The sequence below is a fragment of the Populus euphratica genome, unplaced genomic scaffold, assembly GCF_000495115.2.
Source record: "Populus euphratica unplaced genomic scaffold, PopEup_1.0 scaffold46.1, whole genome shotgun sequence".
Taxonomy (NCBI): Eukaryota; Viridiplantae; Streptophyta; class Magnoliopsida; order Malpighiales; family Salicaceae; genus Populus; species Populus euphratica.
The window spans coordinates 6,262-57,057 of NW_011499852.1; the positions used below are offsets into that span (position 1 = coordinate 6,262).

The 50,796-nt window shown below is 31.7% G+C and overlaps 5 protein-coding genes across 9 annotated transcripts; 1 reads left to right on the plus strand and 4 right to left on the minus strand.

Moving 5' to 3' along the window:
- Positions 1–266: 266 nt before the first annotated feature.
- Positions 267–2,919, minus strand: LOC105122023 (SAUR-like auxin-responsive protein family). Its single transcript, XM_011020926.1, has 2 exons — positions 2,424–2,919; positions 267–319 (listed from the first exon to the last, which is right to left on the minus strand). Exons 1-2 carry the CDS (start codon positions 2,776–2,778, stop codon positions 267–269), a joined length of 408 nt encoding a protein of 135 aa, XP_011019228.1. The 5' UTR covers positions 2,779–2,919.
- Positions 2,920–10,983: 8,064 nt separating this feature from the next.
- TRFL8 (TRF-like 8) lies at positions 10,984–18,333 on the minus strand. Of its 2 annotated transcripts, none has more exons than XM_011020416.1 (9): positions 17,094–17,322; positions 16,411–16,536; positions 15,463–15,655; positions 14,780–14,829; positions 14,498–14,588; positions 13,556–14,388; positions 12,640–12,855; positions 12,496–12,558; positions 10,984–11,493 (listed from the first exon to the last, which is right to left on the minus strand). In XM_011020416.1, the coding sequence occupies exons 2-9, from the start codon at positions 16,480–16,482 to the stop codon at positions 11,362–11,364; spliced, it is 1,650 nt and encodes a 549-aa protein (XP_011018718.1). In that variant the 5' UTR covers positions 16,483–16,536; positions 17,094–17,322; the 3' UTR covers positions 10,984–11,361. The 2 variants fall into 2 exon arrangements, with proteins under 2 accessions (XP_011018718.1, XP_011018717.1); XM_011020415.1 differs by lacking the exon at positions 17,094–17,322 and adding an exon at positions 18,273–18,333 and having other exon boundaries at positions 10,991–11,493.
- Positions 18,334–21,090: 2,757 nt separating this feature from the next.
- On the minus strand, positions 21,091–23,833 carry LOC105121689 (Translin family protein). Its single transcript, XM_011020417.1, has 7 exons — positions 23,384–23,833; positions 23,196–23,292; positions 22,999–23,114; positions 22,869–22,913; positions 21,900–21,925; positions 21,580–21,715; positions 21,091–21,446 (listed from the first exon to the last, which is right to left on the minus strand). The coding sequence occupies exons 1-7, from the start codon at positions 23,778–23,780 to the stop codon at positions 21,331–21,333; spliced, it is 933 nt and encodes a 310-aa protein (XP_011018719.1). The 5' UTR covers positions 23,781–23,833; the 3' UTR covers positions 21,091–21,330.
- Positions 23,834–24,406: 573 nt separating this feature from the next.
- Positions 24,407–32,139, minus strand: NAP12 (non-intrinsic ABC protein 12). The gene is made up of 14 exons (XM_011020418.1): positions 31,615–32,139; positions 31,389–31,465; positions 30,632–30,910; positions 30,467–30,530; positions 30,218–30,364; positions 30,035–30,069; positions 29,422–29,495; positions 28,205–29,118; positions 27,347–27,643; positions 26,289–26,759; positions 25,611–25,759; positions 25,101–25,390; positions 24,861–24,994; positions 24,407–24,772 (listed from the first exon to the last, which is right to left on the minus strand). The coding sequence occupies exons 1-14, from the start codon at positions 31,848–31,850 to the stop codon at positions 24,616–24,618; spliced, it is 3,324 nt and encodes a 1,107-aa protein (XP_011018720.1). The 5' UTR covers positions 31,851–32,139; the 3' UTR covers positions 24,407–24,615.
- An 8,271-nt stretch (positions 32,140–40,410) lies between these two features.
- Positions 40,411–44,792, plus strand: LOC105121692 (probable receptor-like protein kinase At5g47070). Of its 4 annotated transcripts, XM_011020419.1 has the most exons (6): positions 40,411–40,731; positions 40,896–40,924; positions 41,397–41,861; positions 42,090–42,350; positions 42,679–42,801; positions 43,785–44,792. In XM_011020419.1, exons 2-6 carry the CDS (start codon positions 40,916–40,918, stop codon positions 44,298–44,300), a joined length of 1,374 nt encoding a protein of 457 aa, XP_011018721.1. In that variant the 5' UTR covers positions 40,411–40,731; positions 40,896–40,915; the 3' UTR covers positions 44,301–44,792. The 4 variants fall into 4 exon arrangements, with proteins under 4 accessions (XP_011018721.1, XP_011018723.1, XP_011018722.1 ...); XM_011020421.1 differs by lacking the exon at positions 40,896–40,924 and having other exon boundaries at positions 40,412–40,730; XM_011020420.1 differs by lacking the exon at positions 40,896–40,924 and having other exon boundaries at positions 40,413–40,808.
- Positions 44,793–50,796: the final 6,004 nt, after the last annotated feature.

The window sequence follows — 50,796 nt, forward strand, 5'->3', positions numbered from 1 at the left end:
AGCAATTTAGCTCCTCTAAGTCAGAGCTTGAAGATTTCATGCAAGGCTATTTCTCTTTTTTAGGGAAAATAGTTATTGAAGTACTTAAATGTCAATTATCAACTTAAAGGAGGACTACTTTGTAAATTAGGAACTAGGGTTTCTTAGCATATAAAAAGAAAGAGAGAGAGGAGAGAAGGGGGGCAGCAACTAGAAGTTAAGAAACACAAATTCTCTCCTCTATAAACCCAAAAATCATGCTCTCTTCATTCTTTAAAAGTAGTTGTTCAATAGTTATGTAAGGCTAAGCTATTTTCTTGGTTGCAAGGACACAACAAACCTTCGGATTTCAAGAACCGTGAGATTTATTCTTCCTTTTATTTTCAGTTTATATCATGAATGAGTATGATCATTTTCCTATGCATATTTCTGTGATTGTTGTTGATAATTGCTAGAGCGGAACTCTAAGTTATTATTGTGAACAATTTATTGCTAAGTTTGATATCAAAACCGAAGTTGTGATGTATGAACTTGTGAAGCAACTAAGCATGATAATTATGGCGGAACTACATTATTAAACTTAGGAAGAACACTCAAATATCTAGTTCTTAGGGCTGCCATTGAACTAAATCATTAATGCAGACATTGTGATTGTTTGTTGGTTAGGGTTAGTTATACGGCGGATCCGTCAATTAACCAACATTAAGAAAAGATAAAAATTCAGAATATAAATTGTAGTTTTGTTTTAAGGATCGGTTCTAATTTCTGTTGGTGGATGTGTGCTTGCAACTAAGGTTTGTTTTCTTGATAAATTTTGATTTCAATTGATTTTATTTGCTAGTTTAATTTCTTCCATAGTTTAGATCATTACAAATCAAAACCCCCCAATTGCATAACATATAGCATAAAAATCTGAACTAAATCTTTCTTGTGGGAACGACCCCTTGCTTGCTCTATACTATCTTGTATGTTGTGTTTTAAGTTAGGGTAATTAATTTGTGCGACCACGACATCGCTACACTCAAATATTAAGAAAGTCATATGTGATTTGACTTGATATTTCATTAAACAGTTTCTCAGGTTATTATTATCCTTTTGTCAATAATGTTCTGGTTTAAATATCATAACATAAAGTATGTCTACTCTATCAAATTATATTTGATATTAACTATATAGTTATTGATTTTTTGAATAAAATTTAAAATTCTTTACAAATTTTATTTCACCTTAAAAATTTCATAATCAATACTATTTGAGAATATGTAGAAAATTTCTCTTAATTTATATTGGATGATGAATTACATTTTAATCACTCAAATACTTTTATATAGTTCAAGTTATACTCAATTTCTACTTATTTGTTATCCTTAATTAGGTTAACGTGTAGTTAGAATTAAAGCATAACATTTCATATATAAGATAACTTAGTGATTTCAAGTATAATTATCACTTATACAATTATCATGTGAGTCAATAGATCTCTTCATATGAAATTCTCATACGAGTCAATTCAATGTATATGTTATCTAATAAATACCTACATATTAGTTCTAGATATCTCTTATACCTCAGCTTATAAGAATAGTTATTTCATTCCATAAAAAAATATAATATATTTCAATTTTAATAGCTCAAATTAATATCCACTCTTAATAGAGTATTGACTAAAAACATTTTAAGAATAATATTTTAATGCAATAAGAATCTCACAATTATAAATAATTCATAATTTTATTTGCAAAGTAATTTTACTCTAATAACTTTATCTTTATTTTATATTCATTAATTAAATATTAGTTTTCTTAATAAAAAATAAATGATTATTAAAAATAAAGAAATTATTAATTTTAAATATATTTTAAATCAAATTAGTGTCAACGTATAATAAATAACCAATCAATTGGTTACGTCATAAATTAGTACTTAGTTCTTAACTAAAGCTCTTGACCTTATCCCATCTACTTAAATATAACTGGTTCGTTGCAAACCAGTGCTTGGTCTAGTGGTGGAAGGGGCTTGTCTCCTTCCACTGCACCTGGATTCGAGCTCTGGCGTGCACGCCTGTCACTCTCGCGGTGCCTTACATGCCTACTGGGTTTGCAGGGTATTCAGTGGACCGTGGGGATTAGTCATGGTGCGCGCAAGCTGGTCCGGACACCTCATGTAAATAAATATAAATATATATATATATATATAACTGGTTCGTTATTTTATGTTATGTTGACCGAGTTTCATTTTATCCATAGGAAACAGGATTTTAAATCAGGACAAAATTACAGTACTTCTGGACTGAATTACAATTATGAGCTGGACAATCTTTATGTTACAATCCTACTTGGTGTGCAGCATCTTTTGGCTACATATTTGCATTAGTGTACATAAGTCTCTTGAAGCAATCAATGTTTTTGCAAAAGCTCCACGGATTAATTCTTAAAGAGAAAAACAGGACTTTCGATCCTGTGGAGAGCCAGCGCAGCGCACAACATCAAGGAAAATGCTCTCATCGCAAGGAATACAGAGTTTGGAGTCACCAGTGAAATCATATTCATCCTGAGCTTGATCCAGCAATGCCTTGAAGAGTGGATTCTCGAGGAAGGTAATCTTGGTTACAAACCGTTTGTTGTTCTCACCTACATAGACCACTAAATGACCCTTTGGGACATCCCTTGGAATTGATTTCCCTTCACGCATGGAAGGCCACAAACCCCACTGATACTCACAGCAAAGCATGGCTCTACTTCCCATCTTTCTCCATTTGTTAAGGGCTGCCACAAGAAGTTTCCTCTTTGTATTCTTCATATTTGTTTGTGTATACGCACGGAAGATGTGGAGAAAGGAAAAGAGAGAGAAAGTGTTGCTCAAGTCTACATGAAAGAGAGCAGAGGAGGTCGGGGTGGAGGTATGACAGTGAAAGAAAGCCTTAAATAATCATAGAATCAAGAAGAAAAAGCCATTCTTCTTAACCATGATATATGTTAAGTTATCGTGTTTCTGAAAGGCGATAAGTATCTTATTATATTTGAAAATTATAATATTTAGTAAATGTTGTGTTTTAAAAACACGTCAAGGTGAAAGTGTATTTTTTTATCAGAAGTTTTTTAAATTGTGTTAATTTGCTAAAATTTCTAAATTCTTGTGTTAATTCTTTATTAAAAAAAATCATATTTTATCTAAGCTCTCTTTAGTGAGGATGGTGCTTGATCAGTGATCTTTCGAAATTCTCGAAGTTAAAGACCCCACTAGTTGAAAGAGTGGAAAAGATAAGATATGGAGGGAAGGGATAAGCTTCTCGGGCAAAGTGCGATCCTACTTATTTTTTAGATATATACATGTTCTAATGTATATAGTAAAATACACACACACACACACACACATCTGTTTGCTCTGAATTCTGATCAGAAACAAATAGCTAGCTTTTCCAGCTCAGTCATGTACATGTCAAGAGAATTCAATGCAAAATGTACATAAATGACTATGTAATTGGTTGTATTGCAAGAAAATGGAGTTTAAATAATTAATTAAGCAAGTTGGCTATTTTGGTTGAGTTCCATAACCAGTCAACCGATGAAATTGATTGTGTGGTGTTGGTATATTTAGTTATCTCTGCTGTAATTCACGTTTGGTGTGAGCTAAGCCACCGCTAGCCAGCACATTATGATCACCTGTATCTTTGGCGATAGAAACAGCAGCTTTTTCCTCTGGAATATTTTCCTTTATTATCTTTTTGGATCAGCCTTGCCATGCCTTACTTATATCAAACAAAGATTTTTAGGGTCGAAGTTGTGTGCTTTCCGTACAACAGTGTAGTTGATACGGGATATGTATTTTGGAATCTCTGCAACTTGACCATGCATGCAGCAAATGGGCTAAGGCTTATGCACGGAAAAATGGAAGGAAAGAAAATATGACCATGAAAGAAAATAATCTTTCAGTCACGGAGTCGAAGACAAGAAAAGAAGTGTTAACAAACCAATTCAACAAAATAACTAACTTAAGCTGACGGTTTTGCAGACATTTTTATAGCTAGAGAAGAAGGCTCTGTCCATGTTTCACGGTGTCAAGACATAGACCTGTCTTGATTTTGTATCATGGTTTTTAATGTTCTTTGATCGAAAATGCGCCAGGTTCAGCTGTATCTTCCTTGCTGTGAACACTCGCTTCCATCTGGACCAGCCAGTGCATAGCAATCCATCTAAATATGTGGTGCATATAGTCAATAAATTAGCTAGAATTTAGGAATTCTGATTTGATATTACTTTGGGTTCAGGTCCTTTCATTGTTTGTGGGACTCATTTCATGTGGGTGAGGTTCGCGCAGGTGAGCCTACAGCTTAGGCGGTAAGTCCAGAGAGTAGTATATTTCTGCTGTTGTGTGATTCAAGATTAAGAACATAGAAAACCAATACGGTCCAATCTCTCAAGCAGAATTTTCTTCAAATTTTGACTTGAAAGCAATTTCAAAGATGGTTGTAAAAGTCTTTCGTGATCTATATTTTGCTGTTTAGCAATATTTGATTTGAAAGCAAATGAATTTGGATTTTTCTGGTACCTGAGGAAAAACAAAACACAGTAAGACAGTAAGAAAAGAAAGATAGAAATGTTGCAGAAGGGGTTATCAATACTAGAACCCTAATTTGTAATATATTTTTTTAATTTGATTTCTTTTAAGAGGTTTACAGCTTTCTAAATAGGTCAGAAATCAATTTTACAAGGTTGAAAAATCAGACTCCTAAAACAAATAGAAAAGAAAACATAAAATCAAAATTAAACTAAAAATTCAAAAATAAAAGGAAAAATAATAAAATTTACTCAGAATATCTTCTATAGCTAGTTATTATGAGCGACCCCATTCACCCACCCACCCACCCATAACTTCATATAACTACCTTCCCATGCCTCCCAGGAAGAAGCAATGGCCTCAGATTTCTTATCTCTATCAGTTCTGAGTTGACATTAGCCCAACCGAAGACAACACGGTATGCTGTGTTTTTTTCAAGCTTATTAGACATTATATATATATTTTTTAATATGAATGTTTATATATATTTAAATTAATTATATAAATCTAAAAATTAATAACTATATAAATATCTAATAATTTTAAAATTTATAAAACTCCAACCCGTAACCTTTCAAAAATAAATCTAAGATTTTACCATTAAACTATATTATTTGAGATTGCTTATTTAACTTGCTGGGGGCCCATTTAGACTGAAGCCAATCGACAAAGAACAGAGCAAAGAAGATATCTATCCCAGTGAACTGAAGCGTGCAAGCAAGCTAGAATTATTGAAGCACAAAAATCCTGTAATGGCTTATCCAATGTCATTGTCTTGTATATAATGTTCGCCGAAACAGATTATAATTTTCGTAAAAATTATTTTGTAATTTTCAAAAATAAAATAGAGAAAAGTTTGTCAAGATAATTGAATTATATACAAAATATCCTACAGGAAAAATTATGAATGACATTTAAATTGTGGACTGCACAAATTGATGGTGCACCAGGACACGGTGAAAGCTCCGCCATTGATGTAATGATGCAAAGCTTAGAAATATCAAGGGTTGGTACATTGAAAAGGAGGGAAGAAGTTTATGATATTTCAGTGGAGAGACAAGCTTCGTTAAAAAATCACTTGCCTCCAAAACTCTTAATTCATTTCCCGTTTGAGTTATGTCAATAACAAATGATTAATCACAATGACACTTTTCATTATTGACTTTGAATGAAATTCCTAGTAGAATAACATTGCCACGTTCAAAGTTGAGTTTTGTGCTCAATTAATGTAATAACATTCATGAAACACTAATAATTTTTATAAAAAATTTTTTGTTCTTTTAGTATTAATATTAAGTTGTTTTAAAAAATATATTTCATAATTTTTTTATTTAAGGTTATATATTGGTATCAAGAATTTAGATTTTTTTCCTCAATTTCAATATCAATATCTAACATAAGATATGTTAGAATTGAGGTTTTGTAGTTTTTTTATTTATTTTCTATAATTTTGCTCTTATCTCATCATTCATATAGCAGGTTTAATAAGTTAAGTTAGATTGACTCGGGTTATTTTTTATAACTGTTTTTTTCTTTTGATTTGTTTATTTTATATTTCAACATTAGATTGGTTGGAAATTAGACTATGTAATTTTATTTTATTTTTTGTTTTTCATAAGGTTATCTTAATCTTATAATCTAGGTCGCGGGTTTGACAAGTTGTTCTGGATTGACTTGATTTAATTTTGTATGTCCTTGTTCAATTGAATTTTTTTCACTTTCACCCTCCAACAAGTCAATATTCTTTATTTTATATAGTTTTTTTGTTTTTCATTCTCATTCTCCAATATTATGATGTTTGAGAATTGAACTTTGAAATATTTTTTTTAATTTCTTTTATATGGAGTTATCACGGTATTATAAATTAGTTTTCTTCTCAATTGTAACCTTCAAGATTGAATCTTTATAATTTTTTTATTTTTTTAAATTATCTTAATCTCATAGCCCACATCATGAATTTAATAAATTAGCTCGGGTTGACTTGGATTTGTTATATTTTTTATTTTTTTTTCAATATTAAATTTGTTGAAAATTAAGTACTTTGTAATTGTTTTCAAATTTTTTTCTAGTGAGTTATCCTGGTTTTATGGATTTAGTTTTTTTATCTTGATTTCAACCTTTAATACTAGATCTATTAGAAATGAGTTTTCATAATTTTTTATGTGCTAATTGTAAAGTTATCTCAGTCTCGTGACCTATCACAGGCTAACAGGTTAGTCTGGGTTAACTTATGTTGTTTTTTATTGTCCTTTTTTAATTGAATTTTTTTCGATTTCATCTAGTATTGAGTTGTTGGAAATTGAATTTCATAATTTTTTTCAATTTACTTTCTATGAGGCTATCTCGATCTCATAACATGGATCGCAAGTTTGGCAAATTAACTCGAGTTGACTCGAGCAACTTATTATGACCTTTTTTAATTTAATATTTTTTTTCAATTATGTCCTTTAATATTGGGTTGATTAGTAATTGATTTTCATAATTTATTTTTATTTGTTTTATATAAAGCAATCATGTTCTCATAATCCGAGTTATAAATTTGACATGTTAATTATGGTCAATCTAATATATTGCTGTTTTTATATTTGAAAAAAAATATCATTTAATATGTCAATATATCAATATGTTAAAAAAAATTGTTTAACATGAATTATATTTTAAGTTAAATGATTATAATTTTTTATTACAAAACATGTTACAAGTGATTGGATATTTCTTTTACATTAAAAACAAAACTGAAGATGAAAAACTTTTTGTTACCGTATTCTATTTTTTTTTTTTTAGGAGATACTGATGTAGGTGAAAAATTCATCTTAGAATACGGAATCAAATTCAATTATGAGCTTGCATACTTGTAGAAAGGCTTTTAGATATGCGAAAGCACTTGAAGATCGAAGATCTATTCTCAATCCAATCAAGCAAGAGCATTTCAACTAGGATATGAAGTTTCTTAACATAGTCAACTTGAGAAAGATATCCAGACCTGTTATTAAGGTTTATGGTTCTTCGGTCTTCACAAGACTTTATTATGTTAGCATCTGTTAAGTATGTCATAAAAGAGCGTAAAAAGAGTCAATTAATGCAATGCCTGCTGGAATTACGCCCGAAGTTTGAATCAGACTGTGCCATCATCAAATAATACTGAATCAAATTAATGTCGACGATAACTTCATTTGGATTCTCTTCACTAGGTCACTCGTTACTCAAATACACATTTGGACAAGAACCATATCCTTTCCTTCAAACTGTTTACTTAATCTTTCTTTCTTTTTTTGTAGATGTTGATTAGGCAGGATGTTCAGACTCTCGTTGCTACTACTAGTTGGTGTATGTTTCTAGGAGAATCTTTGAAATGTTGGGAATGCAAGAAGCAAGAACGTGTATCCAAATCATCAACCAAGTTTCAATGTCCTTCATCACTTGACGCTGGCAATATAGGTGACTGCAAATACTTCATAAAAAGACGAAAATGGAGTCTCATTACATAAAGACAACTTCTTCAATAAACTGGTATTATCACTTTATCTTGTGATCGATCTAAATATCATATGTTTGCTAAATTCATAACCCGAAATCGACATGATTTTCTTATTAGCAAATTTGTGCTCTAACCTAATTATCATCCATTTAAGAGAAAGTGTCAATAACATATATCAGTCATGATCTGTAATCATGACAGTATCTTGTATCATTATGCGTGTAAATAGTAGTGTAGCTGTCATTTATTGACAGCAACTCCTTTCATATTTAATGTCAGATATTCTCATGTATAAATCCACTGTTAATTGCAGAAATTTATATAAGCAAAAAGCTTCTTTTATTTGACTGTTGGGTCACTAAGGCTGTGTGATAACTCACATTCCACGTGAACAATGTAAGGACAGGACATACAGATTAATCTAATATCCAATCACCTCAAAGTAACTCTAATCTGTGGTGTTAGTTACTGACATCCTCTGGATATATTATATATACTAAGATAAAAAAAAAAATTAAAAAAACTTGTAATAAATTGGTGCTATCATCATAGAGCACCTCAAACAGGAAATCCATTATGTTTTTTTTACTTCATATAACAATAGTAAATCCATCCACTTAAGAGGTGGAGCTTCCCTATTGATTTCCGCATAGAATATGGACAAAAACTCACTCTCAACCATCATCATACCTCTTGCTATAGAGTTTTTGGGTGAGGTTTTATTTTAAACCCACTTGTATTTCATTTTTAATTAGGTATAGGGCTCCATGATTTCTGTTCTCGTACTGGATGATACAAACCTATCAAATTAATTTCCTATATAAAGAGTATTTTGGACTTTGAAATGTGGTTACATACAAGTAAAGGTCCAAAAGCAAGAAGGAAGTTTCTAGAGTAGGGAAATGAAGCAACTGATGGTGTTTATTTTCTTTGTGATGTTCATGGTGGGATCTTGCATGGCAGCACCTAGAAGGGAATTGATCGGTGGAATATACGGGCAAGAGCAGCGACAACATGTTGGGAAGGGAAAAACAATCGAAGGCAAAACGAGCAAAGTTCACTACCCAGACAGAAACATTGACAACCACCATAGCATACCTAGACAAAACTACAGCGACTGGGGTGCTGGCAGCAGTGGCAGTTCTCAAGGAGATAACGGCGATGATGGAAGTGGGTAATCATAGCTAGCTAGCCATGCTTGCATGAATATCTTATAGCTATATGATATGTGCATATATTTACAACTTAATAGGTTCCTACAGGCTCTTGCACATGGCATGAGAAATGACTTGCATGCATTTATAGCATGTATAGCGATTTCCCAGTCTTGTGACTCTTGTTGCCATGTTGTTTTCTTAAACTACTTACTGCTGTGGATAGATAATAGCAGAGGTTTGCTTGTATGATAACATCTCCTATATCACAAGTCATGTAGGCTCCTGAAACCTGAAATTATTGATGAAAGCAAGTTGTCATGTGAGAAATATGGTGGAAATCAAGATTTATATGTAATTAATTAAAGTAGCATCATACATATCATGTAGTCGATGATAGCTATGAGCCTAGCATCACACTTGATGCCAGTACCAGATTGCCGAGATAGGATGGTATACATCACGACTAACAGTGAAAGGGTTCCACTTCGAGAGAACTTGAACTGGGACCGAACTTGCAAGGGAGACACTGGAGAGTAGAGGGCCGTTATTTCATTAACCCCATAGCTCCACCTTTTCTGAGAAATCAGAGCTTGGGAATCATAATCACCCTTGTTGTGGGACCCAAAGTAGTTTCGACTTTTGATGTTGGGTTAACCAGGCTAGTTAGCCAGGCACCCCTGGCCCCATGGGCAACGGGTTTCCACGAGAGCAGGCTGCCTGTTGCCGCCCCGGAGCCACTTCAAGGCTCTACTGGATCCCTTTCCTTTTAATTTCAAACTTGCTCCAATACCACAGCCATAACTTGCACATACAGCTTCGTTCTCTCGTGAAATGCCAGTAGGACAAGGTAACAACTGGTTTTAGTCCAAATGATTTGCATTTTGTTCGAGGAAAATACCATAAAAGCCAAACCATAAAAATAAATTTATTAAACCGATTAGAAAATTTTAAAAAGATATTCAATTTAGTTTAGTTTTAGTTTTATAAAGCTAAACCGGTTCAAATATAACTAAAAATACCAAGGGTAATAAATAGAAAAATTTTCTTTATCACCTTGGTTCCCTAGCAAACCAACTGCCCACTCCCCCTACTTCAATCTTCATCTAGCAAACCAGCCGCCCCTCCCATACCGGACCTTCCACCTCCTTACTCCAAAGCTTGCAAACTAGTCGCCCACTCCCACGTATATTTGACCTTTAATCTAAATCAATCCAGATCAAATGGGTCGAAGAGTCCGCACTCATTAAGATTCTACTCCCAAGTATCACGGCTACAAGTTTTACAGATCCAATGCATAGAAAATAGACCTATCTTCTCTCAAGATCCTCAACATTGAAAGATTGGAGGAGCACTCTTTGATGCGATCTGACCCTTTGGAGCTGAAAATGATGATGAAACATCCACGCCAATCTCGTCAAGCACCGGGTTAGTGAGCTCCCTTGTTTCCTCTTCAGCCATGTCTGTCTAAAGTCCATCACCTTGCTCATAGCCACCGTTGCCTGAAATTGAAGAGCTGGCATGCAATGCCCGTGGATGAGTTCATCCACACGCCTTTGATTTCAGTTTTTCTGGTATTTTTATATAAATTAACCAAATCAAATTGAAAATCATCATTTTAAACTGGTTTCAAAATTTAAAAAAAAAATAATAATTGGTTCGGTTGTTTTCGACTAAATCACAATAAATGATCACCGCTATTCTTCCATTATGTTGTGTACCTCACTGTCAATCAGCAGCATTAGGATAACGGATGACAGGGTTGTCGGCACCACATCACAGGTTACCCAAGATGCTATGCAATCACAAGAAACCTAAAACATGATTAACTAATACCTGCTTAGCATAAGATTGAACGGAGTCACCTCAAATCGGCTCCCCTTAGAACACTTTATGCACAAGGGGCGATAATCAGAGACAAAGCTACCGAAGTTTTCTACATGGAAGGCATTGCGAAAGAACACTGGTTCAAAGACCAGCATGCCTTCCAGCCCCTTTTACAATTGAAAATTTGGGCCCACTGTCACAACATTGGAATACAATCATCAAATTCTGTGATCAAATATTTTAAAAGATCTGTGAGTAAGATGAGCATGTGCCCGGCCAGAAAAGTAGGAAAAGAGAGACTACTGATATCCAGCCTTTTAAAACTAAATCCCCTCCTATGATTTAGGACAGATCGATGAAGGAAGTTCAGTTCTTCCTGCGGATATATCTCCCACCAGGACTAAACCTTGGATATGGATGAAGTGAAGCTAGCTCACGGACACGGCGAAACACAGAACTTGGTAATGAACGGACCACATCCTTCAGCTTTTCCTTAACCTGCATCAACCACACAAATTTCGTTGCTCCCCACCTTTGTATAATATACGATATTAACTTTACCATAATACTAGCAATTATTCTTGCAGTAGCACCGAAAAAGAGTTCACAATTCATCGACATTTAATCAAGCAGTCATGTCCGTACTGAATGACATGCATTTCAACACACACAATAGTGTGCTTAAAACACACAAAATATTGTATTGCTCATTCAATTCCACATCTCGGATGCATTTAACATAGATTCCTGACCTATTGTCCACCTAGACCACGAGCCAGAATTAACACCATATCCTTACAAATACTAATAGAAACACTGATGGCAGTTTTGACTTTTTCCTCTCTAGTAAAATTTACCAATCCTGCCTCCATTTCGACACATAACTGGCACAATAGGTGCAGAACAGTGAGTGTCACCCTAGTAAATTCAATATATGGGGGTGCTGTCTGATACAAGTTAGGGGAAACAATGATCCACAAGATGAATAATTAACTAGTTAAAACTCATTAAACACCCACACAGTTGACATTTGCAACCTTGAATACATTCACTGGATATTATAACACAAGTTTCTTCAAACTCAACTATGGATTTTAAGCACAACAGTATTTTGAATTGACGCTTCATTTGATTTTGGAAGCCAGCACATTTTTTTCCAATTGATTAAATGTAGATGAGCTTGAGGAACTACAAGCCTCAACAAATTGAGAAGAACCACAGCCAATCAGGTAAACCTCAAATATAATCAATTATTAATAAATGGAATGCAGAAAACTAACTGGTTAGTGTTCTATTTTTATTCTGTTTTTGGATCATGAAATTCCCATAGGCATGTAAGAAAAAATGGATTAAAGATATCATGGATACTAGCTAACCACTAATTTGGATACTATACTCAAACAATCATGTTGCACTCATATTAAGGCAATCTAATTAATGGAGAGCAGAAGCTCCACTCAAAGACAAATCTCCAGCATGAAAAAAAAAGAAGAAGCTAACCTCTTTCTTGTTCGATTTTCGTTTCTGCGCACCGCTAGCTCTTAAAAGATTCCGCCATTTGTCCTGCAGAGCTTACTGTTAGTAACCAGATTGGAATCATGAAACAGGTGGACTTCTTTAATTGGATGAAGTGCTTGAGAGTACCCTCAGATCAATTGGAGTTCGGTAAGCAGTTGATGAGAACATGAGCTTCTTTATATCAGTCCACCTTCCAGTTCCATACTGAGCAATACCATCAATCAACTTCATCACCTCAGGAGTGGTCCACATTCTTTGATGCTTCCTTCTGTCATTGCTCTTCTTACATGTTCTTTTCTTAACACAGTCATCTTCAGACTCATCATCTTCGGATTCAAGAAACTGTTCAGGAAAGGCAAAGGTTAGTATAAAAATTCAAAAACTCTTACCAATCAAGGGTAATTCTAAGTGAAATTCATGATCAAAAGGGAAAAGTAAATTCAATGCTCAAGAGAAGTTTTTATTAACCAAATATCAGGTGACAATCTTTTCATCTTATTTCAGAATCTTTAACCTCTCACTTGCAATACATTGATGCACGGCAGCGTATAATAAAAAGATGCATTTCATTTTAGGAAAATATCTCCACTGTATATGCTTCCAGAAGAGATTCCACCTCTGTTGCAGCTGATGCACGACTATCCTCAAGCACAGGGAAGGAAAGGTTACAGGAAGTTGACGTCCAGCACAAAACAAACCACCATTTCCATCAAAATTGTCATAACCAAAAGCAGAACATAATAGATAGAAAGGACCCCATCTCGTTGAGAACTCAAGCTTGGAAACGCTGAATTGAGTTGGGTTATAAAGCCAGGAGTGCAAACACAAGCAACAGAAATTTTTAGCCTATGAAAGGCATATCCTCGCATTCAGTTCAAAAGCTGCCACATGCACCCTTGCAAACTGCCAAATGTAAGTCATAGATACATGCAAACACATGACGTTTGGCACACAAATGAATGCAAGAGAGTGAAAGGGTATAGGATTTCCATTCCAAAGAACTAACAGAATAGGTTCAAGAAGATGAGAATTGTTTCCCTACCGAAAGAGGCAAGGATTTCTTTGGACGCCCTCTCCGTGGTCGAGATTCAAATGATGCTTGAGCACTGGATCCAGTTAAGGACAACTCCTTTGGAGCAAATTTCACCGCTCTCACTTGATAAGGTTCATTCTGAGATCTAATACTCCAGCGTCTATCCTTTGAAATAAATGAAGGATTTGTTCGTCTTTCAGAGACAGGCTTTGACCTTAGATGTAAGGGTTCATCAGTGCCTTTAGATGTTGCTTGAGTAATATTCTCACTAAAAGGCTCCTTGGGAGTACGTGTCAATGCTCCCCCACTATGAAGTTCATCATGAGATCTGATCTTTGGGCGTTTATCCTTAAAAGTGGCAGACAAATCACTTTTTCCTTCCATCACATGTTTTGACTTGGGATCTGAAAGTTCTTCAATGTACCTCTTTGTAGGCTTACGCAACCTCTTCTGTCTGACTGAGGTACCAGCTTTGGCAACTTGAACAACTTTCTTTGCATTTTTACCAGATACGAGACTTATCAAAGGCTTTGCATCATCATCCAACTCATCAAGATCCTCTATATCATCTGAAGTGGGGCACATACTATCCTCACCTGGTTCTTGACTATTCCATTTGTCACCAGAAGAGCAACGTAATTTACATTTGACTGTCTTGTGATGCCAACCATTTTTGCTTTCAAATTTTGGAATAGTTGCTGTTGACGATTCTGACATCCCAACAGCACCATTACTACTTCCACTGCATCCAGGGGATTGACTTTCTGAACTCGAGTTTCTTAACCGTGATCCTCCACGTGGAGTATAATCCAGGTAAGACACCTTCTCAGCTAATTCAATATCTGCATTCAACAGTTCCAAAAAAGAAAAAATCCATATAAATATTTAAATCAATGCATCAAAATTGACACTCAGTCAAGGATCATTAGGAGTTTAAGCCACGAGATTTACCCAAAATAAAATCTTCATATGCCCCGGAGAAATCATTAACTGCATGAATATCATCCACCTCATCAACTTCATCCAGGAATCCATCAAGAACCTACTAAACAGTAGTTCATCAGAAGATCATGATGCCCATAAAATTATTACCAGAGATAAAGAAGGATAACGCTAAGCACAAAATGTTGTAAGTTTAGCCTAAGGAACAAGAGAATATAATCATTTTCATGAAGAAAAAAGAGTAGGATAAAAGGGATTTTGAAACAAGTATTGACAAGGAGAAGCACATACTCCAAGATCCAAGTCATCTGGTCCTTGAGTAATATTTGAATGCAGCCCACCTAAGCAAACAGACCCAAAGAAAAAAGATCATCATCATTAAAAAGACTAATGGAATACCTTCAAATATTTAAGTGGACAAAAAAATCCAGAAAAGCCACTAGTGGTCGTAACATTAATGAAAGGTTCATATACAAGATTCTAGTCGAAGCATATCTAAGATTTTAGAGAACACATAATGTAACAATGCAGAGGCCTGTCTAGAAAGTAAGGCAGAAAATGCTTTTGAGTGAAGGATGCACAGGTGGACAACCAGGACAAACCAAGTCACAGAAAACTCCTAACTGAATGTCTCAACTTTGAATAATGACCTTATCCACAAAACATACAATTTTTTAGTATGAGTAAATCATCTGAAGTTCTCTGCTTTTTTACCTCAGCATTCGCAACATTAAGATATTCCTGGTCTAGTCAGGATAAAGATTCACTTTGAGATTGGGTATTCAGAACCCCAAGGAAAACAGGCAAGAACTTCTAGCCATCTTTTATCAAACTAGAAAAAAAAAAAAAAAAAGGAACCATCTTTTTTTAATTCTCATGCATGTGTGTGTGTGCGCACTGGAGACATAAAGTATTTTTTTACAGAAAAAAAAAGGCATCAGCAGAAAGAAAGCAATAGGCAGTTAGAAAATTACCAATATTTTTTCTCATGCCATCATTAAATCCATATGAAAAACCATCTGTCTCTGAGCATTTTGATGAATTCTCCTTGCCCAAACATAACACACCATCTACTGAAACATTATCAGTTTTAGGTTCCGCAACTAAGTGCTGTACTTCAATTGCTTCATCTTCTAATGCAGGAGCAAAGGAATCATCTACCTTTACCTAACAAAAGCAAATAAGAAACAGTTGTAACAACAACATTGACAAGGATTTTTGAGGGGAAAAAAAGATGCAGAATTACTTGTATGAGAAAAATAGACTGTTAACAAGAAACATCAGCAAAACCATGAACCAAGGAAAAACACATAATATTACAGAAGGCTTATTCCAAAAGTATGTCACCTATATGCCATGATGAACAGAATGAAACCATCAAGCAAATCATATTGCAACACACCTCCCATCATCAATTAAAATGGCACAATACCAACCAACACGTCAAATATACACACAATATCACACACAGCCTTAACAAAATCACTTTTCCCATATAACAAACAAAATGTCAGTCCAGCAATTGTTGAATCCAAAAGGGTCAGCAAAGCGAGGTACAAAGATTTTCCCAACCACAAACACTTTGTATCATTTGACTTTGACATCAGCAAATTTAATGGAGAGGAACCCACTGCCCACATCACCAATTTGAAGAAATATTGAAAAACTGTAACCCACTAACTGTTTAATTTCTGTAAAACATTGACTATTTTTTCCAAACCTAAATCCGATAGTTTGACTGACAAGTAGCCAACCTCTTCTGTCTTTGTAATTAGTCCAGATTATCAAGTAAATCATTACCTTCAACATAGCAACCAGAGAAAATGGATGGGGAAATATCCTTCAGCATAGAATGATTCCAAGCATTTCAGAGAACAATATTATGACAGTAGAAAGAAACACTAATAACAAAAATTTCTCACCCTTTGACATTTCATACTAGCAAACTTCTTTGGAAAATGTGCTTCTCGATCCAACCCATCCATCCTAGGCATAAATTCTCATTGCCAAACATGCAACACTGCTTTGTTCAGTTCCTAGAATAAAAACTGAGAGGAAAAAATAGCGGAAATTACTATCTGTTAACATGACAGAAATTACTATCTGCTGCCAGTACAAAAAGACCAAAGTGAATGACTGATTTGACAATCCACATGAAAATTGCATGTCAATAATGTAATTTCAAGAACTAAATCAACATAAAGTAAAAAGACCCAATATAGGGTGCTAGAGATGATGAATAAGCATGTGCCCCATTCAACACATCTTGCACATATTAGTTATGAAACCATTTCCACTTTTAGAGACTTGGTATCTTCTAAGCTAGGTTTTCTGAAATGTGAGGAGCTAATCACTCATTTGACAATCATGAGGTGCATAGTATAGACATACCTGCCAGTTATACCCGTCACTTCAGTTCTAACCACAAACAGAATATATTTTTCTACTTTTATAGCATGTATATTTTAGAGTTTCTTTGAGCATTGCATCCTCCCATTAATTACAGATTGCTGGGAAAGAAGGAGTTTCTCGAATATCAAAGCCCTACTAACTGTCCTTGTCAAATGCCAAGGGACACTATACTGCTACAATGCCTCTCACTTACCATAAGCAGACTTGGGAAAACAGAAACTGCTGTCCCTCTAATGCAGGCACTCAACAACCATAAGCAGACTTGGGAAAACAGAACCTGCTGTCCCTCTAATGCAGGCACTCAACAACCATAAGCAGACTTGGGAAAACAGAAACTGCTGTCCCTCTAATGCAGGCACTCAACAACTTGCTCCTCAGCAATGCCAAACAGGATCAAAAGGATAGCCACAGCCCACGAGTACCTTGATAAATTCATAATCCAAATGCAAATCCAATGTACGAAAATATATGCTATTTCTTACCCCTCTATGTTTTTTTAATGCCACTATACTCTACCACCAAACCAAACTACCTATAGATTAATTGCAATCAACAAGAAGTCTATATTCTGGTGGATTTGGTATATGATTGAATGGAATGGCACACAAGTATCCATGTAACCAACCCCAACTAGTTTGGGATTGAGGCTCTGTTGTTGTTGTTGAGAAGTCTATGTTCTTTTCAAAACTCACTTTTATTTACTCACTTGATTAGGTATCATCACAGCCAATATAGTCATTAATTATAAACAAACTCATCACAAATAAACCAAGCCTGCACCAAAGAGAATCATTCAAAAATAAAGAAGCGAAGTGACAAATCTGTATGTACATAAAATGGTGCAGCAAGTTGTAAAGAATAATAAAGTAATGGAAAACAAGTAGATGATTACGAGACAGAGGCAAATGCAGTGGAAAACTCTCTTGAACCTAGCATCCAATCATGCAAGCTCATTATAGACACTACCCAAGCAAGCAAATGAAAATAAATATTAGAAAAAAAATCAAACAAACAAACAGCGCAACTTTGTTTAAGCGTTATCTATCCGAAATTGAAATTCAAAAAAATAATTTAAAATCTCTGTTGGCTGCTCAAAAATGCCAGTTCTTAAAATAAGAACTTTCATTTAATTTAATTTTATCAAAATTATTTCATTTATTTTTTTGCAAGAAAAAGAATCATCAAGTTAGCCTAAGTTTGAACGTATCCACTAAAAAGGAAAGGCAAAAGATAACAGATAAGAGCTAAAAAAATGAAAATAAAAATCAATTTATAATATTTTCCTTCGTTTTCCCGAGAACCAAACAGACCAGTAAACAAAAGAGTAAAGCAAGTTAATAAAAGGGGTATTTAAAAATTAAAAAAAAAAAACCTCGTTCATCGGCGAAAAATCCAGATAGCTTGAAATGAAACCGATCTGCAAGGCCTGTAGCTTGACAAAAACAAAAACAAAATCAAAACACGATCTAGTAAGTGAGAAACAGAAATAGACAGATACAAAGAGAGATGGCGATAGTGCGGCGTAAGAAAGAAGATCTGATTCTGACCCCAGAGAGAGAGAGTGTGTGTGGAAGGAAATTCGACCGAATGTTCGAAACCGAAAGAGCTCAAAACCGCCAAGAAGCGGCCCGAGATGGAAATGTGAAAAGTATTGTGTAATTTGTGTTCTGGTGCTTTCTCTTTTTATTCGACAGAATCGAAATGTTTTTTTTTTTTAATTATTGTATAAGTTTTTTTTGGACAAAAAAAAGAAACGCTCATCTGTCTCTCTGTCTGTTCTGTATTTGATATAATTTGGGTTTGAAGTCCGTCTTTGCAAATCATGGACAGGTGGATGCCATTAGAAGGATTTAACGCCGAGTTACTTTGTTAGTTTGTTTTGCGGTCCTCCACGTCACTACAGCGTTACGATCCTGGTAGCTGGCCGTTGGTAAGGAGGCTGAAGTGGTTTTTGGAATGGTTTATATTTTTACAGTTATTTTTGTTTAAAAATATATTAAAATATTATTTTTTATTTTAAAAAATTTACTTGTTATATTAGAACATTTAAGATAATTAAAGATGTCAAAAAAAATTAAAAAAAAACAAATATTAACAAAATAATAGTTCAATCACTGCACCAAATAAACCGAAAGATCTCCTATATCAAACCGTGCCCTCCAACTACCTCTGTAGCTTTTAGGCCAACGGTGCATCCATCATTTTGTCAAAATAAAATTTCTACATGTTGAATTTTTTTTAGTTTTTTAGATTGTTCTGTATTATAATATTAAAAATAAACTTAAAAATAATATATATATTATTTAATATGTTTTTAAATAAAAATTATATAAAAATAATAATATATATCACTATATTAGACACCCTGTTATTAGACAAATGGTGTTTTACTGCTCGGTATTAGCTAGTCCACTGTCACATGTTAGCTATCTGGCAGCACCATTGACTAATTTTTAGGGTTTTTTATTTTCCCTTACCTGGGAATTTTACATCTTTTTTTAGGATAAGATTAATTTCATTGAATTCATAACTGTTCTTTCTAATAAATATATTTTCTAAAAATTAAATTTATATTCTTATTTTTATAGAAATATAAAAATGCCTTAACCACTAGAGTAACACTTCATTGATTTTTTTGAGAAGGTGATAATAAATATTTTTATTTTTAAAAATTATTCTTAATATTAATATTTCAAATCAATTTAAAAATATAAAAAATAATTTTAAACAAAAAATAATTCAAATTTCATTAAACTATGATACAAACACACCTCTAAAAAAATATTAGAAATGTAGTTATGGTTACTTTTAAAGTGTTTTTTTTAATTGAAAATATATAAAAATAACATTTTTTTTATTTTTAAAAAGTTATTTTTGAATTGGAAATATATAAAAATAATGTTTTTTTTATTTTTAAAAAATTATTTTTGATATTAGTTTAAAAATATCAAAAAATAATAATTTTAAATAAATAAAAATAATTTTAAATTTTTAAAAAAATATTTTTAAAAAATAATAGCAAATAGAGCATAAATAAACTCTTAATTTCCGGGTAGAAACATAAGCTTTAAATTTCTGGGCTTTACAAGCTCAGTGGAGGCTTTGGTTGGGTGACTCACCAAAATAACCCGACCTCAAAGAAAAAACCCGCAGTGGCATCATTTTGAAGGTCCTTGGAATATTGGTAAATGTTTTTTTCTAAATGGTTTTTTTAAATATATTAAAATAATATTTTTTTAAAGAAATTATTTTTAACATATCCATATTAAACCAATCCAGAAATATAAAATAAAATTAAAACAAAAAATATCAAAATTTTTCAAAACTCTCCAATTCAACCACGACACCCCCTTCACCAATCACCAGCACAGCAGGAACAAGGAAGAGAAAAACAAGTGACCAATAAAACCCACATGTCCCAGCTACAATTGAATGAAATAAAAAGACCAGTAGAATCCCGCTCTAGTATTTTAAAAAAATTAATTTTTTTTAAATTAATTTTAAAAAAAAAAAAATTTAATACATTAATATCAAGAAAAAATATATTAAAAAATATTTTCTTCATTTTTTTTCAAATAAAAAATATTTTAAATCACAAATATTAAAAAATATTATTTTCATTTATTTTCAAATAAAAAATATTTTAAATCACAATATCTACACTTCACACGCCCAGGAGATCGTAAATGCCATGTTACAGTTATATGGAAGTAAATGATGAGAGGGACATCAACCGGTGTTGCCAACAGTCTCAACTAATCACATTTCCTCTTGAAAGTTTGCTTTTCAGTATCATTAAATACCTTCCACCCACTATTATTTTTTAAAATACTTTTTAATTTTTATTAAAAATATATTAAAATAATATTTTTTATTTTTAAAATTTATTTTTAATATTAACACATCAAAACTATATATGTAATTAATTTATTTTTAAAATTATTAAAAAATATATGTAATTTGAAACCGAAAAAATTTTAATTTTTTTAAAAATATTTTTAAAACACAAACAAATAAATTCTTATAATCTCACCTTCTACGAATTAGACCCCAACCAGTCAGTTTTGTCATCCACTTCACCCAGAGGTGAGGGAACATTAATGAACTATGTGCAATTGCATTGGGTGATAATCTTGATACGATTGTATAAACCCATTTTCAAATCCTCTTACTTTTTTGAATAATGAAGGGAGCCTTCCATCTCAGAATCTTTTGCATCAAAAACCAAAGAGAACACAATGCACAGATTCAAAGAGAGTTTTCATCAAAACTATTCACCCTCACCTTGAGAAAACAAAATTCTGGATGAACACATACAGTTACGATTGGTATCACCATCCTCCTTGGACCATCCCTCAAAAGAGTGAATCTACAGTATTTTATATAGCAGGAGAGTGGAGAGGTAACCAACAGTTTGATAGTTCCATAACCTATGATTCACCTTCTACAACTCCTTGATTGCCATTTGAATCACCAGTAGCTGTCAAACCTCGGATCTTAACATCATAGTACACTTCTTCAACTCTCCGTAAGTCATACTTCATGCCTGATATGGGAGAGAAAATACTCATGAAGTCAACTCATATACAATGACATTTAGATTTAAAATTATTCAAAACCAGGCAAGTGGAAAAGGGCTAAATAAAATGAGTAGAATGAAAGGACAAAAAAGAGGCTACCATCAAACTTCTTGCGCAGGAAATCATTCCGGAGATTGAGCATGCGGAAGGCTGCATGAAGATCTGTCATGAACTTCAACACCTTTCTTGGACAATCATAGTCCCCAGCAGTCACTTGGTTCACAACATACCGAGGCTGCAACAAACATACAAACAATCACATTAAAAGCCCTTTTCTGCAAACTTTATCAATTGCTCAAATGTAATTTCAACAGAAAGACTGAAGCACATCCACTGCAGTCCATGTTTCCTTAAATTTCCATGAACTTGCATCTTGTAAGCGTAAGATATCCTTTTGGAAATCTGAAGATAGCTCTCACCATTTCGTTGGACATAAAGCAAACACCTGTATAAACAGAGAATTTTCAACATCAGCATTTCCAGTCAAAGAACAGAATGACCAACAACAAGATACTTCACATCCTACAAATGAAGACTGATTATCTGGAAACAGGCAGCAATTAAGATAGGTATTACATATTATAATAACTGAAGCAGGTGTTATCAGGATTGATTTGTTACTATATTTCTAAATATCTTTATACCAGGGTGTCTGCAGAGGAAGGTATAACACATGCCACTAAGAATGTAACAGATTCATGCATGAAAAGATTCATTGGCGGTATCTAAGGAAAGGTTTAGGAGTTTGAATCATGGGAGTATCTTGGTTGTATGGCATTATATACAACACACAAGCATGAACTGAAGATTTATTATCCAACAATTTAAACAAAGGAAAGGTTTAGGAGTTTGAATCATGGGTTTAGTGCCTAGAATTTCAAAATAAACTATTTGATTTCAACTCGGTACTTCTTCTGACAAGTCAAAAATTTGAACCATTTCAATTTATGCATGCCATTCTTGGGCAAGAGCCATGACAATCTTCTCTATATCATTCTAACATGGGCCTGTCAACCTTCAAACACTTTGATTTCGGCTTGGTATTTAATTCACAGGAATAAGCATTTCATTAGAGTGGCCTCCTGATACTGGTCAGCATTGGTTGATCAAGTCAAGTGGACAAAACCTGCAGCTATAAGCTAAGCAGGTCAACACGCAATCACAAACAATCAGACACCACTACCATCTGAATTTTTATATGTCATTCATGTGAATATTTGAATTCTTTTCCCGCTTTGGAATTTGAACATATATTTACATGTATACCAGAAACCCTGAGTATATTCAAGCAAACCCACTTTCACCATGAGAACGAAGTCTAATTACCTAATCCATATACATTACCACACAAATCAAACATGTTTTTTTTTTTTGAAAAAATTACTTACCAATAAGATAGTCCTCAATGTCCAAACCAAACTCCAAGCTGTTCACTGCAGAAGCAACAAGAAAAACGAAAGCATGAGCAAGCGTTTATAACTAATCATGATTCGTAAACAAGATAAAAGAAAAACATACAGCCAAGTTTTTCCTGAGCTTCAGTGTGCATAAGTAAATTGCCGGTCTCTAACCAATGCATAAAAGTCAGCAGAGAAACAACAATTTGTGTTTCGCTCCTCCAATCACCATGATACCTATACCATAAGGCAATCACTAGCCAAATACACCAAAATGAAGCTAAAAATCAAAAAAAAATGTGCCAGATTCTTAACTACCTGTAATATTGACCAGGACACTCGATGATGATTTCAGCAAGTCTATTATATAACCCCTTCAACACTTCAATTTGCGCCTTTGCTCTCTCTAAAACCTCTGCATCAAATCACACAAAAAATTAAAAAAATGCAAGTAAAAATTACTTCTTAGGAGGGAGGAAAAGAAAACGGTGTCGTTTCTTTAGAACCTGGAACGGGACGGGATTGGTGAACGAGAAGGAGATCAGAGTGCAGGAGTCGAGTGGTGGACTCGATCTCTAAGACAACAGCTCGAATCTTTTCGCGCAATCTTCCTGACTCTTCTAGCTTCGAGCGAAGCTCTTCGAATTGCATATCTAGTGAGGTTGAGGGAGAATCAGCACCGCCTGACATGGAGAGAGTTGCGGAGAATGAGCGGCCTTGTGCTTTTCGTTGACGTGAAATGAGGAGAGGGAGTGAAAGATAGGTGGTGGTGGTGGTGGTGGAGGAAAGGAGAGGGAGTTTGTGGAAAATGGGAGAGAGGTTGAGCTTTGGGCTTGTGTTAGGGTTCAAGGAACGAGAGAATGAGACAGTGAAGAAGTAGGCGTTTCGAAACGCTGAATTCATTTCTCTCTATTAAAGTTTCAAACGCGCGCTCACTGCTTGATAAATTGGATCGACGGGCATTGGAACAGAGTGTATTCGGAGGTGATTATATTATTACATTAAAATATTTTTAAAATATCAAAAATATATTAATTTAAAGTAAAGAAATAAATAAATAATTTTTAAATTTAAAAAAAAATATTTTTAAAATGCAAAATATTTTAAATTTTAAAAAAATATATTTTTAAAATGCAAAAAAGTAACATTTAACACTTTATTTCTATTTTTAAAGTAGTTTTTGTGTAAAAATATATTAAAATAATATATTTTTTATGTTTTTAATTTTATTTTTAATATTAATACATTAAAAAAAAAACTTTTAAAACATAAAAATATTGGAGTTGTTTATTCGGGGAAATACCATTTTATAGCTCTTGTGTTTGTATTGAATAATGAAGAAACGGAACGAGTAAATTTGATTTTTTTTTTTTTATTTATTCTTTCATCATACAAAATGAAAGAAAAAAAAAAGTGTGTTTGTATTGAATAATTAAGAAACGGAACGAGTAAATTTGATTTTTCTTTTTTTCTTTTTTTTATTCTTGCATCATACAAAATGAAAGAAAAAAAAAAGTATCAGCTCTCTGCTTCTCTAAAAATAAAATACAACAGGATTGCAGAACTTATGTTGGATCATTACAGCTGATCTAGAAGACTAATTTAATTAATGTGTTAGCTATATGTCTGCTGTATTCACTTTTGAGGATTTGTATGATCTCTACAAGGGTATCAAAACTGAACAACTCTGATTTGTACACTAAGAACATGGACAAAGAACGATATGTAATTTCCCAACTCACTTCTTTTGGAAGGTCACCAACAGGAAAAAAGCTGCAAAACGGCTGAGTATGCCTGTCAGAATGAGAAGTTGTAGACAAACACCCCAATGACCAAGATCGTAGCCATTTTCCCTCAGTGAGTTGCAGCGAGTTATCAACCAGACACCGGAGTATCTAGAATACATAATGCAAGAGAACATTAAATGGGCAGGGTAGTTCGAATTAGTTAGAGATAAGCCAAGTTACGGGCACAATGACAAACCTTTCAGCATTTGCAATAACAAAAGCTTCCATAGCCCACTTTGGGTAGCACAGATATCCCAAATGCCTCACCAGTATACTATCTTGCTCCTGGCTTGCAACAAGAGTCAGGACAACAGGAAGAAGCACTGACCACTGCATGAAGTAAAAACAGAATCTGAAGCATATTTGGTAGAAAATGAAGAAACTACATGTATTGAAATGCGCTGTGAGATGATCAGTGGAATCTTCTATGACATACCAGCTGGGCAGGACCTGGTGCAAAGTAGATTGCAAAAATGTAAGCTATGCCAGTCACACAGTACACTAGGCAAAGCAGAACTACATAATTGTCTGCAAATGTTGATCTAGGACTGTTGAAGAAATAAAACATGGACAAATAAACTAGAGGCTTGACAATTGTGTTGAAATGGTCAATTGTGTCTTTTGATAAAAAATAAGCGAGACTGCTGATTCCAGATTCACTCTCTCTCCAGTAATGTAATTTATCCTGCGTAAATGATCGTAGTGCTGCAATCTTGCATAGCAGAGCTGCAATCAGAAATGAAGATTGCATGTATGAGAAAGAACACTGCACAACATATTTATTTAATCAAAAGAAAACTCTTTTCCTAAACGATTGAGATTAAAGAGAGGATTGTAGTTTCCTGGAAGATGCAAAACAAATTCCCATCCCCTTATTCTTGATCAAGAGCATATCAACTTCATTACTAATACGGCATAGTTAACGAGTTTGTGTTTGTCAACTTACAAACAGCAATGACAGTGTAAGTATAACCAAGGGACCCAAATGTTTCATCGTCCACTTTAGCAAGAGTTCCTAAGCTGGCTCCAGCCAGTAATAGAATCAAATAGTCAACTGCTTGTAGTCTAGCTTCTCGTAGTCGTTGCTTGCAAATCCTGAAAAGAAATGATATGTACAATAAAATGTCTGTGTAAAAATACTTCAAATTGCACAGCCATGCAGTGTTCTTTCAAATAATCGATGAATTTTGGACCACAAAATACCAGTTTAACCACCAGGTATCTTGCCTTCACTAAGCTTAATTGAGTAAACACCTATAAATCCTACAAAATTAAATTTTTCCCTTGCATGTAAAAAATAGCAAATATTCAATGGTTTAACACATCATAATTTACTAACTAAATACGCACCTTGTGGATTTAGGGGTTTCAGAAATGACCAACAAAATTGATTATCTTAAAACTGCATCCTCCAAAGCAAAGTTGCTTGTTAATTTGTAAGCCTGGAATAATTGAGCTCTACCCAACATTTGAATTATCGTTTTACATTATCAGAGCTAGTGAAGTCAAATTAGTCATGAAATAATCTTTAGAGGATATGAGTTGACTTCAACAAATGCCTCGGAATTAGACAACCTTTTCTCACACATGCTTATTGCATAGAAAATAATAATTGATTTCATACCTTCCAACAAAATATCTATACTGACGGGAAACTCCAGGAGTTCTTCGGTTAGATAAATCCTTAGACTTCAAATAGTTGCGTTCTATATGATCTCGATGAAGCTCAACATTAGAAACAACATCTGCCCATAAATCCCCAGCAAAAGATTGTTCTGTGGACTCCGCAGCACTTGAGTTTAAGCCAGAAGAGGTTGCACCAATGCTATCAGCATAGTGCAACATGTCTGGTGGAACTGGATACCCGTTATGCAGCATCCATCTGATAGGTAGTTGTTCATGAGTCACATTTGAGTTTGTTTTCACTATACCCTCCAGAATGTCAATATAGTGATCTGGAGGAGTAACACGCTCTGGTACAGTGATCCCAAAGCCAGCAAAGTATTCTTCAACTTTCTTTGCAGATCCATGATAAACAGTGAGGCCACCTTTTGCCAGAAGTATAAAATCATCAAACATCTTGAACAGGGCATAGCTGAATCAAAAGAAACTAACCATTAAATCTGGAGAATTTCTGGATCATTTTTTTAATGAAAAAACCATTGTCATGGCTCATGAAAGAGGCCAGAATTGAAATATAACTTGGTAGATAAGTATTCAGATGATCCCTTTCTCTGTCTTACTATTCAGTCGCATCACCTTTCTAGTTTCTTACGCATTCACATCAAGTTAGAAAAGTGAAAGGGCTGCATTGGGATCTCTTGGTAGTATCCTATCTAGCAAATCTTTTATTCTCCTCAGAAGCAGATTGCAAAGGCTTTACACCGAGATATGATCTTCCATTTTACTCTTCACTATATATTATTCAATAACAGTATATTTGTGGTAAATTTAAGGGGTTGTGGAAGTTCAATAATCTGATAGGCTACGTACAAACTAGAAAGAATAAACGTCTGCAAAAAGGGGCAGTGTTTATCAGCTATAAGTCACACCTTGTGTTTTTCTTCTTTTGTTGCTCAAGCTACACTGATTAGAGAACCAGATACAATTATCAAGCATTTGATAGTTTACAGGAGGGAATATCTCTATGGCATTTTGGCTTCAGAGAGAGAAGAAACTTACCTTGGTTGATGTACTACCATGCAGATGTTTACCCCTTCTAGTGCTTCACGTCGTAGAGCTCTTATAAGTAACAGTGATGATGAACTGTCCAAACCAGATGTAGGCTCATCTAAAATCAGTAGTGAAGGTTCCATGACCATTTCAAGCCCAACGTTCACACGTTTTCTCTGGCCTCCAGAAATTCCTCGTTTCTCCACAGTCCCAACCACAGAATCCCTCACTGTCTGCAGTCCCAATGCCTCAATAACTCTTTCAATAACCAGAACCTTATCAGCTTTAGGCATGTCGGCAGATAATCTCCAGTAAGAAGCCCATCAAGAAAAATATTAGAAAAAATATAACAAGAGTGGAGTAGCAGAATCAGTAGAAATTAACTGCAAAGCAGAGAATTCAAGAAACTGTGAAGGGAAGATGCCACATGAACAATAGCAGTTTAAGGGAAGATGTTCAGCGAGAAAGTTGAAAAGTTGATGAATGTTTGTGATGCCAAGTTAATAGACTGGGAGCTGGCTATCAAAATTAAGCATAATTTCAAGAGTTTTTTGAGTTCATTAAACCAGATTTGAGAGGAAAAACATTAACCAAAAACAACAGATAAAACTGGATCAACATTAAATTACATATTTTTACGTGGGAAAAGAAAATTGCATCATTCTCCAGATCTGAAAATTGCAGATGTAATTGTTGAGTTGAGTTACAGTTATGAAACCATGAGCAGAATGGTTTTGCTTATATATGCTACTGTCCTCTTTATATTTCTCCATGTAGAAACAATAATTACTTGCACTTAGGAAAGGAAATGGGAAAATACACGAGTAATAATGAATACATTAGCAAAAACTGTTAGATGTTGCTTACCGGCACCTTGCACTGAATCGCAGATTTTCTTCCACTGTAAGGTTCCCATGAACAATGTCATCTTGTGGAACAAAACCAATAATTTTCTTATATGAATGGATTGATTCATTCTTCCCATTTATGAGAATTGAGCCTGTCATGGTGCATCCAGTTGCTTTTCCTGCCAAAGCAGAAAGAAAAGTAGTCTTGCCAGCTCCAGATGGTCCCATGACAGCAGAAACTCTGCCAGGCATGATTTTCCCAGTGACACACCTGATCAGATGTTTCTTTTTTCCTTTCAACGTGAGGGTTAAATCCTTAAATGCAACCTCAATCACAGGCCTGGTCTTGACATCAGTATCAGTAGCCATTGAAATTATTCCTGAGAAAGTCAGGTTCTTTTGGTCCTGCTGCATAGCTTTCTCCTTCTCAATCTGACCATATGCATACTTGAAATTTTGGGTGTGAGAATGCAATTGTTTACCCTTCGGTATTTGCTTTTTTATATTTTTGTCTCCAATCTCCAATTTAAATCCTTCCTGACCATCAGGATCATCTTCAAGAGCATGCATCATTTTTGTAAGGGTGCTTGGTTCTTTTTTCTTTGCTTTCTCGGATGATGTACTTGCACTACCTGAAGGCATAGGTGGTAACAAAGCAGCCTCAGTTTGAGATTTACCCACATCTGAAACCTTTGGCTGCTCTGCTTTAAATCCAGATGTTCTGCGAGAAAATGTCTTGGACAATTGTGCTTGCAGCCCGGATCCCCCTTTCTTGGCAACATTTTTTGCAACTTTCCACCTTTCACGTGCTTGTGCAGTTTCTCGTGCTTGCCTTGCTGCGGCTTCTCTGGATTTAGCTGCTCTTTTTTCTCGTGTAGTGAGAGCCTGGTCAGAGCAGTTAACAATGATGAGAAGAAGAGTAGTCACAGCAGCCTGCACAGGCAAGTGAACAATGTCAGATACTGGCGGATCCAGTTAATCCACAAGGAATGATCAACAAGTATTTTGAAAGGGGATGCTAAATTTCATTATGGAGGACCTTCTTTTTCTTTTTTTTGTAGTAAAGAGTTTTCAAGATTCATCGGTGTAAGTTAAAAGAGCAATGAAATAAAGTCCCCCCAAAGCCAATTCTGAATGACATGGTATCAAAAGCAAATATAAGTTCAAATCCACAATTCAGAAATTTTTTATTCTGCAATCAAATTTCTTTTCTAAGACTAAATGAGGATAACTTACAATAAGCATGATTCCGTATGCATGAAGGTTTTGGTTTGCAGTATTAGGATGGCATGTAACTAACTTGAAGCACGCTGCAAAATGATCCAACAAAATCTTGTAGTCAAATATTCATCTTGCCTTGCAAGTAAAAATAAACGAGTAAATTTTTCTGAGATGCATGGTGTAGCAAAAATAAATAACAGTGAGTTCTGGAGGATGATAAAAAGTATCTGCAAGCAGGAGCTGGTATAAGGTGTGGTGCTTCAAACTGTCTTAGAGTGGTATATATACTGATTAGGTCGATGCACAATGTTTCGTGGTTCTTACTTAAGCATCTAACTATCAGAAAATTTTGTGGTAAGAAGAAAATTACAACCTTGTAATTTTTGTTATATTCAAAATCGATAAATTTACTAAATGAGAAGTATCTAGAAGATATGATCTACTTCCATCGTTATGCTTGCTTCCTCTTACTGAGATTTGACTATGAGATCTCGTTGGTTCTGCCAAACATCATGATTCGCAGACTACTAGGACTGGGAAGACTTGAAAAGCTAGAATCCTTTTTCTTCAGCACTGAATTCTAAAACATCACAAGTTTCCATATCACCAGAAATAACCAAAAACTTACATATTTGAGAAGTGGAGCCCATCCTGCAGTAATGTCTGTATTCATGATACAAAAGATTAGTTAGTGATGCTAAGCACTACAATGGTGCACCATCAAATGAGATTCAAGCTTAACATGATCTAGCAACAGATTCATGTTGTGAGCGATTAAATACATTGAGTTTTGGGATAAAGAAAACAATACCCACTACTGCAAGGAACTTTAAGCGTTGTTCTTGGGCAGTATGATCCTGGTGCACAGAAAATTTCACTACTCATCGCAACAGGAGCCCATGCATCTGCACCACCACAAGTATGATTTGGATGTCCAGGGGGTATTTGGTAACCATAACTGCAAAATTTCTCTACCAATAAATACTACGCTCTATGAAAAACCACAAAAGATTTGGCAGACGAAGAGAAAAGGATTTCAAGGACAGAAATAAGAACTTACGGGGTACACATTCCGGTAGTTTTATTAAGCTTTGCGGATGGACAATAAGAACCTAATGGGCAAGCTGAATTTACAAGACCACAAGAACAATAAGAAAGGGGCACTGGAAGATCACGGACATGTATAATTGTACATTGCAAAAACAGCAGTGGCAACTGTACTCACGTATCATGCAGGTAAGACCTCGGGGACAGAAAAATCCCTCACAACACGGTTGACAGTCACGAGTCCTTAAAGGCATGTCCTTCGAATTATAGAGATCGATTTTCTGATTTGGATTAGCACCGCAACCCCATCCTGGTTCGCACCCATTAGGCCACGAGGATAAATTGCAGTTCTTATTTGGTTTTAAATAGTGAGTCTGATCTGTTGTCCCCTGCCCAAAGAGACTACCGAAGTAGAATTTGATTTCTGCTGCTGTACACAATCTCAGAGTGATATCTCCTGTTCAGTGAATCACAAACCATCATGAGAAACTAGGCAAACAAATACGAGCATACAAAATTTGTCAGCGCAGCGAAGGAACCCTCAACAAAATAAACTTGAAATGTTTGTTTCCAATGGACTATGTCTATCATCCTGTAGTCCACCATAAATTTGGCAAGCAAAGCATCCAAGCATCTCATCGTCATATGTGACTTGGTGTAGTTTTTTCTGAATGGCAAGTTGGTCATTTCTGGGGGATATGACGTTCATTTTCATGCAACACCTTCGTTCAATTTCTTACAAGAAGCTGATGCATTTTTCATTTGCAACTTTCACTTCTCCAAACAGACCAAAACAGTGTTTTTGTCCCCCCTTCTTTGAATAATGATGGCATAAATCTTTGAAAATGTCAAAATTGTGAAGCTTCATATGTCATTGTTGCATTATTTATCCATATAGAAAGCATCACGGCAATGAATAGTCTGAATGGTCATACCCTTAATCTTCTTGATACAATTAGTTATGAAATCCAAGTCTCCTTCAAAATCGAATGCTCTTTTCCAATCAGCTTTCCTGAAAGTCAAGGAATTCACTATAAAAAAAAAAGATAAATAAATAAATTAAAGCAAAGCAAAGCTAGATATGAAAAGAAAAGGCAAGGCAAACTAGATATGAAAAGAAAAGGCAAAGCAAAGCTAGATATGAAAAGAAACAGTTCTCACACATTCTTGATGCAAAAGCTCAGACTGTCCATTATATCATCACCGAACACTACAGAGAGATTTGAAAGCCTTTTGTAGATCATGTCAGTAATAACAGGAAGCAATGCTGGGTTGCCTGTTTGGCTATAATCATCCCCATCAACACAAAATGCATTTGGTAATAGATTGAAAACAACAATAAGAAACAATAGAAAACGTGACACCGGACAAATACTACTGATCTTCAGTGCACTCATTTCCACAAGTCTTTGTAGGTCCCCAAACTACAAATTTTGGAAAGACCACCTAATGACACTAATTAAGAACCCACATTCCAATTTCTTTGAGCACTCAAATTTGGACTAATCCATTGGGGATCAATTATGGCATCCTTTATGATGGAAAATTATAAACCTTGATGGAACAAGAATATATGGCAAGAATTGGAAAAAAAAAAAATAAGAATCTTATCAGTAAAAAGACCATCCAATCCAATGGGAGCTCGAGAATGAGAGTGGAATGTTAGAAAACAATGGAGGTTGATGGTGGCGGCAATGAAGAGAAGAGAGAGAAGATTTCAGGGTCAGAAGCAACTGAGTGAGTTGTTTGGGTTGGAATTTGAAAGGGAGTCCTTGGTTCTAGGGATCAACAAATGGCGGGGAGAAGTGAGCGCCTAAAAAGGTGAAGACAGTGCCATGTATTGGTACTCGAAACTGCTTTTATATTTTAAAAATATTTTTTAAAAATTTAAAAAATTTTATTTTAAATTAATATATTTTAATAATTTAAAATTATTTTAGTACAGTAATGTTAAAAATAATTTTTAAAAAAATAAAAAAATATTATTTTAATATATTTTTAAATAAAAAATACTTTAAAATACAATCACAATCATACTCTCAAACATCTTTAATATTATTATTTTTTTTTAATATTATTTTTATTTTCCATTATATCAGTAAAATAAAATAATAGTACAATAAATTCAAAAATATATAATTAAGAATAGAATCCCCATAGTTGATAATAAATGAACATATAAATATTTTATAAGTGTTTGCTATGAAGGCTTCATAGAATCTTATGATGACATGGATACAATAACTTGTTAACTAAAGGAAAGAGCGAAGCAGAATCAATTTTTATTGTATCCTATAATTATTAAAATAAATATTTAAAACAATTTCAAAGATTTAAAAATTAGAGAAAAAATTTATTTGTTTAGTCAAAATCCTCATTTCTTACCTATGCATTTATTCTCTTATTTTGATGAAACAAGTATTTTTCATTAACAACATTATTTTTTTAATAAAAAACTAATGTAATTAAAATAAATATTCGCAAGAATTCTATGTAATGTAAAATCATGATAAAAAATATATTTTTTGAGTCAAAATCCTTTTTTAATTATGCATTATTTTTTATTTAAAAAAACATGTTTTTTAAAATAAGATTCTATCATGATGTAAAAGGCAAGAATCGATAACAATAAAAAAAATTATATATTTAAAAATTTTATGTGTTTGTATGAAAAAAATAAAATAAAAAAGTAATTAATTTGTGAAAACCATGTTAAAATTCATACTAAAAAATAACAAAATATATATTCTATTTTCATTGAATATCAATGTATATTTTTTCTTTTAAAAAAAATTGCATATAAGATTCCTATATGATTATTCATAAAGTAATTGCAAATATTATCATAAAAAAACTTGACTTTTATTTTAGAGATAATGACATAATTTAATTATTTAAAAAATATCATTGTAATTATTTATCCAAAAATAATTTTATTATAAATAAATATACATATACATACATATATATATATATATATAATCAATTTTTAAGGGCAATGTAAATGAACATGAAGTGCTTGACCCAAAAGAAAAAAGACTCACGGCTTGTCTGGGCTTATAAATGCAAGCCACGTGCCCTTTTTTAAAAAGGCGATGCCAGAGTTTTTTTAAAATAAAACAATAACTGTTTTCTATACTCTGAATGATAAGAAAAAATCACTGTTTTCTATACTATTATATTAACTAATACTTTAAATGGCGTGGGGAAACTACTGTAGCTTCCCCATGCCACATGTTTTTTTTCTTTTTTTTTTCAGAATTTATATGTTTTTTTTCGAGATTGTCTTTTATTTTTGTATTTTTTTTAAATTATTTTTACCAATTTTTTTAATATTAAACTGTTTAAAAAATTAGTATTATAGTTTTTTTAAAAAACATTATAAATTACTATAATATTTGCCTATATAATTTTTTCTTTTTCTTTTTTAATTTTTTTAAATAGTCTTCATCAATTTTATTTTTTTTCATATCGAGCTGATTGAAAATTTTACTTTATAGGTTTTTTTATTTAAAATATTATAGATTGTTATAATGTTTCTCTACATGATTTTATTTTACTACAATGTTGCTTTACATATTTTTTTTAAATTATTTTTGTTAATTTTTTTTAATATTGAGCTGATTGAGAATTCAGCTTTAACTTTTCCCACATGTTTTTTTCTATTTTTTATTTTATTTTATTTTCAAAATTGTCTTTTTTTTTATAATTGTTTTTATTGATTTTATTTTTTTTAATACGGAGGTGGTTGAAAGTTTAATTTTGCAGTTTTTTTTCTTGAAAACACTATGCATTGCTATAATATTTTTCTTGAAAACACTATGCATTGTTATAATATTTTTCCACATGATTTTTTTATGATTTTTTTTATAATTATCTTTGTCAATTTTATTTTTTTCATATTAAGTTGATTAAAAATTTAGCTTTGTAATTTTTTTATAAAAAAATATTATTAATTGCTTAAATGTTTCCTCACATGATTTTTTTTGTTATGATTTTTTTAAAATTATCTTTATCAATTTTATTATTTTTAATATTTAGCTAATTGAGAATTACAGCTATAGATTTCCTCATGAAACACTATAGATTGCTACAATGCCTTCCTGTATGATTTTTTTTCTTTTGTTTTTGTTAATTTTATTTTTTTCATATTAAACTGGTTGAGAATTTAACTTTGTTTTTTTTTCTTTAAAACATCGTGGATTTCTATAATGTCCCCCACATGATTTTTTTGTTATGATTTTTTTTAAAAAAAAATTTGTTCATGTTATTTTTTATATACTAAGTTGATTGTAAATTTATCTTTGTGGTTTTTTTCTTGAAAATATTATGAATTGTAATAGTTTTTCTTCATATATTTTTTTAATATAATTTTTTTAACAAACCCATAACAACGCACAAGCATACTATAAACTCGCGGCATTGCGCGGGCATAGAATCTAGTGATATTATAAATGGTATAGGAAAATAATTGTTTATGCACACTAAAATAATTATGGATTACAAAAGTAATCCACAATGATTTTTTTTTCTTAACTTTTCTCTTTTCTCTTTTTTTCTCTTTTTTTCCAAAATCACTTTCCTTTTTTTTCAACTTTCTTTTGTTTTCTTTTTTTTTGTTTTTTTAAAATTATTTTTATTCATTTTATTTTTTAAATATTAAACTAGTTAAAAATTTTACTTTGTAATTTTTTTTCTTTAAAATACTATGGATTTCTATAGTATTTTCTCACATAGTTTTTTATTTTATTTTTTATTTTACAACATTATATTTGTGGATTTTTTTAATTTTTTATTTTTTATTTAATATATTATTGGTTGCTATAATGTTTCTCCGCATAATTTTTTTATGATTTTCTCTGAAATTATCTTTTTTTATTTTATTTTTTAATATTAAACTAATTAAAAATTACAATTATAATATGTGACGAAAACATTATGACTTTCCTTGCAAATTACTATGAATTGCTATAGTTTTTTCCCAATATTATTTTTTTCTATCTTGTTATATTGTTTTTAAAATTATCTTTGTTAATTTTATTTTTTATTGTTCTTCCACACTAAAATCACTATGGATTACAACAGTGCTCTCCTTTTTTTCCCCAAGCTTTCCCTTTTTTTCTCTCTTTTTTTCCAAAATCACTTTTTTTTTCAACTTTCTTTTGTTTTCATTTATTTTTTTAAATTATTTTTGTTTTCATTTATTTTTTAAATATTGAGCTGGTTAAAAATTTCACTTGTAATTTTTTCTTGAAAATACTGTGGATTTTTGCAATTTTTTCTTACATAGTTTTTTTTTATTTTACAAAATTCTATTTGTCAATTTTTTTTAATATTTTAGTTTTGTAAAGTTTTTTCTTAAAAACATTGTTGATTGCTACAATGTTTTTCCACATGGTTTTTTGATGATTTTTCTCCAAGATTATCTTTTTATTATTATTTTTTAATATTAAATTGGTTCAAAATTGCAGTTGCAATATGTGACGAAAACACTTTGACTCCCCCCGCAAATTACTGTGGATTGATACAGTGTTTTGTCGCATATGATTTTTGTCTGTTTTGTTATGTTTTTTCCTAAAATTTTCTTTGTCAATTTTATTTTTTAAATATTAAGCTTGTTAAAAATTGCAATTACAAGTAAATACAAGTTTCTCCTCACAAAATAAGATAGATTGATACGGTTTTTCCTCATATGATTTTTTTTTCAGTTTCTTTCATGTTTTTATTTTTTGTAATATTTTTTTTCAAAATTATCTTCGTTGACTTTATTTTTTTCAAATATTGAGTTGGTTATAATTTAAATTTGCAATAAAACTTAATCATATGTAAAACATTGTGGATTGCTACAATGTCTCTCCACATGGTTTTTTTTTTATAATTTTATTAAAATTATTTTTATCAATTTTATTTTTTTAATATTGAGCCATTTGAAAATTACAATCACAAGTCATTATAAATAAGGCTAAATCAAACCATCTAGGTGGTGGCCAAGTGGTAAAGACTTGGGATCAAGGGGTTTGCTCCCTCTGTGGTCTCAGGTTCGAGTTCTTGGTTGCTCATATGATGGCCACTGGAGGCTTACATGGTCGTTAACTTCAGGGCCCGTGGGATTAGTCGTGGTGCGCGCAAGCTGGCCCGGACACCCACGTTAATCTAAAAAAAAAATAAGGCTAAATCATGTGGGAAAAAACTGTAGCTTTTATCACAAAACACTGTGAATTGCTACAGTGTTTCAATATGATTTTTTTTCTTTTTTCATGTTTTTTATTTTTTTCTAGAATTATCCCTGTTGTTTTTTTTAAAATATTGAGCTGATTAAGAATTTAACTTTATAATGTTTTTTAACTTTAAAAAACATTGTGAATTGTTGCATTGTTTTTTCATATGTTTTTTTTATGATTTTTTCCAAAATTATCTTTGTCTATTTTTTTTTAATATTGAGTTGGTTAAGAATTGTAATTACAATAAAGCTAGATCATATGAGAAAAGCATAGTAATTTTTATCACAACATATTGTGGATTGCTACACTATTTTGCTAAATAGTTTTTTATTTTATTTTATTGGGGAAATCACTGTAGTTTTCCTTGTAAAACATTGCCAATTACTAAAATGTTTTTTTCTCGTAGGTTTTTTTCTTTCCAAAATTATCTTTCTTGTTTTTTTTTAATATTAAGTTGATAGATAATTTAGCTTTGTAATTTTTTTTTGCTTTTTATTAACATAAAAACTAATTCATGTGGTTAAAATACTATATCTTTTTTCACAAAATACTGTGAATTGCTACAAATTATTTTGTTCGGTCTCTAAATTTTTTATCACCAACGCAACTTTTTTTTCTATCATAAAATATATGTTTCATTATACCTTTAGTTTCTATTACTTATTTAGTGCTGGTTCACAATTATAACATTATTAAATGCATTTGTTTTATAAATTCATGGCAGCGCGCGGACATATCATATCATTTTTGCTATAACATATTTTGGTAACCTCCAATGACTTAAAAATTAAGACCCAAGTTTTTTGGATTCTTAAAATCCAAATTTCAATTTATTTTTATTTAAAAATATCATAAAAATCTCAATAATTTTATTTTCAACTTCAAATACCCTTTAATCAATCTAAAAATAAAAAAGCATACTAAATAAAAATAAAAAATTTACAAATCCTAGTCTATTTTATCCAACATCCAGCATGATTATAAAGCAAAATCACATCCATTAAAATCTCATTTGCAAGATGAACCTTTTAATATTGAGATCAGTCTTTTTATATATGGCCAACAAATTTTTTTTCCCTCCCATTTCAAAAGATTTTCTCTCTCCTCTTTTAATATTTAAAAACTAAACACACGAAAAAAATTAAGTTCTGGTATTGAAATATAAACACTTAAAACTACAAGTACCACACATGTAAAAAAATAGAAAAAATAGGAATCAAATTGAAGTTTTTTGAAAACTATAGGGACCAAATTAAACATTTAAAGATTGCATTGTCCCCCTTTGTGCAATCCACATTATCTTGTGTCGTAATGAATGGTACATGCTATAATGAAAATGCCTATCTGTTTTAGTTTATAATACTAGTTATAATAAATTCAAAAATAAAAGAATTGATAAATAGTAAAAAGAGTTATGAATGTAAATATAAAATAAAAGGTTAATTTTCTTAGTTACTGTGAATGTAAATCAAAGACTAAAATAAAAGGTTAATTTTCTTAGTTACTAGCAAGAGATAGATTTGCAAATATTTTACAGGCACGGGCTTTGTATAGCTATGGTAGTTAATGGTAACATATGCGCAGTAATTATGAAATAGAGAAAAGAGAAATGACAGTGGGATTATTTTCGAAGCTAATTTTTCATTTAATTTTTCTACAATTGAAAAGAGTTAGAATGTTTTAAATTTTGAAGGAAAAAAAAATCAAAATCATCGTTTCTTATTTACACATTTATTTTTATTTTTTGAGAAAACATGTATTTTTTATTAACAATATGTTTTTTTCAACTCAAACTCAAGGTCATTAAAATATATATTCACATGAATTCCAGTAATTTAAATTCATGACAAAAAAATGTATTCATTTATTTTTTATTTTCACAAGAACATGTCTTTTTTATTTGAAGTATGTTTTTTAAAAATAATTATTCAAAAAACGATACAGAAGCAAGTTTCAAGGAAAAAAATATAAAAAAATGAATGTCTTGATAATTTTCATGCGTCTCCTTGTAAAAATAAATAAAAGAGTAATTGATTCATAAATACTATATAAAAATTTACAGTAATAAAACATATATTTAATTCTCAATGAAATATTCACGTGCCATTTTTTGTAATTGAATAGATTAATATATAATTATTCACAAGCCAGTTGCAAATATTACCATAAAAAACTCTAATATTATTTAAATAAAATGACATAATGGTTGATTTTTTAAATATAACTGTGCTCATTTTTCTAAATAGAATTTAATTTTAAAAATATATTAAAAAATCAAGGGCAAAATAAATGAAACGAACCCATTAATATCATTATTAATTTTTTTTTTTATGGCTATAATGCGTAAAGGTTGAATCTTTCTATCTCTTTTTTTTTTTCCAACAACTTTTTATGTCTCCTCAATATCAAGTGATTGAGATGTGAAAAGGATAAAGTTTTAGTATCAAAACATAAATACCTAAAAGTACAAGGATTAGAGATATAAAATAAAACACTACAAGGACCAAATTGAACTACTGTGATAACGTTAAGGACCAAATAAAAAAATTAAAGAATGTAGTTATAATATTTTATACATTGGTCCCATTTAGTTTGTAGTCTAATAATATAATAATCTTACATTTTGTGCAATTCACATGCAAAAAGAGGCATTGAACTTGAAATACTTGACCAAATGAATATCCATACAACTAAGATGAGTGGGTTTGGTTCAATTGTTCATATGAACAATTAACCATTTTAATACATTATTTAGTCGTTTGGGAGCATGCTTCGTCACTTAGTGGTCAATAATTAACCATGTTAATATATTAATTTAGTCATTTGGTTACAAGCTTACTGTTGTAGCTTTGTAGTTAACGACTGACATGACTTTTGAGGCACGTAGTTTGAATCCCGGCGGAGGCTAATAAATCATTTTAGGCTACAATTTCTTCTTTTTTTTCACATTTATTAGAACACAAAATGCCCTTGAATAACTTGACTTTTAACAAAAAAAAATCACGATGAACAAAAAATAAATAAATTTGTAAGATAATTTTATTAATCTTGAATCAGAGTAATTAAGGGATTTAACTTTGATAAAAAATGAAAAAAAGGCATAAAAGTTTTGGATCAAGCCATTTATTTTTTTATCTCCAAAGTGTTTTATAAATTTAACTTTTTAAAAAATTGAAAAAGCTAATCAACCATTCAGCAATTTATAAATAACATTAAATAATGATAAAATAATAATTTTACCTCTAAATTCTTGCTTAAAGGTCTTTGGATAGCGATAAGTTCATTTTAATATTATTCTAATATGGTGTTATGAGTTTCAAAGGATGTTTAAAATCGTTGTAACTATTGTTTTTTTAAGTTTTTTATTTAAAAATATATTAAAATATTTTTTAAAAAATATTTTTATATTAATATATCAAAACATTTAAAAATATTAAAGAAATTAATTTAAAATAAATAATTTTTTAAAAATATTTTCAAAATATAAAAACAAACTCCAGGAGAGTTTTAGTAATAGATCTTCCCACTCCCTTAGTTTTTGTTTTTATTAATTTAATTTAATTTAATGAGTCACTCCATAATCAAACGTGGAATGTGGAATGTAGACTGAAAGAAGAGGTAAGCTTGTTTAATGGGTGCCAATTCCATCCTAAACCGACTTGACTTAGATGACTCATACCCATGCCCCACAAAAGACTTGCAAGTTACGACAATGTCCTCCCTCCCTCCGTCTTCATGTAATACCCCACTACTCTTTTCACATCCACAGAGCAAGCAAGAATTGGATTTTCAAGGTTGTCATGTCTTCGTATCTAATTAAATACTATTATTTAACAATGACATGGGGTCCCTTTTGCTTTTTTTGGGGCAAGCTGACTTCCACACCAAGGTGCCGTGTGTAGACTATAGACTGCAGACTTTCACTAGTTTCTTGAGGCCTTTTGATCTAAATAATTAGTTTATTAAGGTCTTTTGGGGACATTGACTGAAGGGTCTCTTCTCAAATTACTCGTTTGGGAACTGAGGTTAAGCAATCCCGTTTAGGAAGATTTGAAGGTGAGGTTTGCCTGCTTCTCCAGGATTTTGCACCTTTATCTTGCTGCCAATTTGGATGGTCCTGCTGTTTTGCTACAGGTAGAGAGATTGTGTGTGTCAATTGATTGTATCAGTATCAATATTAATTTTGATTTCTTGATTTCAGTCTCACTTGATTTTGAATTTATTGAATTGGAACTGGGAGAATGAGAACAGTAAACATCTCGACAGAAATTATCAAAAGAAAGCAGACAGTATTGAGCCAGTAGTTATTGACTTGTTCATGCCTTTTAATTTCGTATAGGTTATTCTTGTTTTCTATTTTGCTTATGCTGCATGAACTTGGGAAATCTTGTTGGCTATCAATTTCCTGAATCCGGCAAAAAGTGAACCACAAGCACTGTCTCTCTGTCCCGTCCTTTTTCTTTCTCCTTCTTCTTTCTTCGTTTTTTATTAACTTTTTTTGGCACGAATCAATCTTGCGGGTGCTTCTGGCTGGTTTTCAAATTTAACCTCACAAAAATATGCAAAGAGAGAATTTTGAGTTCCAACTATTGCTAATGATCTGATCCACTGTATCCTGAGAATGAACATCATATTTTGTGCAGCTTTTGTTTTTATACTTTCCTTTTGCATTCTATTTTGTTGACAAATTTCTAATGAACACTGTTGTTGTTGAGTTTTTAGGTTGCTGCATCTTATCAAGGCTTTCTTTCTTTTGCTCCTGAATTCGTGACAACCAGATTTATCCACGCGCATTCGTTGTGGGCAATGAAGTGCTTTTCATTCTACAGTGGAGACAAGACGGATGAACCAAAAACTCCAAAGTCAGTCTCTGTTCAATCTGTGAATTTTCCAGGTGCTGATCGTGAAATAGGAAGATCTGGTTCTGAATTGAATTCTCAAAATGTCCCTGGTACCAGCACAGAGTCCATGGTTAGGCCCTCACTTCCTAGCATGTCTCAAAGGCCCAGCAATCTCAGAGTGTTCACAGTTTCTGAGCTTAAGTCAGCTACCAAGAATTTTAGCCGTTCTGTCATGATTGGAGAAGGTGGATTCGGTTGTGTTTATAAAGGATCTATTAAGAGCACCGAGGATCCAACTACAAAGCTTGAAATTGCTGTGAAACAGCTGGGTAAAAGAGGGATGCAGGCAAGTCTTATTCCTCATGTCAACACTAGTTTTTAATGTCATTGATTGAATTGTGGAAGATATTTATTTTGCTATACTTTCAAAGGTATCTCCATTGCTAGAACAAAAATCTATTTCAAGATTTGCCCACAGTTTTCAGAAAGATGCTTTGTTGAGCTGATGACAGTCTTGCATTTATACTTGTGTTTTAAGAAGTCTTAATCTTAGCTCACACCATTTGGCTGGCAGGGGCACAAAGAATGGATCACCGAAGTAAATGTTCTTGGAGTAGTCGAGCATCCAAACCTTGTCAAATTAGTTGGTTACTGTGCGGATGAAGATGAAAGAGGAATGCAGCGGCTTCTAATATATGAATTTATGCCTAAGGGAAGTGTTGAGGACCATTTATCCATCCGATCAGATAAACCTCTTCCATGGGCCATGAGACTGAGGATAGCCCAAGATGCTGCTCGTGGCTTAAAGTATCTACATGAAGAAATGGATTTTCAGGTATGGTGCTTCAAATTTCCCTTTCAGTGCACCTAAGATTTGGCAGCCCCCTGTGGAAATGCTTCATTTTTCTCAAGGTTGCATTTCATTCCCCATCTCCCCAAACATTGTTCTTGTAGCTTGCTTTTTTTTCTAAAATTCTGTAGTTTTTTATTCCCTGTAAAAGAAAAAAAAAGAGAGCCTAAACGTGGTTGCGGGTGAGGGATTTCTGCATAAAGTCAATTGTGAACAATTAATTAAAGTTTGTGGTAATCTGTTATATGTGGTTAAGCTATCAAGCCTAATTAATAATGCTGACTGTTTTTTTTTTTTTAATTGACTGTCATAGATCATCTTCAGGGATTTCAAATCATCAAACATTCTTTTAGATGAGCAGTGGAATGCCAAGCTATCAGATTTTGGGTTGGCAAGGCTAGGACCTTCTGAAGGATTGACTCATGTTTCAACTGCGGTATGTTCAGGCAATGTGATCTAATTAATACTTGATATCCATTTCACCAATTGGTGCTTACTTTTAGCATGCTAGAAATGAACCTTTATTCAATATCTGGATGGGATTTACTCTTTGAAATCTCCTAAAATTTCATCACTACTGAGCTAATTACCGGAATAGAATCTTGAATTATGTTGCATATATATTCTGCATATTTCTTGTGTGGTCAATTATCTTCTCTGGGTCTGCTTTTGATCACCCAACTATCCCTTTGAAAGCTGCATCAATATGACAGTTGAAAATCATACAGTTTTCCTTATCTCCTGTGGGATTTCGGGTTTATTTAGTTTTATTGATCTCAACACAATATGCGGATAACTGGAATAAAGTGATTGCATGGATTTGAGTACTTTGCATTCTAGGCATTATGCAGTTTAAAAGGCTCATATAGATGGAAATCGGCTTACTATCAAGCTCCAGGACCCAAACCTAGCCTTATTTTACTGCTTTCAGTGTACTTGATAAGCTCATCTAACAGAATAAAATATATTAAACCTGGCTATTCCAAAGATAATGGAACAGCTATTTGGAAATTGTTCATTTAAATGCTTGCTTGTTTAATAGTGCGCATCAGAGCTGCTTAAGCGTGTTTCTTCTTTTTATTCTTTCTTGTGATTAGGATGCTTTTAGTTCTGAGTACTAGCGTGTCTTAGGGAGTCTGGGTTTTGCCGCAAAGGAATATGCACAATAGAGGTTGAGAAGTATGAAATGCATAAACCTTTTCCACATACATGATAGAAGAAACGGGCTCATTTTAAATAACTCAGAAACCGAATAGAATTTTTAATTTATGCTTTTCATTCTTTTTTTTTCCCTTTCAGAATTCAGTTTAGACTTTATGCTTTGGCCATAGGTTGGTGCACTAACACTATGTTAACATTTTTTTTATAATTAAAACTGTTCATTCTCGTGCAATAATTGCAATTGGTTATTTCCATCAGGTTGTAGGAACCATGGGATATGCAGCTCCTGAATACGTCCAAACAGGACGTCTCACATCCAAAAGTGATGTCTGGAGCTATGGGGTCTTCCTTTATGAACTCATTACAGGAAGGCGCCCTTTGGATCGAAACCGACCCAAGAGTGAGCAGAAGCTCTTGGAATGGATAAGACCATACCTATCAGACGCCAAGAAATTCAAGCAAATAGTTGATCCCAGGCTTGAGCAGAAAGACACCCTCAAGTCAGCCCACAAGCTTGCAAATATAGCCAACCGATGCTTAGTTAGAAACCCAAAATTACGTCCCAAGATGAGTGAGGTGTTGGAAAAGATAAATCAGATTGTAGATGCATCTACAGGGACCGAAAGTGCCCAGCAGTCCTACAAGAATTCAGCACCAATAAAAACTTCACACGGCACCACAGCAAAAAATAAAAGGAGAAATGTAGATATCAAAACTGGAGAAAGCGGCTGGTTTGGTTGGATGTGGAATCCAAAGCATGTTAGAACATGCTAATTGCAGTAAACTCGAGCAGATTTATTGTCTGGTAGGTTTTGTGGCTGGTGGAGTATAAATAGGAAAAACTTGCTGAAGCTGGAAGGATTCCAACATTTATTGGCTGATCAACAAAGCTGGTTGAAAAAATTTTATACACACAATAACTTGTAGAAATCACTGAAGGGAAGGGAAGGTATAAGAGCAGCTCTAGATTCCTGATTCTGAATAAGTGCATCGCTGGTCCAGAATTTAGCACCGCGACTTGTAAACACTCTTTGGCGGGTTTTGCATGCTTCAATGTATGTCTTGAGTAGAATATGTTGGCCTAATTTTAACACTTTACAGGAGAGTTACTAATGAGGATCAGATCATTCCTTATAACATTTTTTAGATTGGAAAGTTTGAAGATCGATTCCTCCAACTGCATTGCTTATGTAAAATTGTCGTTACCTCGTTTGTTATTGTCTTTGTTATTTACTAATTGAAATTAGGCCCTATTCTAGGCTTCAAGGCCCTGGTGTGCTTGAACTAAGGTTTTTTTTTTTTTTCATCATCTCTGTTTCTAGCAGGTAAGGTAGAGGGGTGGCAATTTCATCCGATTAGCTATTTAATCTGTGTTTTACTGTGAATCGGAATAGATGAATATACAGTTTTTGGTTTTTTCATTGGTTTTTAACAAAAAAAAAAATCCTAATTATATATTAAAAAATTTATACAAACATCTAATTAAATAAATTAAAAATTATTTATACTAATAAATATATAAGAAAAATATTAACATGACTATTTAACTCGCTTAGTTATACGTTAAATGATTTTCTTTTCAATGTAAAAAAATAAAAGTGTTGTGTTTTTTGACATAAAAAAACAAATAGAGAAAGGATATATTAGTTTAAATATAAATTAAAAATATTTTAAAAAATATATATAAATAATTATCAATTAAAAAAAAGTTAAAATTTTGCTGGATTTAACAAGGTAAACCAGTCTAGGTGGACTCTTGTGTTTTTATTTGAAAATGGGATAGACTACATTATTTTTTGGAAAAATAAGAGGAGTCACGTGACATGTCACTTGTATTTTCCTAGATTTTAACCACAATGATAGCTTAAAAAAATAAATATTTTGTTTATTTAATTGAGAAATTATAGTTTTAAAACTTGGTATGGCTTGATAGGTTGACCCAATGCTGAAACGAAGTCGGGTTGAAGATAAAATAGAAAAAGAAAAAATCTGGTATGACCCAACTGATCTGATAAAAACCTGATTTCAATCTGTTAACTTTTTTTTTATTAAAACGACATTGTTTTGATTTTAAAAAATTGACCTAGGTGATCTGGTGATCCAGTCAAAACCTGGAATTCAGGCCTTGAACTGGATGAGGTAAAAAAACTATGTAAGAAACTCATTTTGATATAAAATGCTTATAAAATATCCTATACACCTTGATAAACTTAAACATGGCCTTAAATAACTCAAACACCAATCTATAAAACCCAAAATTAACTCAAAATAAAAAAACTTTCCAAGTTTAAATGTTTAAATCTACTATTTTAGGTGGTGTAAAGGCCAAGTAAGACTTCCCTAATTGAAAACCCATTAATACCAAGATTGAATTTTTTTTGTGGTTTAAATCGGTGTTAACTAATATTTTCTTTTTTTATTATCGAACTCCGATGACTTTTTTCTCTCATTTCTCAAATTAGAAACTAAAAAATATTAAAAATAAAATATTAAATCAAAATTAAAATTTCAAAAATCAAAAGAACAAAAAAAAATGGAAAGTATAAGGATCAAACCGAACATTTTTTTTGTAAATTTTGGGGTTGTTACCTTTTTTTTCCACTTTTTTTACTTTGATTTTTTATTTTTGTTTTTATTTAACAATTTAACTTAAATTGACTTTTAATTTAGTACTAAAAGATAAAAGTTAAAAAAAAAATAAAGATAGAAATAAAAATAAAAATACAAGTCCATAATACAATAGGTGTGTGCCCCGGCACAATAGCAATTTACTACAGGAAAAATTCCCCAAATTTTAGAGTTTTGTTAATAATACCACATTTACCTAATTGAAATTCTATCCAGTTTAATCAATAAAGTACCTAGGACATGAGAAGGGATGAAGAGTTTAACAATTCTACCTAATACTTTTACAAACAAATTAAATATACAAAATTGGTATATAATAATCCAAACTTTGCATCCAAGTTTGGATTATTATTTTTATTAATTTGTTTTTTAAAGAATAAAGAAAATCATTTTTAATGTTCTTTTAAAACATAACATCATCATCATTTTTAATTTTCTTTTAAAACATAACATCATCATCATTATTATTTTTATTAATTTGTTTTCTAGGATTTGAGATGTTAACGATCAAATTACTTGCGAATGAAGGAAAAGTTTAACTTACCAAGCTAAAGAAGTGATATTCATTTGATCCTTTTAGGACTTCTGGGATTAGTAGTTATTAGGTATAGAACTAAATCGCTGTTATAGAGCACTTTTTGAAATTTATTTTTATTTAATTATATATATATATATATATATATATATATATATATATATAAGAGAGATAATGAATAAGATTATGGTGAAAAAATGCATTTCCTATTCAAAATTGTCGTTTCTTATTCATGTGATCTCTTTTATTTTTATAATTATGTTTTTTTTATAAGTAGCATGATTTATTAAATAAAAAATCCTAATTAATAATACTCATAAAATTTTTGATTACTTGAATTAAAGAGAAAAAATATAATTTTTTAATAAAAAAACTCAATTTTACTTTTCATGTATTTCCTTTTTTGTTTTGACAAAAACATGTTTTTTTTCTTTCATAATTATTATTTTTTAAACAAAAACTTATGATAATCATAAAAGCAGATTTTAATTTAAAAAAAAATTATGAAATGATTATTTTTACTCACAATAATAAAATATATGTTTTTTTTCATTAAATGCTAATGAGCAAGTTCTTTTAAAAAATCTACTTGTTAATCTAATATATAATTGTTCACAAAATAATTGTTAATATTACTATACAATACCCAGATCTTCTTTAAGACTGACATAAAAATAACATATTAATATATTTATTTAAAGAAAATTTTATTCTAAAATTAATAAAATAAAATAAATGTTAAGAGCTACTTAATTAAAAAAAAAAAACTAGTCACGTTTGGGCTTGAAAAGATGGGTTTACATGTTTAGCCTAAGAGAAAAAGTCATGCCCGTGTAATTTATTTTATTTTTTAAAATAAATAAACAACATGTTATTTGTGCTAATTTTTTTAATAATAAAAAAAATTATTATCCATTTAAAAAAGAAAGTGTTATTATCTTTTTGTTCAAATTCTCGCCACCTCTAGTGTTTTAAAAGTCATGGAATATGTTTTTGAACTCTAAAAAATCAAATTTTAATTTAAAAATATCTCATAAATACCCTAAAAAACTATATAAAGCCATACCAACCTAAAAAACACAATATATTAAGCCTAAAATCATAAATTAAATTGAATAAAAAAATTAATGGATCTTGATTTATTCTTTTCTAGCATATTTGAAGGGCAAAACTACCTTAACAGAACTTGTCTCTTTAAAGTGAACCAATTAACATCAAAATTTGATCTTTTGTAATGTGAACATCCAAATATTTTTATCTTTTTTATATTTTTGATGATTTTTTTATATTTTTTTAACGATTATGAACCGAAACATGATAAAAATAGAATTTTGAGACAGATGTAAAAAACAAAAAAGGACCAAATTTGATTTTTAAAAATTTTAGGGACTAAAGTGAAGTTTTGCACTCCCTTTGAACAATAAAAATGAAAACTTCTATGTTTTTCTTATTGCGTTAATCTTGGTCCATGTTGTTTTAATTTTTGGATATAATAAAAAATTTCATTTAAAAAATTAAAATTGAAATATTTGATGACATCTCGAGAGTATATTGATCAAAACAAATCTTAAAAATATAGATTTTTTTTTAAAAAAATATTAGGTATCCTGAGCCACCTTACATGCACCGGATTAAGTATCTACAATTCAGAACTAGCTTTTATATAAGATTAAACCTTGTAGTCGATGGTCCAAAAAGATTTGGTGCAAGTGGGATTCGAACTTGAGATAGTAAAGGAAGCAAACTCCAAAATCCCTAACTAAATGCTACTAGACCAACCTCTTTAGATTTAAAAATATAAAACTATACCAACAGGACATGAAATGATGAAAGTTAAAAAATAAAAAATTAAACTATTAGATGTATTGTATATTTTTTTCAAGAATCAAAATATAAAAAAATACTGTTGATTCTATTATAGGATTACACAATGCATTGGTATTATTTTTAATAATTTAATTTATCAACTATATACAGAAGCGGAGTCAAAAACTAAAATTAAGAGAGCCAAGATTTCAATTGTATTATTATTTTAACCAAAACCATATAAATTATTAAGGGAAGGGCTGAAAAAGCAATTTCCTTGTGATGGCTGAGCCCTGCTAGCCCCCTGTCTCATACTCCTAACTATATAAGAAAAAAAACTTCACTTCTAACCTAAACACAACACTTAAGATTAAAAGTGTTTATTTACTATTTAGTAGGTGATCTAGTGATAAGAATTTGGAGCTAAGAGGTTTGTTCTTATTTTAAATTTGAGTTCTATGGTTACTAATATGATTATAAACTAGATTGAATATCCTTAATTCAAAAAGAAAAGAAAAGATTAAAGTGTTTATTAGCATTGTCCATCCAAGAGTGAACAAGGATAACCTAAAAAAAAAAGCGGTTCATATTGACTGCAAGTTTTGCTTGTAACGCAGAAATTGTGTTGTAATGCATGAATGAGGTGCGATCCAAGTTTGAAGAAAGCTATTGCTCCATGACACATTTTCAACTCTTGTACCTCTTATGGCGAACAACGACTTGTGCAGCAATCTAGACATCTTAAATGAGAAGAATTTCAAACAAGGTAAGCTGTAAATGATGGTAATATAAAGTTGTTTGAGCGTTACTAAAGTACTAAGATGTCATGTTCGAAATTTTGTTTTATAAAAAGATTAAAATTTTAAAATAAAAAATATTATTTTAATATATTTTCAAATAAAAAATACTTTAAATATTAAAAATCCAACCTAAAATGCGGCTAAGAAGCGGAGGTCATTCATTGTTTAATAGTTTCTTGCCGTGTTGATGGGAGGATTTTGCGTGTTGTGTCAACGCGGAGGAAAAAGTAGGTGCGTTATGGAATCCACCGAAAAAATAGATAAATGGGACGACCAGTAGTATAGTTTAATTAACATCAAGATTTCTCGTCGTTAAAAAAATATCTGAGATCAAACATCTATGTCGATAACAAATAAAAAGGATAGAGAGAGGGAACCTTTGATTTGGGTTAAAATTATACAAACATAGAGTGAAATGTATTTTAATTTAAAAATTATTTCTAATAAGTTCTTGCATTTATTGTGTTGTTTTTGTTTTTCAAAAAAATTATTTTTAGCTTTCCAATAATTAATTAAAAAATATTATAATATCGGTGCTAGAGGAGAACTTTTCTTTAAGATTGTTTAATTTTACATTTTAAAAGTATTTTTTTTAAAATTAAATGTTTTCATGTTTTTATTCTAAATTGATATTTTTATGATGTTTTCAAATTGTTTTGAATTATTAATAAAAAAAATTATTTTAATATATTTTTGAATTAAAAATATCTTAAAAAATTACTGTTGTCAACTTTTAAATATATTATTTGTCTCCTCTCCAAGTTTTTTTTGAAGTGCTCACTCACATTTGAAGTTGTATTTGATAAAATATTTTAAATTAATTAATTTTGTTCAAATGTGTAAAACTCCCATAATTGGCTGTTGCAATCTAGTAAATTTGATAAATTTAAAAATAATTTGAATAATCATTAAAAATATAATTTAATTAAAAATAATTTAAAAATAATATCTAAGTTATAAATGATCAAATAATTTAAAAAACAAAAAAATAATTTTAGTTAATTTGGATTTACTAAATTTATAATTTAAGTTATGAAATTATAATAATTCTATAAATTGATTTAAAGGATAAAAAAACGAATTGAATTATTAAAGAATAAAATTAATTTTTTTTGTTAATTATTAATTAATAATATAGTACTAGGTAGATTAAAATAATGATACATTTGTCACGCAACCGAACAAATGACATTTATTTTGATCTGCAAATAATTCAAAGTTGGCGGGCATAGGTGAAGAAGATTAATTAGCGTGTACAGCTAGGGCGGCACACGTGCTCAAACTTATTGTATATGATAAAGTATCTGGTTATAATATACATATTAAATAACCATGCTAATAATTAATATAATTGATGACACATAAGTTAATATTATAATTGCGTATCAGATAATTTTATTGAGCGAAGCATGATCGAGCTTTGTGATAAAATTGAAGAATTAATGCACACACACTAAAAAATCCGAACTATAGACTACGACCGGCGCCTAAAGTTAGAATT

Coding starts and splice junctions, on each gene's coding strand:
- LOC105122023 (XM_011020926.1), bottom strand. CDS start 2,778: ATGAAGAATACAAAGAGGAAACTTCTTGTGGCAGCCCTTAACAAATGG. Junction 320..2,423: donor TCCACAGGATCGAAAGTCCT/GTTTTTCTCTTT, acceptor TGAAATCCGAAG/GTTTGTTGTGTCCTTGCAAC.
- TRFL8 (XM_011020416.1), bottom strand. CDS start 16,482: ATGCCTAGGATGGATGGGTTGGATCGAGAAGCACATTTTCCAAAGAAG. Junction 14,389..14,497: donor ATATGAAGATTTTATTTTGG/GTAAATCTCGTG, acceptor TGTTGAATGCAG/ATATTGAATTAGCTGAGAAG. Junction 12,856..13,555: donor AGAAATCCTTGCCTCTTTCG/GTAGGGAAACAA, acceptor TTTCCTGAACAG/TTTCTTGAATCCGAAGATGA.
- LOC105121689 (XM_011020417.1), bottom strand. CDS start 23,780: ATGAATTCAGCGTTTCGAAACGCCTACTTCTTCACTGTCTCATTCTCT. Junction 22,914..22,998: donor AGCTCAGGAAAAACTTGGCT/GTATGTTTTTCT, acceptor TTGCTTCTGCAG/TGAACAGCTTGGAGTTTGGT. Junction 21,716..21,899: donor GCTTTATGTCCAACGAAATG/GTGAGAGCTATC, acceptor TGTTTGTTGCAG/CCTCGGTATGTTGTGAACCA.
- NAP12 (XM_011020418.1), bottom strand. CDS start 31,850: ATGAGTGCACTGAAGATCAGTAGTATTTGTCCGGTGTCACGTTTTCTA. Junction 31,466..31,614: donor AGCTTTTGCATCAAGAATGT/GTGAGAACTGTT, acceptor CTTGACTTTCAG/GAAAGCTGATTGGAAAAGAG. Junction 29,496..30,034: donor GGGCTCCACTTCTCAAATAT/GTAAGTTTTTGG, acceptor ATCATTTTGCAG/CGTGCTTCAAGTTAGTTACA.
- LOC105121692 (XM_011020419.1), top strand. Junction 42,351..42,678: donor ATGAAGAAATGGATTTTCAG/GTATGGTGCTTC, acceptor TGACTGTCATAG/ATCATCTTCAGGGATTTCAA. Junction 42,802..43,784: donor TGACTCATGTTTCAACTGCG/GTATGTTCAGGC, acceptor TATTTCCATCAG/GTTGTAGGAACCATGGGATA.